A 72089-nucleotide genomic window follows, 5' to 3' on the forward strand; every position below is an offset into this window, starting at 1 on the left:
GATCATGACGTCCTTAGTTGGGCCACAATATGAGTGGCAAGGTTCGTAATTATCACCAATTTTCAGAATCATTATGAAAAAAAATTATATTATTCTTACACACTTTTTATAGTTTATCATTTATTTGTTTTATTTCTCTTTATCCTATTATTTATTTTTATCTTTCTCTTATCTCTTTATACTTCCATCATTCTCTTATTTGTTAAAAAAATTAACAAGTTTTATTTTATACATATAGTGTCATTAAATCTGAATAAAATTAATAAAAATAAATTATGAAAATAAAGTATAATTTATTGTTAAAAGGCTATAAATTAAATTATACTAGTAATACATTAAAGAAACAAGACATTATAATTGAAAATTAAAATACAAAATAAATTATTTAAATAAAGAATTATCATTTTTATTGATGCAATTTATAAAATATATAAAATATAAATTTAATTTAGAATTAATAAATATTATAATGATATTAAAAATCCATTTTTTAAAATATTATGTGTATAATTAAATATAAAGTATTAAAATTTAAAACTAAGTTAAAATAAATTTAAATAGTACTGTTTAAAGACAATAATTTAATCAAAAACACAATCATACACTTTTCTTTTAGAAAAAAATTAAATTATAATATTTAAGAAAAACCACATTATTTAATAAAATATATTTTCTAAAAATACTTTTATTCAATAAAATCTATAATATAGGTACATAGTATGAAAATACTAGTATATAGGGATGAGAATTGTGAAAATAAAACACAATTGCTATCAGTTGCCTGCTTCGAAGCAGACATGGAAAAGGATGGGTACTAACGGTGACTGACTTCTCGTCACGATTCCGTTAACTTTCCGTTCCGTTACGCCAACCTCACACTTCTCAATGCGCCGTACCAATCCAACATGTTATTATTACTCCACTACCGTTACACGCGCCATCCGTTTTACCCAAGCAAAGTGAAAAATAATGGTTTACTATTTCTAATTCTTACTATTATTATTATTATTATTATTATAAAATAGAAATAGGAAAAACCAAATAAAATATATTTAAAATAATTATTTATTTTAAAAAAATAATTTAATAATTATTTAATATATCACATATTTAAAATGTTTTATATCTATGTAGATTACAATAATATATATTTTATTTTTAATTTTGTAAAATACATTAATTTAATTTTGTGTTACAAATAAAATTATACTTACTATATTATAAAAATAAAATATGTGAGGAAATGATTTGATGAAAATAATTGTAAACATATGATCCACTAAAAAAAATAATTGTAAACATATGTATTTATATGCATTAAATTTGACTACTTTTAAATGTTAGAACTTATATAACGTTAGAAATCATGATATACTTTTCAACTTCAAAATAAAAAATTCATACTTTTTTATTTGTAAAAAGTAAAAGATATATATTTTAAAGCCTATTTTATTTATTTTTTCTTTCCAGCGAATCAAGCACCCTTACATATTCATTCATTATGAACACCGGATTAAATGTTAGGAGTATTATCAATTAATTTGTTCCATTGATTTTGAAGGCAAAGAATAATTCAATCAATTTTTAAATTAATCAATAATGCATAAACGTAATTTAAATTTTGTAACTTTTATAAGACATTTTTAAATTTTATTGAAAACATGACTTGACCTCATAATTATCACAATTAAAATTATTTTTTTCTCTTATATTCTATATTCTTCCATGAAGTTTAGATGTCAATTAGTGTGTATTTATTCATTCTTTATCATTTTAATTTTGTATAGATAACAAATGAAAGATGACTCGACTAAGAAATTTCAAAAACATATGCATCAAACAATTGCAATAGATATACTACATGCAAAAATGGAGTTAAATAAAAAAAATTATGCCACTATTTCAAAGGTACAAAACATTAACCATTCACTTTTCATAGCTTTCCTTTTGCTTCATTTTGCTTATCAACTATTGAGTATTAGTGTTTATATGACAATCTCTTCATGGTATTCTTGAGTATATATATAAACGCAAACAATTAAATGTTAAGATAAAATAATTAATTTAAAAATAATAGTAAAATGATTTTGTCCCTTACTTCGTTAGGATCATGTGAGTGAGAAATCATATGTGTGAAATTTACTTACATCATTATTATAATTATATGCTATAAAATTAGATTCATATTCTTAAAAAATAAAAGTTAATTATTTTATATTTTTTCTTATTTAACTATTAATAAGTATGAAATATCTAGTTTTTAAGGAAATATTTGATAAATTACATTAGTAAACTATAATATTTAATATATTGTATTTTATAATGATAAACTCATCAAAAATTGATAATAAATATGTTTAATTTATAATTTAATCAAACTGAAATTGTAATCCTTATTGATAAATAATTTTTTTTCGGTCCATTTGTTTGTATCATAATTAAAATTATTATTCTCTCTTATATATTCTATATTCTTCCATGAAGTTTATAGGTCAATTAACATGTGTATTTCTTCATTCTTTATTCTTTTAATTTTGTATAAATAAGAAATAAAGGATGATCAAAATAAGAAATTTCATAAACATATGCATCAAACAATTGCAATAGATATCCAACATGCAAAAATGGAGTCAAATGAAATTTTTTCATGTCATTGCTTCAAAGGTACAAATCATTAACCATTCACTTTGCATAGCTTCTTCATTTTACTTCATTTTGCTAATAAATTATTGAGTATTAGTATTTATATAACAACCTCTTCATAGTATTCTTGAGTATATTATATCTATATATAAACATAGACAATTAGATGTCAAGATAAAATAATTAATTTTAAAATAGTAATAAAATGATTTCCCCTGACTTCATTATGATTATGTGAGTGAAAAATTATATAATTTTAAAATTTACTCACATTATTATTATGATTTTTCATAACCATTATTTAATTATGTGTTAAAACTAGACTTATATCTTAAAAAAAAATTAGAGTTAGTTAATTATTTTATATTTTCTCTTTTTTTCTTATTTAAATATTAATAAATATGAAATATACAGTTTATAAGAAAATATTTGATAAATTACTTTAATGAATTATAATATTTGGTGTAGAAGCATATATGAAATGAAGTTTTAATGATGCCAAAAATGAGTGCGATTCAAGTAAAAAATCCAGAAATTCAAGAAGAACGACGTACTTAGTTCCTAGGAAAGAATTCCTTAATTGATGCTGCACAGATTTGGCTGGATATTTTACAAAAGATTTTTTTTGAGATTTCAAAAATATGATATTTTCTCTCTGGTAATCGATTACCAGTGACCAAAATGATTTCTGAAACAGTTTTACAAATTTCGAATTTGATTTTAAAAGACTATAATCGATTACACACAATATGCAATCGATTACCAGAAGTTAAAACTGTTTGTAACAGCTTTTAGAAATTTAAATTTAACTTTTAAAAGTCTGTAATCGATTACAACATTTGTGTAATCGATTACCAGACATAAAAATAAAAATTCAAATTTCAAGTCTGAAGAGTCACAACTCTTCAGAACTATTTGTGTAATTGATTACCACATTTATGTAATCGATTACCATTAAGGAATCTTCAAAAATAACTCCCAAGAGTCACAAATGTTCAAAAAAAAATTGAATGATCATCAAAGGCCTATAAATAGGTGACTTGGGATATGAAATTCCTTAGAATTTTTCTGAACAACATTGTCTTATCCTCTCAAAACCAAATTGTCTTATAACTTTCAAAATATTCCTTGGCCAAAATACTTGCAAATTCAATAAGAATAAGGAATCTTGAGCGATCTTCCATTGTAATATTCTTCTCTTAAAGAGAGAATTCTTCTTCTTCTTATTCAAAGAGATCTGTTTAAGAGACCGAGGGTCTCTTAAGTTGTAAGGATATCTGAACAGAAGAGAAGGGTGTTCCTGTGTGGTTCAGAGTTTGTAAAATTTTTTTTACAAGATAATAGAAATCTCAAGTGGGTTGCTTGAGGACTGGATATAGACAAATGACATGGCCGAACGAGTATAAAATCTGAGTTTGCATTCTCTCTTCCCTTAAACTTCTTTTATTTATTGTTATTTATCTTTTGCTTTAAAGAAGTTTATTTTTGAATTGTCTTTTGAGTAATTTATATTAAGGGTGCATTGTTAATTAAAAAAGAGAGTTAAATTTTAATTGAGAATAATTTTTTATCTTAATTCAACCCCCTACTTAAGATAACTGAGGCCACTTGTCCAACATTTGATATATTCTATTTCATAATGATAACCTCATGAAAAAATTGATAATCAATGTGCTTAATTTATCATTTAATCAAGCTGAAATTGTAATCCTTATTGATAAGTACTTTAAAAACACATCTCATGTTAATTTAAATAAATTTTTTTTGTATAACTAGGAAGTGTAATCCCTCTCCCACCGGGTTGGTTCATTTTTTAGGTAAAGTGGTACCTTCACTCGTGACTTCATACCCAGGCTCGAGGATCAAACCTCATACCTTGGTTTGGACTCAAGTGTCAAACCACTTGTACCAACAAATTTTTGGTTTAATTCAAATGATTTTGATGTTAAGGAGCAACAATATGCTAAATTAAGATTCTACTTTAAGAAATCAAAACTTATTCCGAAGTTATCTTAATATTATTTTATAGGGTGTATTAGATTATGATTTTAAAAGAATTTATATATATGTGTGTGTGTGTAAAAAAAAGTCTTGAGGTATTCAATCAAAAAATTTAAATAACATAAATAAGTCTCATGATATTTAATTAGGATTATCAGGATTTTTTTAAGGAGTATAACGAAATCCAATTATATTCAATTAAGATTTTTTACAACTTAAAAAAAGTCTTATCATATTAAAAAATATAAAGATTTCAATAAATTCATTTTTAGTATGGATTTTGATGGATTTTATGTGATTTTTCAATAGAAAATATACATCAAGCAATCCCACAAAAAATCTCGAGACTTTTATGGATTCTTTTTCTTTTTCTTTCATTACTTATAATTTCTTCTCTCTTTCTTGAATACAATATAGACATTCATATAAAACACTTCATAACCTTTAATATCTTGATAAATTACACAACCGCATGTTGATTTATCCCTTTCATGTACAATGCTTTTCTTTTCTCTTGCTTATCTATAATAACTTTTCATTATTAAAATACAAATGCAATCATTTGCTATGTATTATGGACACATAGATATTCTGTCCCATGGGAACTTTATATTTTTGTATTTGGGGTTGTTTATGTCATTCCTTGTGGTATATTGAACATTTCATTATTAATACAAATGTAATCATTTGTTGTGAAAAAAACTTGCAGTATGAAAAACTTAATTTACTATCTTTAATTGTCAAACGAATAAGGTTTATGATGTTCAAAAGTTGAATCGAATAGGAATGGTCACGTGACTCACTTATTTATCTTTCATGGAAAAATTAAGGTTATTGAAGATCCATTGATTTTTTATTAGTGAAGAAGAATTTTCATATTATTAATTATTATTTATAGACTCTTATAATTTTGAATTTTTTCTAAAAATTTGTGGAATCCTTTAACATCTTGTAAGTCCATAAAGTCCTTCCAAATTTTATGAATTTGTGTTTTATAAATCCATTAAAATCTAAAGTACAAAATCAAAATCATAAAAGTCTTTTAAAAAAACAGTAAAAATCGTTACATTCTCACAAAGTCATTCTATAATTTATGGATTTTTTATGCTATAAAAGTATTTTAAAATTCTCATCCAATACACTCCCTTAGTTTTTTTTTGGTTAATTATCCCTATTGCTTTTTCATATAAGACTTATTTTATTTTGCTATTGACTTCTATTTGGTAAAAATCACACATTTCTTTTTGCTTACTTGTTTGGTGTAGAGAGATTAAAAGTTTTATTTGATTAATATTCTCTTTTTAAGAATCAATTAACATGTGTAATCTTTTCTATTATTTGTCTTTTTATTTGCTATGTGCTTCTTTTTTTCTTACTTAAGATTTTTCCCCTCTTTCATTTTGTTATTGCAGTTTGAGAGAATGAGAATGACACATGATATCTTATTTAATTAGCTTGCATAATGTCATTTTTATACATATAAGAATTAAAAATTCATCTTCCAATGATTGAATTTGGCGAAACTTGTGAAGTAAGAATTAAGAACCAAATATTACATAACAACGAATCTCAAATATATAAAAGTACAAATATATAACCTTAAAAATAAACAATAATGAAATTAAAAACAAAGAATAAGTTGTAATAGTAATAGAAAAAACTGTTATCTCTCTAAAAAAAGTTAAAACTAATATCACATAATTGAAACTAATCCCTTCAAAATGATTAAAATATCAATTTAAAATATTTTTTTTTTAAATTTTTACAATTAAATTATTTAAAAATTATTAATTATAAAAATTCAAATTTAAGTACATATAAACATAGTATTCACAATAACAAAAATGAATACTCAAATTTAAATAATTATTAATTTATGCATTTAGTATTTTTTTTTAATTTATACATTTCATATAATTATTATGTCATTATTACTTGAAGAAATAATAATCAAAATAAATTTAAATAGACTTAATATTTTTAAAATAATATCTTAATTAAAATATAATTAATTATCTTACTTAATTTTAATGTAATTATATTTAATATCCTATTAAATATTTTAAAATTAATTTTATTAATGTGCATATTTTTAATATATATATATATATATATATATATATTACTAGTACTACATGAGTTGATTTGGTGAGTGGTGAGTAGAAATTTGATTATTCTTCTAGAGATACTAATCTCAATGCTTCAACAATTATTTATATAGATTATGCTTAGGATATTGGTTAAAAAACTAAAAAGATAAATATTTTTATTGGAATATACAAACTGATATTTTTCATAATTTTTTTTATGCTCATATGTTTTATACAATAAATATTTTCTTCTTTTAGTTCTTTAACAATACCCCACGAGCACATTGATTAGCAATATCCATTTATATATTGAATATTGTACTAATAGTCCTTAATGATAACAATAACTATTTATTTTTAAGTAGGATAGAGGTTGAAAGAGAGAGCTCCGCTAGGATTTCTATTACAGAGGCTGATGACCCCCTTACTCGATCCACGAGGAAGGTGAAATAGAAATCGGATGATGGAGAACACCATGCAGGAAGCAAGATAGATGCAGAAAATGATAAAGGAAAGGGAATTGGTCATGCCGACGTGTCTTACCGGGCTAGGCTACTTGATAGTGCAGTGCCATTTTTGCTTTTGATGGTAGATGTTATGGCAGCCCGAACAAGGAAGTTTTGCTTACTCCTATCTCTCAAGTAGACGCGGGAAGATTTAAAGAGATTCCAATTACGGATGATGAGTTTAGTGAGTGGTGCAAACCGTGGAGGGGATCACTTATGGTGACGGTGCTGGGAAGGAAGGTGGGATTGAGACAACTGGAGACTAAATTGAAAAGAGATTGGGAGAAGAAGGGATCTATTAAGATTATAGATGTCCCTCGAGATTACTACCAGGTATTATTTACGTCGGAGGAAGGTTATAATAATGCATTTTTGAATGGGCCTTGGATAATTTTTGATCATTACATATTGGTGCAACGATAGAGACCCTTCTTCCTTGCTAACACCACAATAGGACGAAGATTGGCGATGTGGATTTGTGTACCTGGACTTCCAATCGAATTGACAATGATCAATTCCTTTGGAGGCTAGGATCCATCCTTGGGGAGATGTTAAAGATTGATATAGTTACGACAATTTAATCTAGAGGGAAATTTGCACGCATCTGCATGGAGTTGGATTTGGATATGCCTTTGCAGCCGAAAATCATTGCTAGGGGCTACCTATTAAATCTATAATATGAAGGGCTATATGAAATATGCTTCAGTTGTGGCAAATATTGTCACAAGGACAAAGCGTGTGTGAAGCAGGCTTCCAATGAGGTGATAAGGTGGGTCTTGGAGGACGGTGGTAAAAAGGAGGAGGTAGTGGCGGATGAGAGGCAGCTGGTGCTGGAGCTGAATGCTAGTGCAATTAAGGATCATAATGATAATAACGAAAATAAAGGAACAAATGAGGATGTTATGGACACAATAAATGGCAATGATTCTAGCATTTATGGTCCATGGCTATTGGTGAAAAAACCCGTTAGAAGGTATAAGGGGAAAGGAGGAACAAATGCTTCTATGCATTTAAGAGAGGAGAAGATGGCAACATTAATGTTTTCAATAATGTAGCGTCAGGGCCAACAACTACTAAGGCCCATAAGGAGATGGTAAGAAAATGCATATTTAGAAAAATGAGAGGTGCGTCTAACAGGGGTAAGTCAGGGGGTGTATCCAGTAATGAGGGTGGTGCTAGAAAGCAGAGAACCATGTGAAACAACAATAGAAAAATAGGGGTTACAAACAAAGGACCAACCCAATCGAAGGCACTCCTAGTGTTTGTGCAGAAGAATGGGGGGTTTTGAAACAAGGGACTCATGGAGACAGGGAAGTAATAGTACATGTTATGTCAAAATCGATATTGATGGATGAGGAGAAAGAAAAACGTGATAAAGAAGACTTGGAACTCGTTAGAAGCCTTCAAAGGATGAGTTCAGTTTTCGTTTTCAATGGGTAGTCGTTGGTGGTGAAATCGAAGGTATTTTTACTGGAAGAGGAAACACTGAAGTTTATCAAGCTGATCCAAGAAGCTTCCCAACCTAAGGAATCCAAGGTTGCTACTCCAAACCCAAGCGTTATGAAAGGGAACAAGGCTAGTTCTGATATGGAGTCTGAGAACGATATGGGCACTCCATCAAGCATGCAAGCAGATGTTGTGACATGTACCCTCTATCCAAGGTTCACATTCACGTTAATCGCCAAATTAAAATCTTATCAAATAAGGGTATGAAAATATCTTTTGCCCAAAACAAGGCAATCTAATTTTTACCAAAGGAAACAAGTTAAGCAACAAAATAACATAAAGTAACATGTTTAGAACATTATGCAAATACTATAGAAACCTATGCCCCAATGTCACATCCTATCAGAGCATTATGTTCCAATGTCTTATAGCATGAGATTCTCCATAGTCATCCACCTAACCATTTGCTCCTACGAACACAAAGTTCGAGATCATCACAAGATCTAAACACAAACAATACTACACAGGGAGTTAGTTATCACATTCTTAACTAATAGAGAGAGATGAGACAACATAGATATACATATTATATAAATAAAGCACAATTTACTTAAACACAACTCACGTCATTCCAACACTTATCGTGTAATATCACATCTCAACACTACACATCTCACACATTTTTACATCATTCACGTACTCAAGGATCAAAACACAATATCATTCAACCAATCAATATCGATCAATACACAAGTGTTATGCAACAAATATACTAAGACTCAATCCTATATGCAATGTGGTACCATGTTAGTGAAAAACCTCGTCGGGCGCCTAGGAGTGCATGACAAGACAGACTACACGTTGGTAAGTCAAGTCACTTTCACTAGGTAAAATCATAGGGAGACCAATCAGGGTCACACTATTTTGCGAGAATGCTCAAACCATGTGGGATCAACACATGCTTAAAGGAACACTCAAACCGGGTGTATTTTGTTAGACAAGTGGCCTTAGAAATTTTAAGAAGGGGGGGTTGAATTAAGATTTCGTTGACTATTCCTAATTGAAAATTTCCCTTTCTTAGATATTCCCTAGATTCAATTATTTCTTTAATTGTAAGTTACTTGAATAACAAATAAGGAGAAATAAACTTAAAGAAATATAAACACAACAGAAAGTAAAAGAGATTAAGGGAAGAGAGAATGCAAAACCGGATTTATACTGGTTTGGCCATAACCCGTGCCTACGTCCAGTCCCCAAGCAACCCGCTTGAAATTTCCACTATCCTTGTAAAATCCTTTACAAGCAATGAACCACAAAGGACTTCCCTCCTTTGTGTTCAGTGATTACAACCAAGAAGTTATTCCCACTTCTTGCAATGAACCCCAAGGAACGTTGGTCCCTTGTGTCTAGTGATAACAACCAAGAAGTTATACCCACTTCTTGCAATGAACCCAAAAGACATTGGTCTTTTGTGTCCAGTGATCAACCAAGAAGCAAATCCTCCTTCTTGCAATGAACCCAAGGAACGTTGGTCCCTTGTGTTCAGTGTTTGTAACCAAGAAGACCTTCTCTTGAAAAATAGTCACCAAGAGTAGGTTTCTTGAAAAGCTTTTTTTAAGAATGGAGGAGAGGAAGAAAATAGAATAGCACAAGTTTTTTCCCAATGAACTTTTCTTGACAAAGCAAGTGTTAAACAAAATTTTTTAGAAAGATGTTCAGAATCATCCCTCTGAAATTCGTGCCATGCTCACATATTTATAGCAATTTGATGGCTCTTAAAGAAACCATGTTAAAAATTGTGACGTTTGGCAATTTCTTCAAAACCAGTCACTTTAAAAAAGTTGTGACTCTTGGCAATTTTTTCAAAACCAGTCACTTTAAAAGTTGTAACTCTTGGCAATTTTTCAAAACCAGTCACTGGTAATCGATTACACAGTTTATTTTATCAAAGGTTGTGACTCTTCGTGTTGAAGTTTGAAATCCAACGTTCAGAACCATTGGTAATCGATTACAAATATTGTGTAATCGATTACACTATTTTGAAAATATTTTGTCACAAGTTGTGACCCTTGAGATTTGAAATTCAACATTCAAAAACATTGGTAATCGATTACATGCCCATGGTAATCGATTATTACTTTGTAAAACAGTTATAAAACTGTTTTGGGCTTCTGGTAATCGATTACTGCCTTATGGTAATCGAATACCAGAGAGTAAAAACTCTGGTAAAAGATTTTTCTTTGAAAAATTCTTTTGGACAAATTGTGCTATTCAATCTTTTCTTTGAAACATTCTTGAGGTTCTTGCATATCTTGAGTCTTCTCTTGAATCTTCACTTGAATCTTCTTGATTTCTTTAATCTTGTTTGAATGTATCTTCTTAAAAATCTTTGGTATCATCAAAATAATCTTGGAAGCTTTGCTTCTACATATTTACCCCCAAGGCCTAGACTTCAAAGAGTTTGTCAGGGCCTCTCCTTCCAGATTCAGGTCCAACCCATAAAACATTTTAGCATGCAGACTCTATCTACGAATTGTACAAAACACACGACTCTTCAACTGTTCTCAAAATAATTTTATCTCGTCGCGCCTCAAAGTAATTAAACTCGTCGAGTTCTCATAGTGGTTCCCATCACAATACTCGTCACGCATTAACTAGTCGCCCTTAAAGGGTATTGTAGTCATGTGATTGTATGGTTCATAGCTCATAACTCAATGCGCATAACATCTTAATACACAGGTATATTAGAATCCAATACATACTCAATTTATCACATACACTCAATCTCAATCACAATGGTATAATCCCAAAGCAACATGTTATCACACCTCATGAATCATATAAACATCACACAATATTAATATATACATGACACAAACATAGACTTTACCAATGAACTATGTAATACACACAATTAGTCAATTGTTTTCAAAATCATTTTAACTCATCATGCCTCTAAGTGATTCAATTCGTTGGGATCCCATAGTGGATTCCATCACAATGCTCATCGCGCAAAAACTCATCATCCTTAAAGGGTCTTACAATTGTGCGATTGCATAGTTCATAGCTCACAAATTCAATGCATCAAATATATCAATTTTATCAACTAATTCACATCAGGGCATCAATTAGTCCGTCAAACAAAATAATATCATAATTATAATCATAAAGGAAGAATTATAATTCAACAAACATCTGAAAATAAACCCCAATTTAATTTTCTAAGGATCTCTACACATGTTTATTCTAACCCCAATTGTGATAAACTCATCTCTTACCTCTAAGTGGGCTCACATGTGTAGTCTGGTAGGGATAGCAGTATCTCTAGCTGTTTCTTAAGATTTCTCAAGTTTTTTCTCTGGTTGTTCTGTTAGGGTTTCCAAATGTTAGAAAGAAGAAGGGATTGGAACCCCCATTTCATTATCTCTGTGCGAGGGACATTTCTCTCACGAAAGACATTATATAAAAAATCCCAACGGTGTAAAAATGTGAAAATGAGTTTTGAACCTGGTGTTCAAATTTCACGATGATCCAATGGTTAACGAGTTTGGAATAATAATTTTACTAGGACATGTTTAAGTGTATGCGGGAAAAGAGAGGGTTTTGGGAGATGAGGAAGGGAAAACGAATTTGAGAAGAAGAGAGAGTGTAGAGATATCATAAATGTAAAAGCTGACCTAATATGTCTCTATTTATAACTAGGGTACTCTCAGCCTATTATTTACTCTATTTTTCTTTATTTTATTAAAATGAACTCTATTTTATTCTTTATCAAATGAATAAATAAAACATCATTTTTATTTTCTAAGAACATATATTTATTTTATTTACCTTAAAACCATTATTTTAATTGATAAAACTATTTCTTCTTATTTATTTAATTTCAAAAACCTCATTATTTCCTAAAACTCCATTTATTTTTAAATAAAATCCTTTTTAATTTATTTTAAAAAAATGGGGTGTTACAAATGCTGCATGTATGCATGGTTAGTCACTGACCCCTATCTCATAATCTGTCCCTATGATTGTGCTTGCATGGAATTGCTGCGGAATGGGAGCATGTGGCTTTGGGAATTTGATTAAGGATATTTGTAAGGAATATGAGACTTCCATACTGTTTCTGTTTGAAACTCATGCAAGCAAAGAAGAAGGGGTGGAGAGGATTTTACCTAAGCTTGGTTTCGATAGTAGCTTCATTCAGCCTGCTCACGGGCACTTAGGTGGTATTTGGTGCTTGTGGAATGATGACTATTGGAAGGTTCATGTTTGCATAATGACCATCAATATGTGCATATGGAGGTGGGTTGGAAGAGGCAAGCGGTGTGGTGTGTAATTGCAGTTTATGGCAGCCTAAGACTACAAGAGCATAAAGCTTTGTAGGAAGCCATGGGGCGTATTGCTAATTCTAATTCTGGTCCATGGGCTGTGGTGGGAGACTTCAATTCCATTCTTCTTCCCAGGATCGATGTGGAGGATCAGTAAACCCTTCGAGGAAAAATGCTATTGACTTCCAACGAAAGATGGAGGATTGTGACCTTATTGATGCAGGCTTTCAGGGCCTTGTAATAGAGGTTCGCTTATGGAACGATTGGACTGCATTTTAATTAATCTGGATTGGTGCATCAGATTTAAGAATGCTCTTGTATTACATCTTCCATTTTTCAAGTCTAATCATAGAGCTGTGCTAATCAAATTCATTGAATTGACAGGTACGAATAAAAATAGGAGACTGTTCAGATTTATAGTCGTTTGGTTGACACATGCTCAATTTGATCCTTTTATTAAGGAATTTTGGTGCAAGGAGTTGAATTGGGATGATAGATTACGCGATTTTAGGGTGGAATTGAGGAGATGGAATAAAGAGGTCTTTGGAAATATCTTTGCTTGGAAGTGTAAGCTTATTCGATAACTTGATTTCATCACAAAATAGGGGAGGTTTGGAATGGATCATGCTTTGGAAGAAAGACAGAGGGTGATCTGGAACGAGTATTAGGAAGTATTAAGACAAGGGGAACTTCTTTGGTTTCAACGGTCTCGAGCAAAATGGTTGTAGTTTAGAGATTGTAATACCCAGTACTTACATGGAATGACAACAATCAGGAGAAGGAAAAACACTTACGAAAGCACTTCAGGATCAAAATCGTGTTTGGGTTGGGGATCAAGAAACTCTAGAAAGGTTAGTGATTGAGTATTATGCTTTGCTTTGTACTGATGATACCCCTGATTCACAGTTTTGCATCAGCGGAGTTGGTGAACCCGTGTTAATGTAGTTTTATTCCTAATATAAATAGCAATGATAACATCATCATTGTGCAAGAAGTAATGCACTCTATGAAGAAGAAAAAAAGGGCAAAAGGGGGTGGATGGCAATCAAGGTGGATTTGGAGAAGGCTTATGATAGGCTTAAATGGGAATTTGTTACTGATACTCTTCACGATATTGGCTTTCCAGAAGAATTTATCAATTTAGTTCATTGGTGTATTTCTTCTCCCTCCTTATAGGTTCTTTGGAATGGAGAGGCCTTGAGCAAATTCCTTCCTTCTAGAGGCATTCGCCAGGGAGACCCCATCTTACCTTATTTGTTTGTGTTATGCATTAAGAGACTTTTTCAATTGATTAATCATGTTGTGGAGCTTGGCCATTGGATCCCAATCCAATTCTCTAGATTTGGTCCAAAGTTGTCTCATTTGGCTTTTGCGGACGACCTATTATTGTTTGCAAAAGCTACTATGGATCAAGCAGAGACTCTAAAAAAGGTCATGAATGTGTTCTGTCTAAGTTCTGGCCAGGAGGTGAGCGAAGAAAAAACTGTAGTTTATTTTTCTACAAATGTGTTGTGGCAACAAAGAGATCAAATTGTAAGTGCGCTTGATTATCAAAGAATGACAAACCTTGGGAAGTACTTAGGAGTGCCTCTCCATCATGATAAAGGGACAAAGCAAAGCTATCAATGCCTTATGGATAAAATGAATCAATGGCTCAACAATTGGAAGGTCTCAAGACTATCATTGGCAGGCAGGGTTACCTTACCAAAGGGTGTGGTCCAAGCCTTTCCTACCTATGTCATGCAAACAAACCTGCTACCAATTTCGGTTTGTAATGAGATAGATAAAAAATGTTGGAGTTTTGTTTGGGGAGACATGACTTCTACTAAAAAGGTTCGTTGGTTGAATTGGAATGCTTGTTGCATGCCAAAGAGGAGTGATAGTTTTGGATTGAGGAAGGAAACTTCTATGAATCAAGCAATGTTGTCCAAGGTAGGATGGAATTTATGTAATCATCCTAATGATCTCTGGATGAAAGTAGTACGAGTGAAATACAAATATGGGATTGATGTTATTCCTAATATCTCGTCTACTAGGCAGGGAACAAATCTGTGGAGAGGAATTGTGAAGACTTGGAGCATGATGTCTTCTAATATGATATGGCATGTTGGGAGTAAAAGAAGAATTTTTTTTTTGGGAAGATGCTTGGGTTCCAGGACAAGGGTTATTGAACCAGTACAGAGGTGGGACAAATAGGGAAGATCAAAACATTCCTGTTTGTTTTTTCATGAATTCGAAAGGTGATTGGGATTTAGAGAAATTATCTTGGTTGTTATCGACTCCAGTAGTTAACTTGATTAAATGGATCAAGCCTCCTTGTAGCTTAATACAAATGATTTTGTTCAATGGAATGGTGATACCAGTGATATTTACTCAACGAAGGAGGCATATGATGTTATTGTTGGTCATGATGGCATCCCTAATAATAGAGTTTTTCAATTGATTTGGAAATGGAATGGGCTCAAAAGAATCAGATATCAGTTGTGGAAAATTGCAAGCGATATTCTACCTACAAATGCCTTGAGGAGGTATCGACATATGACTCAATTGGATAGATGTTTGTTGTGTGGAAGGGATAATGAAACCTTAATTCATGTACTTAGAGACTGCAAATGGGCGAAATGTATCTGGAAGTCTTTTAAGATGAACGGGCAACCAATATTTTGTGAGACTAAACTGGTTAAGTCTAAACCTGCAGTACGCTAAATTGGTGGAAGGAATGGTTTGGAGTAGTGTTTTTGGTGTTGTACTTGACCACCTTTGGTGGAGGAGAAATGAATACACTTTCCAACAAAAATGGATAACAAATGCTAGCCTCATTGTTAATATTAAGGCACTTGTCCATAATTTTTATAATAGCAAAATAGTACAACTTAGTTTAAAAATGGATGGGGTCTCTGATATGTACTGTGCTAGTACAAACAAGAGGCATGGGAGTGTTACTCTTAACTGTGATGGGGCTATGTCTAGTGAAGCTATGGTGGCTTCTTGTGGTGTGTTTTGAGATCTCTAGGAGATTGGATTTCTGTAGTGTGCTTGAAGCTAAGCTTTGGGGTATTATGTATGACCTCCAAATGGCAGCTGAGGCTAAAATGGAACATTTGCATGTTGCTATTGATAGTCTCCGTGCCATGATGCTTATTTATGATTGTATGCAATTTGAGGGTCACAACATCGCTTCTTTGTTGGAAAGTGAAGCGAAGTTTCAGAAGCTGCACCTTTGGCCATATTGGGAGAAATGATAATTGTTTAATCACTCCCTTCTTTTGCTAATGCTGTGACAGAGGAAGTGTTCATGAGTGATTCTATGTTGATTTCTTCTATGTAGTCCATTTCTTGGGTTAGGGGCTTATGCCCAACCCATTTAGTAAAAAAATAAAAATAAAAAATATAAGCAACAAAAGTTTTTTACTTTTAGATCTTAAATATAAATAAATTTAATTATTTATATTTTTTAATGAGACTCTCTCTAAAATATCCTTCATTTAATAAGGTCAAATATTTTTTATATTTGATATCAAGTTCCAATGAGAATGATTTACCAGAAATGTTTATTTTTTAATTAAAATGACATAATTTAATAAAATAACTAATTTTCTTAATAAATATCAAATATATCTTCTTTATGCTTATAATTCGAATTGAAAGAAGTATATGATATGCTTAGTTTTTTAGTCCTACATGTTATGGGTTCATTGAATATGTAACACTAGTTAAAAAAAATATATGTAACACTCTTTACTAAAAAATAAATAAAAATGTAACACCTTTAAAGTATGTAATTAAGATATCTCAAAACTAACAAGTTATCATTCATTTAAATTTATATCTATAATTTGATGTTTTTTATTTAATAAATAAACATTTGATACATGATTGTGTTAAATTTTATAAAACATGATAAAAAAATAATTTTTTCAATAACTTTAACATTTATTATCTAACAATGGATCATACCTGAATACAAAAAATAACGGGTCATACATATTAAAATAGGGAGCGTTCTAATTATTTCGTAAATCTCAATTAATTTTTGCAAATAAAACAAATTATATACAAAAAATGTTTAAAAAATAATTCATTAGCATTCTCTTTGATCGAATTAAGCCTAATTAGGCATTTTTTTTCCTAAGAAAACCGGCCGCTACTTAATTTTTTTAAAAGCACTTTCAACAAATTAGAAAAAAAAGAATTATTTGTTAAACACACATGGAATATTTTTCTCAGTCATGAATTAAAAAACTTATTTTCTATGGCTTAGAATTTGGTTGACAACAAAATTGTTTACTTTATGATAAAAAAAATAAGAGTTTTAAATTAGTTTCATAGCTATGTTATTAAGTTAGTTTTAAATTAAGAAAATATACTTCAGTTAGTTAAATATATGTAATTGGATGGGTTGGCACAATTGTTAGTCATCAGGTGTACATGTGTTGTGGGGATGATTTGATTATTTAAGTGTCACAATATTGTGAATGAGATTAGTCTTTGTTCTAATGGACATGATATACTCTAGACATGACAAAGAAAGTTAAGAGTATGTTTGTTTCATGGATTAAAAGTTGATTCTCCAAAACATTACATGAAAATATTACATATACCCATGTTTATTACAAGCTTTAAAAAATTATTTTCGGATATTATCTATTCCTAACAATGTTGTAACTTCCATTTTTATCACATTTTTCTACACTTTTATTCTCCTGAGGGATGAGAAAATGATATTCTCTTGAGAATAATAAAATTATTTCCTAAAATATCAATAATTTTTTATTTAAATTATTTTAAAATTTAAAAAATATTCAAATGAATATTAAAATATAGAATATACCTAAGAATAATAATCCTATTCACAATATTTCTGATAATATGATTCATGAGAATATAACATGATACCTTAAATTACTTTACTTTATAATAATATTAAATTTTATACCTTAGAATTTGGCTGACCACAAAGTTGTTTACTTTATGATAAAAATAAGAGTTTTAGATTAGTTTCATAGCTCATTTAAACTTTAAAGTATGTTATTAAATTAGTTTTAAACTAGCATAATATAGTGCAGCTAGTTAATTAATATGTAATTGGATGGGTTGACATATTAGTTAGACACCATGCATTCATGTATTGTGAGAATGATTTATTTAGTGAGAATTTTGAGTTTGATTTTCATCAAGTGCAGAAATTCTTTAGGCTAACAATAAAGATAATATTATTTGTAAGATTAATCTCTAGTCTAAATGTAACCAAACACATATTTAAATATATCTAAGAATAATAATCCTATTCACAATATGTCTAACAATATAACATTGAGACAAATGCTACCAGAACCATATAGGTGACTTATTATAAATTTTTGGTACTAAGAATAAAAAATATTTAAAAATCTTCTTACGATCAAATCCATATCCATAATAATAGAAGTAGAAAGAAAAAAAGAGGGGGGGGGGGGGGGGGGGGGGATTGTTAACCCAATTCTAACCATAATACTGTAGATTTTAGAGATTTTTACTACATATATGGTAACTGTAATTGGTAACACAATGGCACAATTACGTCTACATCAGCAGCAATTGTTTATATTTATAGTAATATAAATAAATTAAATTAAAAACCTTAATTCGGAACAGGGCACACACAGGTGCCACACAACACTAAACGAATGCCACAGCCTTATTATAAAACGGACAAACACAACACATACACCTCTAACGGAGGAGAGTTGTTATGCAGTTATGTGGTACTAGCATTCCAAGAAGGAACGCCGTTTGCTTACCTTACACAAAAGAGAGAGAAAGAGGTGTGTCTGTAACGGTAGCAGCAGCAGGTAGCATAGGATTAGCAGACACGATTCCAAAAGCTGCTTCCTCTCATAAATTCTCTGTCAACGCATAATCATTCCATTTAGTTATCATCTGTGACACCATCACACTGCGATCATCATCCTCATTCCTACTTTGCACACCCTTATGACAATGATGATGTCATGGACTTAGATTCATTGGTCACAGTCACAGACTCTGAAGAAGAAAAACAACAGCTTTGAATTGATTACAATACAACCTTAAACGATGTCGTTGAACCGTGGTGGAGGAGGAGAAGAAGATGAACTCTATGAGCAACTATGGAAAGCGTGTGCAGGACCCCATGTGGAAGTTCCTCGTACTGGCCAAAGGGTCTTCTATTTCCCTCAGGGGCACATGGAACAAGTTAGTTTTTATCGATACTTAAGGAAAATTCTTTGTTCTTTTTAATCTGGGGTCGTAGGTTGTCTCAGAATATTGTTGGTGGTGTTGGATGCTTGTTTTGGTTAAGTTGGATTCTTTTTTTTTTTTTTCCTAATTTTGTTTAACTGCTTTTATTGCTTTATATGTTTTTTTTTCCGGCTGTAGTTAGAAGTATCAACAAATCAGGAACTAAACCAAAGGATTCCACTCTTCAAGCTTCCCTCCAAGATCCTTTGTCGTGTCGTCAACGTCCATTTACTGGTAATTTTCTGATTTTCTCTGCGATCCTAATTTCTTTTCGTTTTTCTTCCACCTTATTTTTTGAGGGAAAAAAATGAATAAATCTTGTTTGGTTGTTGAAAAATTGGAAAGATATTCTTCTTGATTTTGGAGTTACCAACTTACCATGTAAAAATTTGGTCATATGTTGTTAATTAATTAACTTCTGGTAGTGTTCTCCCTCCTTTTCTCCTTCCCTTAAAATTTTCTTATTTTGATTTCATAAATAAACAATAAAAATCTTGTTTGGTTTCTGAAAAAATGGTTAAATGATTATATTCATCTTGGTTTTGTAGTTACCAACTTACCATGTAAAAATTTGGTCATATGTTGTTAATTAATTAACTTCTGGTAGTGTTCTCCCTCCTTTTCTCCTTCCCTTAAAATTTTCTTATTTTGATTTCATAAATAAACAATAAAAATCTTGTTTGCTTTCTGAAAAAATGGTTAAATGATTATCTGGCCTCCTGAGTTGGGATTTGGCTCCTAATCTTAGTCATTGATGAGAAATCAGCTGTTAATATTCCAATATATCAATGATTTGTTACACATGTGCACCTAACATGGACTCTTGATTTTCTCAACTGATATTAGTTACATAACCCTCTAAACTGAATAGTTCACTTTAGCGAAGCAGGATCCTAATGTACAGTATGGTGTTGAGTTATTTTATATTAACAATAATATATTGTTGGAGTTTTGCAAAGAAGGTTGGGTGGAAAACTAAAAGTTACCTTGAATTTGGATATGCTTAGGCTGAACAAGAAACAGATGAGGTTTATGCACAGATTACTCTAGTGCCGGAATCTAATGTAAGGATGTAGCTGCCCCTTATGATTCTCAAAGTTATTTCACGGTCAACCTTAGATTAGATTGTTTTCTCCCATTGTTTAGATTTCTAATGGAACAAATGTCTTAGCAAGCTGAGCCTATGAGCCCTGATCCGTGCCCTGCTGAACTTCCAAGTCCAAGAGTTCACTCCTTCTGCAAGGTCTTAACTGCCTCTGATACAAGCACCCATGGTGGCTTCTCTGTCCTCAGGAAGCATGCCACTGAATGCCTTCCAGCTTTGGTAATACTACTATCTCTTTGGTTTAACTTTTTTATTGATTTTATTTTGGTTCCAACACCAAATCTAGGTTGCTTTGTGATGTTACTAAAAACTCTTTTATTTTTCGTCTCAGGACATGTCTAAATCAACCCCAACTCAGGAATTGGTTGCCAAGGATCTTCAGGGCTATGAATGGCGCTTTAAGCATATATTTAGAGGTAAAGGATGTGAGGAATTATATTTTGGGTCCTTCTGGTTTGTGGTTACTACTTACTAGTGGGCTAGTGGCCTAATGTTTTTGCCTTCAATCTATTTTCCTTTCTATCCAGGTCAGCCACGTAGACACTTGCTCACAACTGGATGGAGTAATTTTGTGACTTCCAAGAGATTAGTTGCTGGAGACACCTTTGTGTTTCTGAGGCATGTAAATTTGATTTGATTTTTTTCACTTTTGTTGGTTTCCTTCACATGGTTCAGCAGATATCTTCTACTATAAAATCCAAGGTTTTTTAAAAACTATCCACGACAGGAATTAAAGCTATAATCATCAATGTTTTTGGGGTGTTTGTGACTGCAATTGTACCCACATCAACCACATTTTTTTCTGTAACTTTCCGCAATATTAATGATCGCAATAAAGCTGCATTAGTGACTACAATTTAAAGCCTTGATAAAATCATGGAAGAATTTTTTATCTATTTGACTGTGCAAGCCTTATTCAAATAAGATTTTGTGTGTAGAGGGAACAATGGAGAATTGCGGGTTGGAGTGAGGCGCATTGCTCCTGTGCAGAGCAGCATGCCATCATCTGTGATTTCTAGTCAGAGCATGCACCTAGGAGTTCTTGCAACTGCATCTCATGCTGTAGCAACTCAGACTCTTTTTGTTGTATATTATAAGCCAAGGTAGAACTTCTAATTGTTGCAAAAATAACTAGGAAATAGAACCTCTGATGATACTATTAGAGTAATCCATATGATTGTTGACATGGAGATTTGTTTTTCTTAGGGCAAGCCAGTTCATTGTTAGTGTGAACAAGTATTTGGAGGCTATCAACCAAAAATGTAATGTTGGTATGAGATTCAAGACAAGGTTTGAAGGGGATGAATCCCCTGAAAATTACAAAAGGTACCAAAATTTACTGCTATAGTTTGTCTTTGTGAGTGACATTTTCATTAGATATTCTAAAACACGGTTTATTAGATTTTCGGGCACAATAGTTGGAGTAGAGGATATTTCCCCTCACTGGGTAAATTCAAATTGGCGATCTCTTAAGGTATTGTCATCTTTGACTATGAAATTGTCCTCTTATTTTTTGTTGTTGTGTGGTATTCATCTATTCTTGTCATCTACTTCCAGGTTCAATGGGATGAACCTGCATCTTTTCCAAGACCTGATAGAGTTTTACCATGGGAGATAGAACCCATTCTGGCTTCTGTTCCTACTACATCATCTCAAACTGCTGCTATAAAGAATAAAAGGCCACGGCAAGCAAGTGAACTTGCAGATCTTGGTGAGGAATTACCTCTTTTAATCCTTTCCAATTCTAAGTAAAACATCAATTTTGTCATTGAAATTGATATCAGTATCACCAATCAATTTGGTTCTTCATTATGAAAAAACAAATTTAATTCCTAACTTTGGTAATGGGTCAATTTAGTTTCTATGATTAACATTATCAATCAATTTGGTCCCTAACAAAGAGAATTTAGTCCTTGACTATAGCTAAAGTCAGGAACTAAATTTTCCTTTTCATAATATCAAGGACTAAACTGACTAGTGATGCCAATTCACAGAATAAATTGTTGTTTTAAATAATATCAAGGACCAAAGTTCCAAGTGGTGCTAACTTCAGGGTCCAAATTGATGTTTAACTCTCCAATTCTTGTATCGATCAATCTTTCTTGACACTTGCATTTCATTTTCAAAGGAGACACACCATTAGCTTTCCCTACTTTCTGGGATGCTGGACTGACACAGTCTGATATGGCAAAACTTAGTGTCATGGCCGAAATCAAAAGGAGTGACAGTAGTTCCCATATGTGGCATCATAACAGTAAAAGCAGCAACAATGGTATATCAATGAATCAGACAGAAGCAAGTTGGCTATCTTCTCCTTCTCAATTATATCATGACACAACCGATGATAGCAAGAGCATCTCAGCTTGGCCTATTTCAAAACCTCACTCAGAGAGATTGAACAATGATCATTTCCTTGACCAGGTTGACAAGGAGATCAACAAAGTAGAGGCTGCTACAAGTTATAGATTGTTTGGGATTGACCTTATTGATCATGCAAGGAACAACTCTCTTTCTGCAGAGAATGCATCTGGAATCACCTCTGAGTGCAAAATTGATGTAAACCATGTGTCCGATATCTCAAAGGCTTCTAAAGAATGGAACCAAGAACAGCTACAACTATCTCCAAAAGAGACTCAAAGCAAACAAGTTTGTAGCAGAAGTTGCACTAAGGTGCTTGACATGTCACATGTGTTGCTTATTTAGATAATAAAGTTAGTTTTATAGTCTTGTATGAAAAATTACTGAAGTAAGCCTTTTGTTTCAAAACATGTCAAAAAGGTTCAAATGCAGGGGGTTGCAGTGGGTCGTGCCGTGGATTTGACCACATTGGATGGATATGATCAACTTGTAGATGAATTGGAGAAGATGTTTGACATAAAGGGACAACTTCAACTTAGGAATAAGTGGGAAATTGTCTTCACTGATGATGAAGGGGATATGATGCTTGTTGGTGATGATCCATGGCTGTGAGTATCTCTTTATACACAGTAATGTATAGTGCTGTTAAGAAAACGAGTAGTGCAGAAAGTGGAATGAAATAAGAAAATTATATTATATATAAAAATTGCAGGTGTAGAAGTTATTAAGAATCATGGACTTATACTCTTCAAGCTTTAGAACTTAATCGGAACATAAATACAAACTTGTTAGTAAAATGGAAGAAGAATATAAGAGAGAAGTTTTAGAGATTTTGTTGGTTTATTTGGCACGAATGTTACTATTAAGAAAGAATATGAGAGAAAAAAGGAAAGCACGAAAGAGATTGAAAAAAAGAATCAGAGATATGGGTGAAGCTTAATGGGAATAGTGAAGAGGGAAAGTGTAATATGATTAGGTAACAACATTTTTAATATTTTTGTTGATCACTGGATATGTTTTATTTGTTTGATTGTAATGCATGCTAAAGTTAAATTACAATAAGTCTGGTAATTTTGGGATGAAAAAATGGAGAATGCCTACTTTTCTTTGTTAATAGAATAGATAATATTGTAAACTAACCATCATTAAACTTCCTTGTTTATATGAACCAATTATTAACAACTTCTTTCTCACTATTAATATAAATACCATATATATTGATTGGTATTATTATGTTCTTTCAGTGAATTCTGTAAAATGGTGAGAAGAATCTTCATTTATTCAAGCCAGGATGTGCACAAATTGAGCTCAGGGAGCAAACTACCTATCTCTTCTATGGAAGAGATTGTAACAAGTTTAGACACAACCGAGACCTGAAACTTTTACATTCTTGTCCTTTCTACTTTGTTAGTTTTCTTCTTCTTCTTCTTCTTCTTTTTTTTTTGCTGTTTCTTTTATTTTTCTTATCTAAGGTAAGGATGTTAGTTTATTTTTGGCTAGGCAAGTTTCATGTTAGATGTGAAACACTGGCTAATTGTAGCTCAATTTAGAGACTCTAGACACTAATTGGGTTTCAAAGACCAAATTGAATATTTTAATAAAAAGTAAATTACACATGTCTCTCTTGAGGTTTAAGAAAATTATGTCTTTCCTCCTTTGTAAAACTTAGACATGTCTCTCCCGAGGTTTAGGAAAATTATACACGTCTTCCTTCTGTTTTTAAAATCTACACAAATCCTCTAAATGTCGTCTAAACATTTAACCGTAACAAGTCATGTGTGTTGACAATTTTGATTAAAAAAGATTAAAATATATTTTTTGTCCTCATAAATATGGAAATGTTTGAAATATATCACTGCAAAAAATTTAATCTAGTTTTCGTACTCAAAATTTAAATCTATTACTTTTTGGCTTGAAGCTAGATTCACGTATATCCGAACCTACGCATATGTTGTTGTAGAAAGTGTCAGAAAAGTTGAAAAACCTAACATTTTCTACAAAAGTATACACCTAGGTTTGGATGTATCCAAATCTAACTTCGGGCATGTAATCGATGTAGAAAAGTTAAAAACCTAACACTTTATACAACAACTTGCAAGTTGGTTCAAATGTACCCAACCTAACTCCGGGCCAAAAAGTAACATTTAAATTTTGCAGGGACGAAAAATAGACAACTTTTTGTAGTTACGGATTCAAAACATTTTCATATTTATGAAGATGAAAACTTATTTTAACATTTTTTAAAACAAAATTGTCAATGTACATTAATTGCTATTGTCAAATGCTTAGACAACATTTAAAAAATCTGTATAGGTTTGAAAAACAGAAGGGAGACATGTAATTTGCTTAAACCTCAAGAGAGACGTGTAAATTTTTCAAAAGGATGAGAGATATATGTAATTTCCTTAAATTTGAGGGGAGACATTTGTAATTTACTCTTTAATAAATTAGTTTTGAGAGGTAAAATTTGGGCTTAGCATAACATTCATTTAATGTATTTGTATTTGAAAGCAAAGTGTGCCTTAGTGACTATTGTCTCAATTCATTTGAATTTGTTGTCAATCTTATTTTCGATAGATGTAGTTGACAATTAAATCCAATTTTTCCCATAGTTTTTGTATCTATAATAATGCGAAAAAAACCTAACTCCAAAAAGTTGTTTAAGAATAATAGTCTTTGAGTTTCTTGATACGTGCTTAAGTTTATTTTTAATTATGTGTAGTGGTTCTAAGATTCTGTGTGAGACTTGTCATTTGGTACAGTAAAGCTATACAAGAGTTTTATTTTAAGCTGCAAGTGGTGTGCTTGAGGGAACTTGAAAGTCATCTGAAAATTGATAGCTTAGTATTCCTTGATTCTTGGTATTTGGAGGAGAAATAATTGTGTATGGTCCAAGATTAGCAAATTCCGATAATTGTTTTTTAAAAGGCAAACAAATTTGTTTCAAAGTAAAAAAAAAATAAAAATCATTGCTCTAAGCATTAGTGTAGAGAATTGAATGGAATGACATCTTTTTCTATTGCTGCGTAACAGTATTTATACACAAGGGTTATCAGTATATTTGAACTGATAACAACCTATAACAACCAGATAAACTAGATAAGATAAATTACAACTTATCAACAAACATTTGAATAAGCTGATAATTTAGCAACATATTTGAATAAACTGATAGCAAAATCAAGCTGGCACAACTGATAACAATCCTTGATACTAGGAGATAAGATGAGGTTCAGCTGGCTGGTATAACAATAAGGTATGCCCTAAACCAAGTGTCCACCAAATTACTAAAGATACTTTGAAATCCAAAGAAAACACACTCTGTTCACTTATAATGGCATAGTTTGATATTTTTCCACCCAAACAATGCGACATATTGATCAATGTCTCCACTCTCCAGGAACTAATTGCCACTCCGACACCTAACCTCCAAATCAGACTTAACATGATTTTACCCTTGTGTCAACCTTTGGGTTTGATGGAAATAGTATTTAACTACTCTTAATAGATTAATATCTTTTATCAAGTAATTATTATTTTTCTAAAGTATTATTATTAATAAGTAAAATTAATTTTGAAAGCCTAAAGCAAGAGCTTTATTGACCTTATCCTTAGGCCGGCCTTGCATTTCAACATTAAAGTTCAGTACATGATTGCATCACGTATATCCAGCGATTTGGCCATCCAACTCCCATTCCCTACCTATTTATTAGCTCTTTTTATGTAAATTGAAGAATTCACTTACATGTCGAGTTGAGATTAGTTATAATCATAAAAATGTGATAATCTTAGATCATATAATAATTTTTGGTTGAAAAGGCTTGGATAGAACTGGCAGCATTGCAACTCAACCGATGTGAGTGTCAAGATGATTCTGCGATGAATGATCAAGTTTGTTTGGATTTGATTCATAAAGGGAAGTACCGTGCTACTCAGGAAAAAAAAAAAAACTGAGATGGGGATTGCAAGCTTTGTGGAAATAATAACTGCAGAGATTACGTTACAGAGGTTGGTTCACAATGAAATCTTACTTGCAGTTGGGCTTGGATTAAGTAGAGAGTAGAGATTCTACTCTAGATGAATATGACATTTATTATACAAAATATGACAAATACAATATGGCATTTATTATTATACACGGATCAAAATATGACAGCATGAGGGAGTACTTTCAAACTTTCTTTTCTTTTCTCATTTCTCTTACTGGGCCTTTGCTTTTCTTAATCATCTTGATTCCTTAGATCAGACTCCTTTAACTTTGCCTCATTTAGGTGTGTTTTTCCCTCCAACTTCCTTTTCAGAGATTGTCTCAAATAATCTCCATACCTTACTTTCTGAAACAACTTGGGGTTATGAGAATCTATCATATGATCAAGTGGCTCAACTTCCACGTCATGCTGTGGGCACAAAAATAATCCATAAGAAATCCTTTCCTTGTTCTTATTTGTCATTGCTCTGTGTTCTACACTCTTGTATTTGCCATTACTCCATATCTGCCATGATTGCAAATGAAATAAACTTTAAGTGTGAATAGTTAAATAACTTTATCTTTTGGTACTACTTTTTAATTTTAATGTCTTTTTTTATTTCTATTGTTCTCTTCGTGTTTACTAAAACGATAGGATTAAATATGGTTTCAGTCTCAAAGATATTTGATTTTATGAAAATGTATCATATATGATCCCAATTTGCCTAAATAGCAAAGTAAAAGGAGACAACTATCATACATGTTTCCATATATGAATGACCAAAAGAAAACAGAACAAAATTTTATAGGACTGAAAACATACATCACCCTGTTTGCAAAAATTAAAAAATATATTTAACCTAAAGGATGACTCAAGTACCTCAGTTACATCTCCAACATTGACAACTAGAGCATCTGGTATTGGGTTCACTGGCACCCATCCTCCTTGGTGTCGAATTTCTAAGCCAGTTACATCATCGTCTTGCATAAGCAAGGTGATGCTGCTTGTGTCAGAATGTGGACTCAAACCCTGCACTTGTTCAGGTGTGCTTCAAGGAGGATAATAGTTCAGTCGTAAAACTTGATACGATTCTTTATGTAGTCCAAAAAGAACATGCTTCCGCATTCCCATAATCACTGACATTGAACTAAGCAGTTCCTCCCCAACTCGTCTAACTTCACTTGCATAAGCCTCTATTATCTCCCTGCATTAGTAGATGTATTTCATCATTTGATCAAAAGTTGTGTAAATGTTGAACATGTTTGGATAAGCTTATTCAGAATCATTTCTAGGAGGAAAAAAAAATGAAATGAACTTTTCCATAAGTTCAAATTAGTTTATCCATAAGTGAAAAATGATCTTTTAAAGAAGCTATAAAAGAAAACTTCTACAAATAATCTTATGCATAAGTTAATTTTAGTGTATGGAGAAACTCATTTCATTTTTCTTCTTATTTTCTTATTCTAAAGGTGTTTTTGGAGAAGTTTATCCAAATAGACCCATATTTATCACTTGTGAGGAGTACCTACATGAATCCCTCTGGAGTTTTAGGCCAAAATTGAAGCTTTCTGTACTGGGTGGGGTATGTGATTAATATTAGTGAATCTGACCAGTCAAGTGTCTGCTCTCCAGAAACTACACAACCCTTCCCATAACCATGTGTCTCACTTGAAACCATTGCATACTTGTTCTTCTCTTCTATTGGAAGATTGAAAAACTCAGATGCTGCATCCTTCATTTTCTGCATAAGCTCTGTTTGAACACCATGATTTACTATCTACAAGCAAATGTTAATTGCAATTTCAAGCAATATTAATATTTGATGAAAACCAAGCAAATATCTCGTTTTTGCATGGATATATGTCAATGCCATGGACTAATTACGTAGCCCCAAAGCTCAAGTTTTTTTGTAAAGATACATGAAAAAGTTTTATATTATATTTCTAGCATTACCTGAAAGAAACCCCACTCCTTGCATGCTACGTCAAATTTTAACAACTCCTCCTTGTTTCCATTTGAGAGCAATGCTAAATCAATGACAGGGATCTCAGATGAAAGGTGAGGCATATAATTGGCTTTCTCCAATTCTTCTTGACTCGTCACATATCCTATAGGCACATGCAAAGGATCATTCCTTACCATTTCTTGAACATTTTCTAATGGTATAGATGGAGCTAAAGTGGGTGCTTCCTCCATTTCAGTCACTAAATCTTCATCCACATTGAGACTCATCTGCTTAGACTCTTAGCTTTGAGAGTTAGTTTTGTTTCTAATGGATATTTACATTTTTATAATTAAGCAAAAGCCTCTACAGTGTTTACATTCGTTATTGGAGAATTAGGTAAGCTGGAAAGGCTCTACAGTTTTTACATTCATTATTGGAGAATCAGGTAAGCTGGAAAGCCTCTACAGTGTTTACATTCATTATTGGAGCATTAGGTAAGCTGGGCCCCAGAAAGAAAGGAAAATCTTCCATTTGATTCCAGCACGTTTTAGCCATGAGTTACTCATTGTATCTATCATTCACAAATAGAAAAAAAAAAAAAAGAGAAAACCTTATTTTATTATTACTCTTTTTATCTTTCTTCTTTTAGGTCCACTTAAAATGGGTTGAATGTTTAGATTTTTTCTTTATTTTTACTTATCATATCTATTAGTCATGGATTATTACTTATTGCACTTATCATTGAAAAATAAGAAATAAGAAAAAAAAAACTTACCACATCTATTACTCATTTTATCTTACTCTCTTCTTTTCAGTCCATCGAAAATGAGTTGAAAGTTTAGAGAGAGATATGTCTCTCACACCGTGAGACAGTGAAATTGAGGTTCGAATTCATTCTCTTTTTTCTCTAACGCTTGGAAATCCTAGTAAAACAACAAGAGAAAATGTTTGAGGAATTTTAGAAAAAATGCTACAGATGTTTCTATTGTTGTCGGACTATACACGTAAGCATGCTTAGAGGTAAGAGATGAATTTATTACAATTGAGATTAAAATGAATATGTGTAAGGATCTTTAGAGGATCAAATGGAGATTTATTTTGGAATGTTTACTGTATTGTAATTATGCCTTTATGATTATAATCACGAGATTGCTATGTTTGATAGACCAATTGATGCCCTGATGAGAATTGATTGATAAAATTGAGTGCTCTTGATGTTTTCGTGTCTTTTAACCTATGATTTTGATATGATTATGTGAAATTGTTTGAGGGTTTTACTCCCCATGTTGTGAGAAGTATTTTTGTATAATTCGTTTGTATTTTGGATAATGTTTACTAGATTAGCGTGAGAATTAGATTGTTGGAAATGTTCTTTGTCATGTTTTGGTCTCATAAGTTTATTATGTATTGATGATTATAATACATATATATGTATATAAATTGTTAAAATAAATAAGGAATTAATAGTTCAAATGATAAAATTAAATTGAAAGAAATCAATATAATAAGATTCAACGATAAACACCTTCAATGAATTTTTAGTTTAATTATTTATTAACTCTTTTCAATTGAATATAATATAGTTCGGTTTAATATATACATGTTTTGTGCCATGTAAATATTAATAATGTCTGATATTTATATGATTCATGAGGTGTGATAACATGTTGCGTTGGGATTAAACCATTTAAATGAAATTGAGTGTATGATAAATTGATATGTGTTGAATTGTAAGATATATTTATATTGAGATTTTGTACGTATTGAGTTGTGAGCTATGATACGTGTAACGACCCGCCTCGTCGCTACGATATCACCACTCTAATAACTCAAGCAATTAAATTCTTTTTCTTTCTTTTTTGAAAACGCCATTATTTTGCTTATGAAAATCATGATAAATTTGAATTTCACAAATATGTGTGTGTGTGTGTGTGTGTATATATATATATATATATATGTCCCCAAATAGGCACCGATGTTTAACCGAATACATGAATATTAATATAATAGTTCAGTACACATCATACCCATAATGAAGATTAAGTCAGTTCGAACATATAATTAAATCTGTGAATTACATCCTTAATCCAACAAAAGAAACCATGAACCACTATGGAGGAGTTGATTAATAAAACACAACTCTCTCCTTAAAATAATCCTAACGTCATCACGTCACCTTGGTGGCTCCTCAACAGAATCTCATCCCTGCACCCTACTGCTATCATACTGCTCCCACGAACAAGGTTCGCGATCATCACAGATATTAACCACACGATACAAAATTGCAAGGATAAATTCATTATAAAAAGAACCAATGTTAAATCCAAATAATCACAATTAGCAAGAAAACGTAAGCAAACATCATGAGCTTACACAACATCCATTATCCAACACTCACATCCAACAATTGTTCATTGTCCACATTCAACAATTATTCATCATCCATATTCAACAATTACTCATCATCCATATTCAACAATTACTCATCATCTATCCATGGATCCAATCAAGACTGCACAGAATAATGCATGCATCTAACTCAACTCTCAGATGCAATGTGGTACGTACCAACAACAAATCCTAGGAAATAGCCTAAGCGTGTCCACACGACACTCTCACTTAGGAAACCATGCAGAGTTCGTCGAGACTACCCGGTTGTGCACGTAACTGCCCCCCATAGGTGATCAGCCTGGGGCCAAAAGGAGTTCCCTATCAAGTGACAAGCCCCCTCAGTACAAAGTACACTCTGCCACAATTATTCTATTTCCTGTGTCGTATGAGCTATGAACATGGCCAAAAGCAAGTGCCAAAGACCATGGACCAATTAAAGTGCCTAAGCATCACCTCAGAAATACTTAGATTCTTTAACCACACTTGTCACCCACGTCTGGGCCATCCGACAAGGTCAGTGCACTCCACCCCCCATGAACATACACTACATATGACATATGAACGTGGCCCAAAGCAAGTGCCAAAAACCCTGGAAGGTCAGTGCACTTCTCCCCCACAAAGATACACAACATCCAACGTATGAACGTAGCCCAAAACAAGTGCCAAAGACCCTAGAAGGTCAGTGCACTTCACCCCTCACGAACATACACAACATCCAACGCATGAACGTGGCCCAAAGCAAGTGTCAAAGACCCTAGAAGGTCAGTGCACTTCGCCCCCCACAAACATACACAACATCCAACGTATGAACGTGGCCCAAAGCAAGTGCCAAAGCATTTCCAACATCAATCAACATTCCATTTTCACATCATTCTTAACATAGACATCATCTCGTCTCAATGACGTTATCAACAACAACAACAACCTCATTTCATATTCACATAATCATCAACAATACCATCAATTCATGTTGACATGGTCTTTATTAACAACGTCATCTCAAATCAATATCAACATCATCACATATCAATTAAAGTTACCAATAGCAACATCAACAATGAGTCGCATTCCGCATGTAAATATATTTTCCATGCCTGAGGTTCACACTCCCCAAGTCTTCAAACAACACAAGTTTAATAAACAATAATGTTATTCATCAACAATGGATATATCGCACCCCATTCGTTAAAAACATAGTTTTTCTTGAAAGAAAATCAGCATGCAACAGGGACAGACAGATATTCTCATAGCTAGGTTCCCTGACCCTAACTGTGGTGTCAAAATGGTAAATTTTATAATAACTCCCCTCACCTACCGTGAGCTCTCCGTCAGTTCCTCTTTGCGTCACTTAGAGGTCTCTCTCCCATTCGCGCTTGTCGGTCCAACGCAAGTCTCTATATGCCAAAACGAAGGAATTTTAGCATAGGTTTCAAAAACAAGGTCAAAGGCAACATTTGGGATCAAATACCACAGTCAAAACATAAAGGGCTGAGGGGTGGTTCGGATTCTACAAATGGAAACATCATTTTGAAATTTCGATCACGCCAATGTGACCGGGGTTCAGTGAATGCCGCAAAAACAACCTCAAGGTTTTAAAAAGATAACTTTTACAATGTCTTATTCTCTAGGGTTTTTCAAAGGAAGTGTAAAAACACTCCTTTACAGTACCCAACATATAAGAGACACTAAGAGGAACTCAAACTAGTTAGGAGAAGACTTATAAGTCAAGGTTACCTCAGAGAAACTTTGAAATGGAGGATTAAGGGATTTTCTCCATCGAATTTTCAAGGAGGACTCTGAGGATTCTGCTCCGATTAAAGTGTTCCTCTTGGTGTGGGGGTCCAACGGCAAGCAACGACGGCCATTGGTGGTCTTGGGTGGTGGAAAATTAGGTCTAGAGTTTGGGAGAAGTTTTTGGGAGAAGAGGAGAGTGAAAGTCGTGTTTTTCACGCTAAGGACGTATTTATAACCTGCAACTTTCGCTTAGCGGACTTGTCTCGCTAAGTCGAAGTCCACTTCTTGCGCTTAGCGCAAGGATTTAGGCTTAGCGCAACCCCTTCTGCACTAGGGCTCGCTTAGCGCACCCTCTGGGGTCTCAACGCATTTCCTCTCGGTTGGAATTAGGCTTAGCGCAACTTTGGGTTGCTCAGCGCAATTCCCCTCGGTTGGAATTGCGCTTAGCGTGCATTTTTCACTTAGCAGGAGACTAAAAGTTATTATTTTCAAGATCCCAACAGTCAGGCTGTTGAAACATATCTTATGGATATCCAGACAAAATTTGAAGACGATCCAACGGTTAACGAATCCCGTATTGTGATTTCATTGAACTAAGTTTTGATAAAATCTAAAATCTCATACTTTCAACTTAGCTCAACAAAACTCCACATAATTCAACATCCATATTAAGAAATTCACACATGACTAGTTCAAGGCATACTTCAACTCATTCAAGTCTATCATATAGTCAAACAACACAATAAATACAATTAAACATCAATTTATAACTTATAATATCTCAAGGTGTTATAATACGTACAATCACACAACTGTAAGACCCTTTAAGGGTTAGGAGTTAATGCGCGACGAGTACTGTGATGAGATCCACTGTGAGAACCCGATGAGTTGAATCACTTTGAGGCACGATGAATTAAAATGATTTTGAAAACAATTGAGTAGTTGTGTGTATTGCATAGTTCAAACTTCAGTGACACATATATGATTTTAAATGTATGTTTTAATGAGATGACTAGTCATATGAACATAACATATTAGTATTATTACTATGTGATATCAATATAATGCATGATGCATGATAACATGATGTCTTGGGATTATGAAAGTGTGATGAACTGTGTGTTGAGTATGTGTTAAATTATGAAATCACACGTGTATTGAGATGCTGTGTGCATTGAGTTGTGAGCTATCAACCATACAATCACATGACTATAAGACCCTTTACCAGTGTGTGGTCTGTCTTGTCATGTACTCCTAGCCGTCCGATGAGGTTTTTCACTGACATGGTACCACATTGCATATAGGATTGAGTCTTAGTGTATCTGTTGCATAACGCCTATGTAATGATCATTGAGACTTGTTATGTGATGCTGTCTAAGGAATTGTGTAAATGTGAGATGTGATATTGTATTTGAGATGTGTTGTCTTGAAAATGTGATTAATCTTGAAGGCGTGGAATGTGATTTGTGATTAAATTCTAGGACAAGTGATGTTACGTGTTGAGTGTTAAAATTATGCGAATTGTGCCAAAGTTGAGCCTTGTTATACTTATATTGTTGTTATAATTATATTTTTGTTATATTTATATCACACTTGCATGCTTCCGTTTATCTCTATTTGTTGAGGAATGTGATCACTTACTTCTTGTGTGTTGTTTGTGTTTGAATCCTCTGATGATCTCGAACCTTGTGTTCGTGGGAGCAAATGACTAGGTGGATTGTTTTAAAGAATCTCATGCTGGAGGATATCAGGACACAATACTCTTCTAGGATGTGACATTGGAGCATGAATTTTTGTTTTAATTGCATGATGTTTTGAATATATTATTTTACTTTATTTTATTCTGTTGCTTAACTTGAGTTCTTTTATAAACTTGAACGATTTTGTTTTGAGTTGAAAATTTTTCTGAGAAGTTTTATTTGATAACATTGAAGCGAATGTGGACCTTTTATCCACGTGGATTTAATTATGATTTTATTGAATAAAATTGATTTAATTAGATTCCACATTTTATATGTTTTTTTTCATTTATTTGCATGTTAGGGTAGGATGTCACACTATTCATTAATGGGGATTAGTTTATTGCCAACATGTTTTTGGTGGAGACTAGTTTATTGCCAACTTGTCTTTGTTGGAGATTATTTTATTGTAACTTTTCTTTGATAATTGAGTTTGGTTTCTAAAGGATATTAAATTTTATAAGCACAATCTTTTTATTGATTGGTGGAGAGTAGGTAAGCTGGACTTCATACAAAATCACGGCAAAGAGAGAAAGCAGAAAAAATATTTGATTCCAATTTCCAAGTCATGGGTTACTTATATTCGTATGTTCACTGACTCTTCTATCCCATTTTTTCCTATTTCTTTACCAATTTCCAAGTCATGGGTTATCACATCTATCACTCTCTTTATCAGTTATCATATGAATATGTGAATGTCATAAACCATACAATAAGTTCTCATGTTTTAAGAGGCTCGGTGGATCTGGAAGCTTGAAAACTCAATTGATGTGCGTGTCAAGATAATTCTGCAATCAATGATTAAGTTAGCTTGGATTTGATTCATAAAGGAATGCACCATGCTTCTCAGAAAAAACCAGAGAAGAGGATTGGAAGCTTTGTAGAATTAATAGCTGCTGAGATTACCGAAGTTGACTCAGAATGAAATTTAAATTTCAGTAACAAGGACTTGTATTCCTCTATTATCTCGCTGCATTAGTAGATGAATTTCATCAACTCATCGAAATCCGTGTACATAATTTTCAATTGTCAAGAGTACCTTCTTGAATCCCTCTGGAATTTTAGGCCAAAATTGAAGCTTCCTGTACCGAGTGGAGTAAATGTGCAGCATCAGCACATCTGACCTGTCAAGTGTCTGCTCCTCGGAAACTAGATAACCCTTCCCATATCCTTGTATTTCATTTGAGGTCATTGCATTCTTGTTCTTCTCTTCTATTGGAAGATTGTAAAACTCAGATGATGCATCCTTCATTTTCAGCAGTTCTTTTTGCACGCAATGATTTAGTATCTGCAGAAGTAATCGAAATCTTGCAGCTTTTGATGAAAATCAAGCAAAGATCTAACTTTTGCAAAGATGTCAATGTCATGAACTAATTACCCTAAAAGCTTAAGTTGTTTAAGCAAAGATATACTAAAAGTTTTACATTATTTTGCTAACATTTCTTTGGGCTTGAAGCATGGAGACAACTAGGCTCGAACACACCCCCTTCACAGATACTTGTTAGAACAGGCCATATGATACCATGCTAGATTTTACCTTAACCAATTAGTATTAAGCGAGGGTGCCAGATATGTATTTAAGCAGCATTGCAGAAATTGTCTAATTGAGGCTATCTGGAACTTTCCAATGCCAACATTTTAAATTAATTAATCTAAAAGCTTAAGCTGTTTAGATGACAATACATGAGTGATTTTGGTTATATATGGTATCTCTAACAATCAAATATTTCGGTTATATGGGACAGCACTAGAGTATTTTAGTTGAGGTGGCCGAATAATTTTCTTAATGGCTTCGATATTTCGTATCGGTGGAGTGTCCAAGAATATCAGTATCAAATATTTATGGAATACAAATAGTGAAGTAAATTGAAGTATCGGTGCTTCATAGAATAAAATACTATTAAAACAGTTTCTTATTTCCTTCTTTTGTTATTCTAAAACTTTTATGTTATATAACTATTATTTTATAAATTCAGAACTTTCATAATCATTCAATAAGTAGGGTGACATATAAGGCAAATTTATATGTAGTTTTGGTTTTACAAAAACTAAATCAAACTTAATTCTGTTGATGAAGAATTAATTACCTGAAAGAAACCCCAGTCCTTGCATGCTATGTCCAATTTCAACAACTCCTTCGTGTTCCTATTTGAGAGCAGTGATAAATCAATGACAGGGATCTCAGATGAAAGGTGAGGCATATAGTTGGCTTTCTGCAATTCTTCTTGACTAGTCGCATATCTTTTAGGAACCTGCAAAGGATTATTCCTTACCACTACTTCTTGAACATTTCTAATGGTATAGATGGAGAAAAAGTGGGTGCTTCTTCCACTTCAGTCACAATCTTCATCTACATTGAGACTCATCTTTGTTCTGCTTAGACTGTTAACTCTGAGAGTTAATTTCGTTTCTAATGGATATTTACCTTTATAAGCAAAGCCATTCAATAGTGGGAGTTAGCTTATAATGAACGCGTCTTTGGTGGATATTAGTTTATTGTTAATTCGTCTTTGGTGGAGATTAGTTAATTGTCTACCTGTTTTTTATAGTTGAGCTTTTGTTTCTAATGGATATTTACTTTTATAAGAAAAGCCTTTTTATTCATTGGTAGAGATTAGGTAAGCTGTTATACGTACAAACTAAGAGCAATGAGAGAAAGGAAAATCATCCCTTTGATTCCCTTTTGTTTTAGTCGTGGATTATTTTAGTAGTATGTTGAGTCGTGGATTATTACATTTATCACTCTCTTTATCTTTTCTTTTTTCTCTTTGGCTAAATTAGAATTTTGGTCTCTTATCTACATTTAGATTTCAGTTTGGTGCCTTAATTTTAAAATGTTTCACTTTGGTTTGGTTGAGAGGATGGAAATAAAAAAGAGATATTTGAATTAAAGTAAAGATGTTTGGTCTTTTGTATAAGACCCTCTTGTATTAATTATTTTTAGACTAAAATATTGTTGTTAGTAATTTAATCTAAGGCTGCATTTTCTGTGTTCAAGGGAACTCGAAAAGTCATCTGAAAAATGGTAGCCTCGTACTTTTTGTTATTGGGTGTTTGGAAGATAAATTATAGTATGGTCCGGGATCATACAAAAGTTTCTTATGTTTGGAGAGGCTGGAACTGGCAGCATTAAAACTCAATTGATTTGAGTGTCAAGATAAGTCTGCAACCAATGATTAAATTGGTTTGGATTTTATTCATAAAGGAAGTACCATGCTTCTCAGGAAAACCTGAGATGAGGATTGCAAACTTTGTGGAATTAATAACTGAAGAGATTACAGAGAAGTTGGATCAGAATGAAATCTAAATTTCAGTGACTAGGACTTGCATTAAGTAGAGTGGACACTCTAATCTAGTTCACGTAGATGATAGTAGTATTCATTATTATACCAACACAATTGACATTTGATAAATCAGCATGAGGGAGTACTTCTAAACTTTCTTTTCTTTTCTCAATTTCTCCTAATTGGGCCTTTTTCTTTTCTTATTCATCTTTATTCCTCATATCAGATTCAGAATCCTCTGTCATTGCCACATCTATGTGTGCTTTTCCCTCCATTTTTCTCTTCATAGATTGTCTCAAATAATCTCCATACCTGACTTTCTGGTACAACTTGGGGTTATGAGAATCTATCATATAATCCAGGGGCTCAACTTCCACATCATCCTGTGGGCACAAAAATAATGCATAAGAAATCCTTCTCTTGTTCTTATTTGTCACTGCTCTGTGTTCTACACTCTTGTATTTGCCATTGCTCCAGATCTGTCATGAACTCATGATTGAAAAAGGAAGAAACATTAAAGTGTGGATAATTAAATGAATTAATCTTTTGTTACTACTTTCTAACTTTTAAGTCTTCTCTATAATATGTTTTAAGTCTGTCCAAATAGAAGTCTTTAAAAATTGTCTTCTTTTGGTTTCTTACTTAGAAAATGTATCATATGAGACTTTATTTCCATAAAGAGAAATGCTAAGGATACTCTTTTCAACACTCGCTCTATGATCAACAAATTTGGTGAGTCTCACTTATCATTAATGATTATATCTTTTAATTTAAATGAGATCCACCAATATTGGCGATTGCCAACAAATTCAGTCAATCACAAAGAGTGTTACAGAAAGTGTAGGTAACATTCCTCTTTCCACAAATGAGACACTAAAAAATGACTATTTTATGAAAAAGAGAATTAGACCTAGGCACATTTCCATAAATGAAAGATCATAGGAAACAATTTTCTTTAGAAACTAAAAACGAACATTGCCCTACCTATTTATTGGAAGGTAGGAACTAAATACATATTCGACCCAATGAGATAATTCAAGTACCTCAATCACATCTCCAACATTGACAACAAGAGCATCTGATATTGGGGTCACTGGCACCCATCCTCCTTGGTGTCGAATTTCTAAGCCAGTTATATCATCATCTTGCATAAGCAAGGTGATGGTGTTGGCATCAGAGTGTGGACTCAAACCCAGTACTTGCTCAGGTGTGCTACAAGGAGGGTAGTAGTTCACACGTAAAGCTTGAAGTGATTCTTGATGTAGTTCAAGAAGAACATGTTTCTGCATCCCCATAATGACTGACAATAAACTAAGCAGTTCCTGACTAACTCGTCTAACTTCACTTGCATATGCCTCTATTATTTCCCTGCATTAGTAGGATCAATTTCATCAACTGATCAAAAGTTGTGTATACAATTTTCAATTTTGAGGTGTACCTACTTGAATCCCTCTGGAGTTTTAGGCCAAAATTGAAGCTTCCTATACCGGGTGGGGTAAGTGACTAACATCAGTGCATCTGACCAGTCTAGTGTCTGCTCCTCAGAAACTACATAAGCCTGTCCATAACCTTGTATGTCGCTTGAGTCCATTGCATATTTTTTCTTCTCTTCTGCTGGAAGTTCAAAAAACTCAGATGCAGCATCCTTCATTTTCTGCAGAAGCTCTTTTTGAACACCATGATTTACTATCTGCAAGTAAAAGTTACTGCAATATCAAGCAATTTGATGCAAATTGGACTTGGATTGCGTGTAGTCAGGCTTCACACATTCAAGAATGCAGGAAAGATCTAGTTGCTAATTTTTTTTTCTTCTTATTAGTTTTATAGAAGTTGAGAAAAAAATTGAGGGTCAAGATTTTAGTTTCTTTCTCTCTTGACCATAGAGAATCCCCATCTGTAAGGATAGATCCGGAGTTCCTAGAGTCAGTTGAGGAATTCACGCATTCAGTCAATTAGAATTGTTGGATGAAGATCGAATGGTTCATATTTCATCTTGGCAAATCCAATTTTAAATGTGTTTGCCTAGATAAAAAAGAAACCATAGGTCATTATGACAGTGTTTTACTGTAAGTTGTGTGTTAAAGTAGACCACATATCTCATTTAATATGAAAAAGGAAATTAGTATTGATAACAATATCAATCAATTAGTGGTTAATAAGAAATAGAATATTCTTATACTAAATACAATATCAAGAAGATGTAGTCTCGTGTAATCTCACACTTCCCCTCAAGTCCCTCAAGTTAGAACATATGTGTGATATGAATTAAACTTGTTACAAATGTGGTAAACCCGATAGAATCTAAAGATGGGTCAAGTTCTATGGGTGTGATGGCGAACAAAAGTGGTGACGTGGTCCAAACAACAGGGGCACAACCTGGGTACTGTTCACCTAAGAAAAGAACTATACTAGAAAGGATAAAAATTGCCAGAAAGAGAGATAATTAGCCATACTGTCCTTGGTGGAGAATGACTTTTGTTATTTCTCTGTCAAGAATAACGTAAGCTCTAGATACAATATGAAATAAGAGAAACAAAGGAAAGTTGAGTGAAAATCATTTGTCAGAGTACATGATGAGATGCTCGTTTATATGGACGAATAGTAATAATTACACATAATTTGAGGAGATTAAGTTTGTCCTAAATCAGATCCTATCAAATCAATTTATAATAAATGACATATTTTTCTTGATTTTCAACACTTCCCCTCAAGCTAAAGCTTACTAAGGTGAGAGTTTGTTACAAATAAGGTAACCCCAAGAGAAACGAAAGGCGATTCTAGCTGTGTGGTTGTGCTAGATAAATGGTGGCTTGGCTGCAGCCAACAAAGGCTTGCACTAGTGTGACGCTCGTTGGAGATGTGTCATGAGTTGTCTGCATGAACTTCACGCATCGGTAAAGGACCTTGCGTGGGATCACGTGCACTAGTGTGCTACACACGTGGACGACGTGGAAGTCTTCACGATGGGCGACAATGGTTGAATGTGAACTTTGACAAAAAAACATTGAGAAGTCTGTCACTGATAACTGCTAATTATGAATATATTTTGGGGTTAAATAATATAGGAATTTGTAATTTTTCTCTCATAATTTTTTCTTTTTGAGCAAATAATTGTTAACATCATTTAAGTTTTTGTGTAGAGAATATTAAAAGTGATGAATTTATGATGCTTAGTGAGTAAAATAAAGTTAATTAAGTAAAGCAAGTCAATTAAGGAAAGCAAAACTAATTAAGGAAAGCAAGCTAACGGAGGAAAGCAGAGCTAATTAAGGAAAGCAAGCTAATTGAGGAAAGCATGGCTAATTAAGGAAAGAAGACTAATTGAGAAAAGAAAAACTAATTAAGGAAATCATGACTAATTAAGGAGAGTAAAGGTGGACTTAGTACAAGAAGCCCGCTAACATGCACCTATAAAAGAAGAAGAGAGAAGAAGGAAAAGACACACAAAAATTCTAAGAGAATACAATTCCTTAGAGAAGGCAAAGGCTAAAAGAAGGAGAAGTAAGCATTGAGAGTCATTCCTTCCCTTCATTCCCTTTCTTATCTTTTTCCCCTTTACTAAATATTTCCCTCTTGCAATTGTAAAGTCTCCATGAGAATGAGAGGCTAAACCCCCTTTGTTGGGAACTTGACAGCCAACTACTCTTGATGTAATTTTTCTTCATATCTATTTATGAATATTACATTTGCATTATCTTTTCCTGTGTTTAATATTATTGCTTGTGGCTTGATCACCCATTTGCATGGTAAGTTTTAGGGGTAACATTGAGAAACATTATTTTCTAATAGAATTGGGGAAGAGTATTTAAATAAAGTCATCACTAGGGATATGTTGATATTTGTTTAGTCTGTTATACATCTCTATTCTTAATGCAATTTACTATTTTAGCTCTGCAAAGGAATTTGGGAGATAAAATAAATAAATTAGGCTCTTTCATGCGGGAGATCAAAGTTAGAGTATATTAGTAAATGCAGGTATAAATTGGAAAAATTATAAATACAGAAAAGTCATTAACATTACATCAAGGAGTAGCTCTGGTAGGCTAAGTTTTCAACATTCTCATCTTCTGAATTTCCTTCCATAATAATATTGGACTTTTTCATCTTTTCTATCCTTAATTAATTCATGTTTAATTATTTTTCTTGTTTGATTTAATTTTCACTAATTCAATTTACTATTTTCTATTACTTTCCCAAATCTTTTTTCTTAATTAAATATTCATCTACCTAAGTACAAACAAAGTTCATGTGGATACGATACTCGAACTTCCTTTTTAACTTTACTATTTGGGACAAATTGATGTACTTGCCAATCCATCAAAAGTCACACAAGGGCAAAGTAGTTGCATTGTACTGTTCACGACGAAAAAGGCTTGTGCAAAAAAGGAAATAAACAGGGAACCACCAAACAAACACGGAATGACCCCAAACTTTATGGGTAGCATCAGAATGGAGGGGCGACAACTGTAACACCCCATTTTTCGTAAAATAAATTAAAAAGGATATTAGTTAAAAATAAATATGGTTTTAGGAAAATAATGAGATTTTTGTAATTAAATAAATAAGAAGAAATAGTTTTATTAATTAAAGTAATGGTTTTAAGGTAAATAAAATAAATATATGTTCTTAGAAAATAAAAAAGATGTTTTATTTATTCATTTGATAGGGAGTAAAATGAAGTTCTTTTTTATAAAATAAAGAAAAATAGAGTAAATAATATGCTGAGAGTACCCTAGATATAAATATAGACATATTAGGTTAGTTTTGACATTTACAATTTCTCTTTCTCTCAAATTCATTTTTCCTTCTTACTCTCCCAAAATCTTTTTTTTTTCTCGCATACACCCAAACCTATCCGAGTAAAACTATGATCTTGGACTTGTTAACTGTTGGATCGTCATAAAAATTGAACACCAAATTCAAAACTCATTTTCTCACATTCCTACCACTATAATTTGCAAAATAATGTCTGTGGAGGATGAAAATGTCCATTGCACACAGATAGTGAAATTGAGGCTTCAATCCCTTCTCTTTCTCTCTAATGCTTGGAAACCCTAGCATAACAACCAGAGAAAAGGTTTGAGGAATTTTAGGGAACCACTAGAGACGCCGCTATCATTACTGGACTACACACGTGAGCTCGCTTAGAGGTAATGGATGAATTTATCACAATTAGGGTTAGAGTGAACATGTGTAGGGGATCCTTAGAGGATCAAATTGAGGTTTATTTTGAGATGTTTATTGTATTGTAACTCTTCTTTTAGGATTTTAATTATAAGATTGTTGTGTTTGACAGACCAATTGATGCCCTGATGCAAATTGGTTGATAAAATTGAGTACCTTGGTGTTTTCATGTTTTTTATCTATGATTTTGATTCCATTGATTTTGATATGATTATGTGAAATTGTTTGAGGTATTTTAATCCCCATGTTTTGAGAAGCATTTTTGTATATTTTTTGTGTGTTTTGGACTAGATTTACTATATTAGAGTGATAAATTGTTATATTGGGATCATGAAATTGTGTGTAAGTGATAAATTGAGCATGTATTAATTTGTGGGATACATGTGAACATGTGATGATGGATTGTGACATTGTGAGATTTTAAATTGTAGACATGGGATATGATTGTGAATAAGTGTGTGGTTAATACTTAATGTGACAATACTTGTGTTGTGAGTTGTGAATTATCTAATAGCCGAATTGGTGTTTACATTGAGAAAAGTGTTTAGGCGTGAGATGTTAAAAGGAAAGTGTAAGGTTCCAAGTTAGAAACCCGAAGTGTTAAATTGTAGCGCAATGTGTTAAACATGTTTGAAAATAAGTGTGAGGTTGTGGGGATTGTATAATTCATGAGCAGTGTTTGCGTGTAAATTAAAAGTTGTTTTAGGGGTTGGACCTGAATTAGGAAGCTGAGGCCCTAATAGATTCTTCGGAGTCTAGGCCTTGGGGTAAATACACTCAATTTGAGTGTTCCTTTAAGCATATGTTGATCCCTTATGGTTGGAGCATTCTCGCAAGACAGAGTGACTCTGATTGGTCACCTTATGATTTTATTTAGTGAGAGTGACCTGACATACCCATTGTGTGGCGTGTTTTATTATGTACACCTAAGTGTCCCAATGTTATTTTTCACTGACATTGTACCACATTGCATATAGGCTTGAGTCTTAGTATAATTGTTGCATAATGCCTGTGAATTGTTTATTATGAAATTGATGAGTGTTGTTACGTCTTGAGTCGAGTGTGTGATTCATGTGAAATGTGATTGGTGATTGAAAAATGAATTTTAAATGATAAAGTGGTGAAGTGACGTTGATTGTATTAAGTTTAGCTATGTTATAAATATTTCTATAATGTATTTTGCGTATGTCTTTGTTTATCTGTATTTTATTTAGAAATGTGATAACTCACTCCCTATGTGATGTTTGTGTTTGGATCCTGTGATGATCTCGAACCTTGTGTTTGTGGGAGTAGATGACTAGGTGGATGACTTTAAAGAATCTCATGCTAGAGGACGCTGAAACACAATGCTCTGATAAGATGTAACATTGGGGCATGAGTTTCTATTTTAACTGCATGATGTTCCACACATGTTATTTTACCTTATTTTATTACGTTGCTTAACTTGAGTTCTTTTGTAAATTTGGACGGTCTTGCTTTGAGCCGAAGATGTTTTCAATAAGTTTTATTTGGTAATAGTGAAATGAATGTGACCCTTTTACCCACGTGAATTTGTTTAAGTGATTTGAATAAAATTGATTTAATTAAATTCTGAATTTTTATATGTTTTTCTTAATTATATGTATGTCAGGATAGAGGGTGTTACAACAACACTGGTGGAAGCACGATCCAAACGAACCAGAACAGTGGAGTGAGAAAATGGTGTTTTTTTGCGCGCAATAGATACGCACGTGAAAGAGCACTCGAGCTCTGATGAGGTCACATGACCACCATTGTGTAGATTGGTGGACAACGATGTTGGTGGTTGTGTCACCAGCCAAAAAGGAGATGGAGCTACGGTGGCAAATGGCGGCTACCAAAAAATGATTCACAAAAGGGGAAAGGGTTGTTGGAAAGTTAAAGCAGGTTACCGAAATAAGTACAATGATTGTAAAGGCCCACTCGGTGGGAACAATTTTCGTTATTCCCTCAACCTAGCTCTAGATACCATATGATAATGTTTTATTGTAAGTTGTGTGTTAAAGTATACCACATCTCATGCTATTTATAATATGAAAAAGGAAATCAATATTGATTATAATTTCAATCAATTACTAATTAATAAGAAATAGGATAATCTAATATTAAATACAATATTAGAAATAATAGAAGTAATCTCATGTAATCTAACAGTCATAAAAGACTCAGGTATCACTTGATCATAAAAGAGTCAAGTATCATCTCATGAATTAGTTATACTAAAAGCCTAAAATGAATGCTTTTATGTTGCTGGAGAATGTTATGAACCTCAGTGAAAGCAAGTAGTAAACTCATCCTTGAAAGAGTCACTCCTAAACTAACACACGTTTTAGTGAGAGTGACGTGTGAGTGAGAAGCAGACTCGTCATTGATGGAGCCCTTCATAAACTAACACAGGTTTTCTGAATATTTCTTCTTGTTTAATTTGCATAATTAAGGCTGCCCTTTAAATAGGCTACATAGATATCGTAATAGTTATCCTAATTGATAAAATAAAAATAAAGAGAATCCTAAATGATAGGATCATAACTAACAATTATCCAATCGATCTAAAATTGATAAAATAAAAATAAGATATCCTACTAATTAATAAGATCTCATCTTAAAATAACCCTAATTAATAAAATAAGAATCAGAGATATGAGAAGATAAAGAAATAAGATAAACTAAATAATTCATTTAGATATGATAATCCTATTTTGTGGCCATATCAGAACAATAGATAAAATTTCAAATAATTATTTACATAATCTCTTTTTTGTCCGAAGAAATTATTCATCGAAATAATAAGTTACTATTAATATGACACATCTGAGGAACTAGACGATCCTATTTAGTCAAATAACTAGTGACAAACTCCTATATTCCTTTCATTACAGTATTTGTGAACAAGTGCTCTTTTGTACAGGTTTCCGTTTGTCTATGTTTGTATGTATTTGGAAATTCTATATATTGGCCAAGAATTACCTGAAAGAAACCCCACTCTTTGCAAGCTAAGTCCAATTTCAACAACTCCTCCTTGTTGCCACGTGAGAGCAGTGCTAAATCAATGAAAGGAACCTTAGATGAAAGGTGAGGCATATGGCTGACTTTATCCAGTTCTTCTCGACTCCTCACATATCTTTGAGGAACCTGCAAAGGGTTATTCCTTACCATTTCTTGAACATTGGGGACTGGTATAGATGAAGCAAAAGAGGGTGCTTCCTCCATTTCACTCACTAACTCATCATACTCTACATTGTGACTCATCTTTGTTCTGCTTAGATTGTTGCCGTTGAGAGTTGAGTTTTGTTTTTAATGGATATACAACTACTTATAAGCAAAGCCTTCTTTTATTCGTTGGAGATTAGTTTATGGTCAATTTGCATTTGTCCTTCTTTTATTCGTTGGAGATTAGTTTATTGTCAATTTGCATTTGTTTTGGATCTATTCCAGCTATGCTTCGGGGGTTCCAGAGAAAATAAATTTGCTTAGGTAAGCTCTATCCTTTGTACGAAGTCAGATCATAGAAAGAAAGGAAAATTATTCTTTTGATTTCAACGTGTTTTAGTCTCTTTTTTTTTTTTTTTTTTTTTTGTGAATACGTGTTTTACTTTATGCAAGGGAACTATCTTATTATAAATGTAAGTGCCACAGTAACAGTACTAAAATAAAAATCTTAAACTTGTTGCTGTTGTATTTATGTTTATTTGTACTAACTAGTACCATGCCAGCAAATCAAACAGGCTGCAAGTTTATTTTGAATTATATAATATGTAGAGGACACGGCTATGATATACTTTCTAGAGGAACGACAACCTGGTGGTTCTAAACTCCCGTGAGACTTAGGCTATGTTTCCGTTAAAGTTTGGAAAGTACTTTCATGAGTTTCAATGCACAACAATAGCAAATTCCAATCCACAAAATATAGAAGGAAAAATTGTTGCTTTGGGAAGAGTAGAAGTACTTTTGAACTCTCTTAACTTCAATCCAAACATACTCTTATCTTGGGCACCTCCTATTCCTTGATTATTGAGTGTTAGGAGGAGAAATTATTGTATGATATGAGATTCCTAAGTGCTGATAGTCTCGATCAATCTACAGGGACACAATCAAATTTTATTAATTCCTTCTTGTAAAAATGAAAAATTCGATTACATGTAACATTGAGATTGACTAGGACCATGGACACGTAGCAGTCTCAAACCATACAATAATTTGTCATTGGAGAGGATGGAATGGAACTAGAAGCAGTAAAACTCAATTGATGCAAAATGTCAACATATATCTACACTCAATGATTAAGCATGTGTTTGCGTACGAGTTGCACTCAATGCAACTGGCGTTAAAAAAAAAAAAAGCTTCCCTTACGTTACTTTTGGTTTTTGTCTTGGAAAGTCAAATTTATCTGTTAAACGTGATTTGGATGTGTTTTCAAGCACACTCTAAGTTGGTTTGGGTTTGATTCATAAAGGAAAGTTCATACTTCTCAAAAAACCTGAGATGAGGAGTACAGAGATTACAGAAGTTGGTTTAGATTTTAGAAAGAAATCTAAATTTCAGTGACAAGGATATGTAGTAAGCAGAGTGTAAAGACTCGACTTAGTTTATGCATATTATACAAACACAATTGACACTTGGTAAATCAGCACGAGGGAGTACTTTTACACTTTATGTTCTTCTCATATTCTTTTACTGGGCCATTTCTTTTCTTAATCATCTTTTTTCGTGAGATGAGAATCCTCTATCCTTGCCACATCCATGTGTGTTTTTCCCTCCATTTTCCTCTTCATAGATTGTCTCAGATAATCTCCATACCTGACTTTCTGATACAACTTGGGTTTTTGAGCATCTATCATATGATCAAGGGGCTCAATTTCCACATCATCTCGTGGGCACAAAAATAATGCATAAGAAATCCTTCTCTTGTTCTTACTTGTCACTGCTCTGTGTTCTACACTCTTGTATTTGCCATTACTCCAGATCTGCCATGATTACAAAAGGAAGAAACATTAAAGTGTGCTTAATTAATTGACTTTATCTTTCGGTAACAAAGTTTAAAGCTTTCTATATTTCTGCTGTTCTTTTGTGTAGACTAACAGGTAGAATTAAATATATTATTAATCTCTTTTATATATATATATATGTCAAGTTCGTTTTTAGTCTTTAACAAAATCGTTTTGTGTTAGTCTTTTATTTATAGGAATGTGATGTGTCATGTGTGATTCCTATTTCCACAAATAAGGAACTGATAATTATTTAACACATTTTCATCAATGAATGACTAGAAAAACATGTTTTTTCATAGGGACTAAAAACAAACATCACCCTATTTGCCATAACTAATAACAAATTTATCCCCCACACATAACTCAAGTACCTCAATCACATCTCCAACATTGACAACTAGAGCATCTGGTATTGGGGTCACCGGCACCCATCCTCCTTGGTGTTGAATTTCTAAGCCAGTTACATCATCATCTTGCATAAGCAAGGTGATGGTGCTCGTGTCAGAGTGTGGACTCAAACCCAGCACTTGCTCAGGTGTGCTGCAAGGAGGGTAATAGTTCACACGTAAAGCTTGAAGCGATTCTTTATGTAGTCCAAGAAGAACATGCTTCTGCATCCCCATAATCACTGACAATGAACTAATCAGTTCCTCACCAACTCGTCTAACTTCACTTGCATATGCATCTATTATATCCCTACATTAGTAGATGAATTTCATTAACTAATCAAAAGTTGTGTTATGTATATAATTTTTAATTGTGAGGAGTACTTACATGAATCCCTCTGGAGTTTTAGGCCAAAATTGAAGCTTCCTGTACCGGGTGGGGTACGTGATTAACATCAATGCATCTGACCAGTCTAGTGTCTGCTCCTCAGAAACTACATAAGCCTGCCCATAGCCATGTGTGTCATTTGAGGCCGATGCATACTTGTTCTTCTCTTCTATTGGAAGTTTGAAAAACTCAGATGATGCATCCTTCATTTTCTGCAGGTGTTCTTGAACACCATGATTTACTATCTGCAACCAAAAGTAATTGCAACCACAAACAGCATTTGATGAAAACCAAGCAAACACCTCACTTTTGCAAGGATATCAATGTCATGAGCTAACTATCACAAAGGTTTAAGCTATTTGGTTAAAGACAGATCCGGATTCCTTAGCAAGTTCACGCATTCACACAGTCAATCAATTAGAACTGTTTCATATTTTATCTCCATACATCTGACTTAAAACACAAATTTGAAATGCATACTGTCATATCTTTATCCAGTGGTCTAGATTCATAAATCATATAACTGCGTTTCAATGCAGACAATTCATTTCAAGGTAAAGATACATGATGATTTTATATTTTATTATTGGCTCTTCTAGAGTGAGATGTACTTTAGAGAATACAGTACACTCGCAATGGTTGACTAGGAAATCAACGAAAGAGAATTATGATAAAATCAACTAACAAAATTTAAAGTTAATTATAATCCCAAAAGTTGATTTTTCTAATTAATGATTTTCACTATAATTTATCTTCTAAAGTACACTGCTTTCATTTTAGAGGAGTGAAATCCTTTTATATTATTTTCCTATCATGCCCCCCCCCCCCCCCCCCCCTCACACAAGATTTCTTTGGGCTTGAAGGATCATACATAGACCCACTAGTTTGTGCTAAAATTCTACTTTGTATTAAAAGAATGAGGGGAACGAGGATCTAATTCTAGATCAGTTGATTATAAACCACCCTAGTACAGTAATACTATCTCATGAATTAATTATACTAAAAGCTTGAGTTGTTTAAATGAAGATGCATGAATGGTTTTATATATGGTATCTCTAACAGTCAATGTATTACTGAGAACTAGTTGCACCTATAATATAGTACTTTTCTTTCTATATAGTAGAAGTGCTCTTCTTTGTGCAGGTTTCTGTTTGCCTACTTTTGTATGTAAATGTAATTTGACAATTCTGTTGGTAAAGAATTACCTGAAAGAAGCCCCACTCTTTGCATGCTACGTCCAATTTCAACAACTCCTCTTTGTTTCCATTTGAAAGCAGTGCTAAATCAATGACAGGGACCTCAGATGAAAGGTGAGGCATATGGTTGACTTTCTCCAACTCTTCTTGACTCCTCGCATATCTTTCAGGAACCTGCAAAGGGTTATTCCTTACCATTTCTTGAACATTGGGGACTGGTAGAGATGAAGCAAAACTGGGTGCTTCATCCATTTCACTCACTAACTCATCATCATCTACATTGAGACTCATCTTTGTTCTGCTAAGATTGCTAGCTTTGAGAGTTGAGTTTTGTTTTTAATGGATATTTACTTTATAAGCAAAGTCCTTTTAATTCTTTGGTGGAGATTAGTTTATTGTCAACTTGTCTTTGCTTTGGATCTATTGTGCCTTTGCGTGCGGAGAATCCAAAGAAAAGAAATTTGTATAGGCTTGGCAGGGGCGGACGCACGTTGATAAATAAAAGATATTTATCAAATTAAAGATATTTAATTTTTTTAAGTTAGTTTATTAAATCAAAGATATTTAGTAAAATTAACTATTATGCTAATTGATAAATAAAAAAAACCTAAAGAACATGTAATTATAACAAAAATCATTAGTTTTAATTTTTAAGATAATTTTTTATATTTATTATTTTTGTTTAAATATTAAATATTTACTAATGTTAAATAATATAATGTTAAAAATAACATTTTTTTTATAATTACACGTTCTTAGTTTGTTTTTTTTTTACTAAGGCTACATGTTCATAGTTATAAATCAGCACTAAGTTATGATATTAAAATAATAAACATATAGTATTAAAATAAAATTTTAATGAAATAAATATATAACCCAGAGATAGCTAATGTAATAGGTTGTGCTTCGGGCAATAACTTTATGACTGCTCCTACGATTCAAAAGGATAGAGACAAGAATTGCTTCGGAACAAACAAGTATCTCAATTTGCTAGATTGATTGAAGAGGGTCAGATAGAGACTGGTAGTGGATTAAATCAAGAATCATCTATTACTAAAGCGGGTGACACTCGTTGGGGTTCTCACTTTAGGACTTTCACTAGTTTGATGACTATATATGGTGCCATTATTAAGGTACTTGAAGAAGTCAGGAAAGATACGTCATTTGAAAAATATGGTGAAACTATGGTTTTGCTAGATGTGCTTCAGTCCTTTGATTTTATTTTCATGTTATACCTGATGGTTGAGATTTTAGGATTTACAAATGATTTAAGTGTAGTGCTACAAAAGCGTGATCAAGATCAAGATCTTTTGAATGCTTTATCACTTGTCAAAGCCACCAAAGAAGAATTACAAGAAATGAGGAATGATGGATGGGAAGAACTTATATCTAAGGTTATGGAAATTTGAAATAAGCATGATATTGATGTGCCTGATTTGGATGCACTGTATGTACAAGGGAAGAAACCTAGACGACATGCTACCACTTCTAGTGTTTCTGATTTGCATCATTATAAGCATGATTATTTATTTAGTATTTTAGATTTGCAGTTGCATGAGATCAATGATAGGTTTGATGAAGATAATACTGAACTTTTATAATGTGTTTCATGTTTGAGTCCCTCATCATCATTTGAAGCTTTTGATGTGAAAAAATTATTGAGGATGGTTGAACTTTATCCAAATGATTTTGTAGATGTGCCGAAAGTGGTGGTGCGACATCAGCTTCAGAATTATGTTAGAAATGTTCGATGTGATCCAAAATTTGCAAAGTTAAAAGGACTTTCAGACCTTTGTGCAAAGCTTGTGAAAACAAAAAAGTGCAACACATTTGATATAGTTTATAGGCTTTAGAAGTTGGCTTTAGTCTTGCCAGTAGCAACTGCAAGTGTGAAACGTGTTTTTTCAGCTATGAAGTTTGTGAAGAGTCAACTATGTAACAAAATGGATGATCAATGGTTAAATAATCGTCTTGTAACTTTTATAGAAAGAGATGTTCTTGGAACAATCAACAATGATGTTATTTTAGCTCATTTTCAAAAAATGGATAGTAGACGATTTTTATTGTAAATACATTTCCTTAAACAACATTATTTCTTATTTTCAATATATTTTAGTCTATAATTTCTTTTATATTTTAGCCACACTGATATTTATTGTCTGGATCCGTCCCTGAGGCTTGGTAAGCTGGAAAATAATTCGTTTGATTCCAACATGTTTTAGTTTATACTAGGGAGTAGGGAACAAACTCATTGTTTCTATAAGTGTTATGGTAATGGTACTAAAATAAAAATCTTACAGTTGGTGCTGCTGTATTTGCGTTTTTCTTGGAAGAAAATTGGTCATTCATGAGATGTATCTTAAAGAAAAAATCGTGAAGAATAATTTTCGCACTCATATCGAAAAGATATAGTATTTTTTGGTGCATATTATTACTTGACCCAGCATAGTGGGATTCTTTTTTTTATTTTTTAAGTGCATCAAACCTGCTACGATTCTGATGAGCAAAGGCTTCTATATATGGATTGAATTATCAACTTTCTTTATGACACTTTCATGGAAACAAATGTTGCAGTTCATTTTTTTGTGATTTGGAAGTACGATAAAAGATAGAAAGAATTTAATCTTAGATTCTTTATTCTTTTCCATTTTTGGTATATTGTCCATAGTTTTGGATTGATGTATCTGGCAAATGATGCTGCACAATTTTCCCTTCCTCTTTTTTTGGGTGCAAGTAACTGGTCACATGATTCCAATATTTGCTTTCTGCTTTAATGTAAGTAAAATGTCTAGTTTACTACTAAATATTCCTAAGGTAACTTGATTAATTAAACTTAAAAGCATCATCAACAACAGTAAGAGCCAAAATGTGAAATGATGTTTATTATATCAATCTACCCTTCTTTTCAACTACCTTGATGACATAGAACAATGACTATCCAAGAAGAAAAAGAAAATACTAAAAAAACACATAACTGTGCCAATTAAAGATCCAGAAAAAACTAAATATCCAGAAAACAGTTCTTCACTGATGACTCATAATCTTTGCAACTCCGCAACAGCTTCAACTTCATTTTTTCATCTGGTTTCCATTACACTGGGGGAGGGCAGAAAGTGATAACATACCTAGGAGCCCTTCATCTGTTAAGGCTGCTAGAGTCATCATAAGCATAACTGTAAGCCTTAGGACATATAGCCTTAAATAGATGATTAAAAAGGGTAGGCTTGCAAGTTTTGGGGTCAGAATAACTCCTTGTGCAGCAATACTTTGCTGATTGCATAGCCAAGCAAGCACTCTTGCACCCCACAACCTTGCCATTTATCTTCACCTCAAGTGCTGATGGACAACAAACATTCAAGTCCACCTCACAGGAAGCCACTCCACACCCAACTCCACCCCCGACTGGCTTCATCGAATCGAGCAAGTTGAAGCCATCCACCAGGCTCAGATCATAGAAGTGCAACGGGGAGGAGGAGGATCCAAGTGTCATTTCAACCACTGTTGCTGGTGGCACCCCTCCTTGCCCTCTACAATGTAGCATCTCATTGCAATCACCAGTGAGACAGTTGCCATGTCCATCATTGTCAAAGCTACAACCCTGCCTGCCCCAGATTCTTCCTGACCACTTCTCTGGCACGGACTACTTCTTTCCACTTCCAAGATGCATCCCACCATCTTTTGGTGTTTGCTGCCCCGCACCGCCAAGTATCCCTGGCCATACACTTTCCCCACAGTTGTTCACTAGAATGAGTTGAGCCCCATCTGCAACAAATAACAAGAGATGAATAATACTAAGGAAGATAACATTTGATCATTGACAAGAGATTCTCAGATACACCTAGTAAGAGCATTTTCTTACACATCTTTTTTGAACTTAACATGTATCATACTTGTTGTTATGTAAGCTATGATCATCATAGAGTAAGTAAACCATTAATTTCTTCTTTTAAGGTATTACACTTTCTCCTAAGTGGTCCATAAAGTAAAATAAAAACACTTAAATAGTCTTATAAGTATTAGTAAAAATCATACTAAGTAGCCCTCCAAATATTTAAAAAAAAATCCTCAAATTGTTCTATGAACTTTACTAATATTCAATACTTTCAAAAATTACTTAAATGGTCTTATTTTTTTATGAAATATTTGGGAGAGGGTAATATTTGGGGATAAAGTTGGTGGTTTTTCAATCATTATATTATCAAATGAATCCAAGAGGTTTGGTGAAACCCCAAAAATGAAAAACCAATGATAAGAATAATTTACCAAAACCAGTTTTGGAACTTCCCCTAGTCTAAAAATTTGAACTTATTGATTTTTGTTGATTACTTTGAATTCTACTTTTGGGTTTTTTTTCATAGGATTGTGTCATGGAAAACCCATTAAAACCTTACAAAGTGATGGCAGGCACCATGTTTTCTGTTTTACAGTCAGAAAAAGGGGTTAATGAGTTTGAAATCTGCCACAAAAAGTTCAAAGTTTATGTTTTACAAACCAAGCCCATTGTCGAGACTATTCAAGAACTCATCGACGAACTCGAGTGTGAGTTCAACCCTTCTGTGACTCTTCAAGTGACCTCTTCTGCCTTTATTGTCGGTGAAGCACATTTAGACCCTACTGGCTCGACACCATGGCTCCGTGAAGCCAAATAAGGCCTCTATCCTTAAAGGGAGTGAGTGTGAGATTGGGCTTGATAAGAGCTTCGGCTTCTCCAACCACTTCCATGCTCACTTTGAGCTTAGGCCCAAGGTTGGGGTGACACCGAAGGTGAGTGTGCGAAAAATTGAATTCATGGTGGTTAGGGTCGTGTGAATGGGTGATGCTAGAGGGGTCTCATGAACAAAATCAAAGACGAGGTAGGAAGGGGTCTCATGGTCAGGGTAGAAGGATGGGGAAGGGCTTTTTTCTAGAAAAACTAGTGTTTTGCCCGTGCAGATGCACGGGCTCATACTCCTATTTGAATATTACCAACACACGAGCAAAGGTCAATAACGATTTTCATTTGTATGATCATAATGTTGAGCTATGTTTAGAAAAAGTAACATAAAGTAAGAATACAAACAAACATAATGCTATTGTATATTGTTGGATGGTGTTGTTGTAGTAATGAAAGAGAGGCTGCACAATAAAGAGAGATAAATGAGTTGATTAGATTTGTGGATACAGTTAGTGATCATTTAATAACCATAAGTATGACAATGGTATTATATACACCAATATTCACCTAAAAAGTAGACATTTAAAATCAATATACTTTAGTGGAGGTGATATAATAACAAACATCCAATTGTTGCCTTGGTTATGTGATGTTGCAACATAAAGAACTAAATGTATTATATGTGGAAATTTTGTAAATTAAATAATGACATGTTGAAAATGATGTCAAAGGAAAATGTAGTAGGTTGAGAATGTAGGACTTATAAGTATAACAATTTGGTAAGCATACCTATTTATAAGTTTGCATATACTTCTTTGTATATTACATTAATGGTAGTATTTTTTGCAATGCCTTATTTATCATGAATAAGAATATGCAGTCATTTTTTACTTTGCACTCGTGAAAGTGCAACATATAGTTGACTATGAAAAAAAACTGGATATGACAAATACATTAATGATCATTTTTTCCATATATCCACGAACAAACAACTATAAAAAAAAATGTATGAGAGGTCCCATGACATCAACATGAAAAGTAATATGTCTGTCTCGTGGGTCATCCATATTTATTGTTGATCATATAATGATAATTTTTTTCACTTCTCATGATAATCTTTTGCACCTCAGCAAACATTTAGTCTATTAATCCATATATATACTCTAATAATCTACTTAGTATGTTAAGCGCTAACCTTTTAAGGTTTCCGTGCGTCATCCATATTTATTGTTGATCATATAATGATAATCTTTTTCACTTCCCATGATAATCTTTTGCACCTCAGCAAATATTTAGTCTATTAATCTATATATATACTTTAATAATCTACTTAGTATATTAAGCGCTAACCTTTGACGCTTACTGTGCTTCATTCATATTTATTGTTGATCAGTATAATGATAATCTTTTCCATATATTCACGAACAAACAATTATAAAAAAAACGTATGAGAGGTCTCATGACATCAACATGGAAAATAATATGTTTGTCCCGTGGGTCATCCATATATATTGCTGATCATATAATGATAATCTTTTTCACTTCCCATGATAATCTTTTGCACCTCAGTATACTCTAATAATCTACTTAGTATATTAAGTGCTAACCTTTTACCGTTATCGTGCGTCATCCATATTTATTGCTGATCAGTATAATGATAATCTTTTCCATAAATTCACGAACAAACAATTATAAAAAAACGTATGAGAGGTCCCATGACGTCAACATGAAAAATAATATGTTTGTCCCATGGGTCATCCATATTTATTATTGATAATATAATGATAATCTTTTTAATTTCCCATGATAATCTTTTGCACCTCAGCGAATATTTAGTCTATTAATTCATATATATACTCTAGTAATTTACTTAGTATATTAAGCGCTAACCTTTTACGATTTTCGTGCGTTATCCATATTTATTGTTAATCAGTATAATGAATGGAGAGGAATAAAAATGGAAAATGGAGAGGATTCAAATGTGAGCATATCACGAAAACCCTTCGAGTTCACTTAGTTCAGAAACAAATTTAAAATATAAAAGTGTTTGGAAAATGCAAACGTTGGGGAAATGGTGTCACAATTAATGCGTGAAATGGGTCACGTCATTGATATCGTAGTTGGTGCATCGATAATGGTGTTACAATTAATACACATGCATTGATAATGGTGCCACAATTAATGCGTGAAATGGGTCACGTCATTGGTACCATATTTGGTGTATCAATAATTGTGCTACAATTAATGCATGTGCATTGATAATGGTGTCATAATTAATGCGTGAAATGAGTCACGTCAGTGTGAAATGGAGAAGCGTGAAATGTATCATTATTGGTACTCTGCATTAATTACAAAGGTACCAAATTAATTTCATTTTTTAATTTAAAAAAAAATATAAAAAAGCGTATAAACATAAAAAAATTGCCACGTAAGCCGGTCTTGATGTTGACATTTTTGGGTGGAAAGATAGGTTAGCCATATACCTGAAGCATGTTTGGTACCATTTCAAAATATATAAATTATTTTACGGTATTAGTGTGTGAGTTATTTTTTTTTCATATTATAACTTACTTTATCATGTCTATTGTCTTTACTATTTTTTTTAAAATCTCTATACTCATGCATTTGAAAATTATTATTATTTTCATATCATAACAGAATATTTAAAATTGATTGTTAAATACTTATTAATTTGAAATGAAAATTAACAAAAATACGAATAAAAAATATGCTTATTAATTAAACATTAATAAATTGACAATGATTATGACAAAAACAAATACATAATTGAAGTTGGTTTTAATAGTATGTTAAAATTGATATTGTAATACTTAAGATTGATTGTTAAGTACCTACTAATTAGGAATAAGTCAATGTCTAAATCATGATTATTATTTCCATATTGTAATCGAATATGCTTGTTAATTTGAAAATTATGATTATTTTCATATCCTAACATAATATTTAAAATTGATTGTTAAGTACTTAATAATTTAAAATGAAAACTAACAAAAATACGAATACGAATAAAGTATGCTTATTAATTAAACATTAATAAATTGACAATGATTATGGCAAAAACAAATACAAAATTGAAGTTGGTTGGTTTTAATAATAGGTTAAAATTGATATTATAATTTTTAAAATTGATTGTTAAATACCTACTAGTTAGGAATAAGTCAATGTCTAAATTATGATTATTTTCATATCTTAATTGAATATGCTTTTAAATAGTTTGAACTAAAGCGTGCTCATTACTTTAGTAAAGTCTTTTCAATGATTAAGTACCTACAATTTTGATGATGATTAATATTAAATTATATTTATTAATTATTTATTTATTTTTCGTTTGAAACATTAATCTTATTTTTTTAACTAACATAATTAAAATATCTAACTCTTCAATAAAAATTTGAAATATCTCTCTTTGATTCAAGTATGAAACTTATTTTTGATAAAAAAAATTAACTACAGTTAAAGATTTTTTTATTTTTTCAAAATGTATAAATTATTTTACGCTATTAGTGTGAGTTATTTTCTTTTTTTAATACTATAACTTACTTTATCATACCCATTGTCTTACTATCTTTATTTTGAAATCTTTATACTAAAGAATAGTGCATGTCACGATTTTCCTAATATTGACATTAAATTAATCTATGCACATTATGGTTTTTATTATGATATACTAATTTAATTTGAAATGAAAATTAACAAAAATAAGAAAAATATATGTTTATTAATTAAACATTAATAAATTGACAATGATTACGGTAAAAACAAATTTAAAATTGAAGCTGGTTTTAATAATATGTTAAAGTTGATAGTATAATATTTAAAATTGATTGTTAAGTACTTACTAAGTAGGAATAAGTAAACGTCTAAATTATGATTATTTCTATATCATACAAAATACTAAAAAAATTGAAGTGAAACCTCAACAAAATCCAAACAGCCCAAGAAACATTCATTCAAGGAAAACTGAAACAAATTAAATGCAAAAGATAAAAAAATAATAAATGTTGATTGACATTGACGAATTTGATTTATGTTGATGATGAATAAAGGAGAAAGAGAAAAGAAAAATAGGTTTGATGAAGGCTTATGATTAAAATGATAAGAGCCAGTGACACATAATAATATAATATATTTATTAATTATTTATTTATTATTCATTTGAAACATTAATCTTATATTAACATTTAAATTTTAAAATAATTAATGTCGTTTAATAAAACACTATAACACAAATTGACATTTTTATACGGGAATTGCAGTGAACCACGACTTCATACATAGGCTAGGCTATCCCGGACCTTGTTTATATAAAGATAGACGTTACAAATAAAGAAAGAGATGACAGTCTGATTAAAGGGTAGTTTGGGGATAAAAAATAAGAAGGGGAAGCGCCTTAGTATAAAAGGAGAGCAGAAACAACTATTCTTACAAATAAAACTGAGTCACGATTTAGATGCCGCTTGTTTATCAACAAATAAACTTAGTCGCAAACCAATAACAAAATAAAACAACAAACTCAACTATCTTCGAATCCCATCTACACCTAGGTTAAGAAGAAAGATCTCAAACCTCTGAAAACCCTGAACCCTCTCTTTCTCTTCACATCATTCTAAACCCATTCTGAAACCCCTCACATTATTTCCTCCAACCATGCTTCGCATAGCATCAAAGCTATCATCTAGGTTTTCTTCCTCTTCTACTGCCCTCACTGCAAACCCACTATTACCCACAAGACTCTCTCCAATTCCCTCTTCATCGTTCCGACCATTCACCAATGGCTTGGAATTGGAGGCCAACATGGTCGTCCCCGACGCCATCAAGATGATCAACTACGCCTTGAGGCACTGGAGGACCGATAGGTCACGTGAGTCTCACGTGTAGCATCCCTTTTCGCTATTTTTTCAGGAACCTTGTTTTTAGGTGACCCATTTGTGTTTTTCAGTCAAAGTTAATGTCCTTTTGGTTTTTTGTCTGTTTCTCTAGTTGGGGCGTACAGGATGGGCTTGTCTGTGTTGAAGATTTGCATTACCAATGAGTTGACTGAGGGCAAGGAGCCAAAGCGCGAGAATTCGAAGGGAATGGCCATGCTTGCTATGTCCACTTTGTTGTTTGAAAGGTATATTCTCTTTGATTGTTTGCTTACCTTCGTCGGTGTGTGTCTTTGTTCTCATGTTGGAGCTCATATTTTTTTTGGATGATTGTTTGAACCGTTGGAGATATATATTTTGTGTTAACTTTTCTCAGAGGAGAGTACGCAGAAGCGATTGAGAAGCTAGAGGGTGTTCAAGAGTTAACAAATTCTTACTTGGGTGTTAGAGGTAAGTTTTTTTTTTTCAATAAAATGTCGGTATTATACTCTTTTTAACACACTTTTTACTATCAACTAAAAGTTCTTGAAAATCATAAAATTGTGTAGGTCTCTCTTTTTATTTAATAAACCTTACTTGTGATTTTGTAGTTTTTAACAAATTTTAACCAATAATAAAGAGTGTGTCCGAGAATGTGTTGCTAGCACTTCTATTATTATTATTATTATTATTATGCCAACGATTTTGAGTTCTATGTTGGATTTTTGTTGTAGTTGCTGCTCTTGAAACTCAGGCTGGGCTTCATCTATTGATGAGGCAGGTTGGTATTTGCAAAACGATGGTAAAATGCTTGGTTTGACTGCTTTTTGCAGCACTGTTCATGTTTTTCAGTGTTATTTTTTTCATGTAGGATGATTTGGCAGCAGTGGTTGCTGATAAGTGCATGAAGATGGTGGAGAATCAAGAGAAACCACTAGAATATGAGGAACGATTTGTAGATTATGAGGCACAATTTGTTCGTGCTAAAGCACTAAAAGGGCTGATTGAACTTGTCAATGGCAATGCTGACTCAGGTTGTGCTTAAGGTCTATCTGTTTGTTGCTGTTACCCTTGATGAGTGCTAATTATGTGCTTGGTGCAGCTGAAGATTTCTTCGACAAGTCTCTCCGCGAGAAGTATTGTGATGGTATGTATGTTCCTGTTCATGAGGGACTGGAGCTGGCATTCTTTGACACCAGAATTGATGTTTGGTTTTGTAGGTACTGCTGGTCTATCATATGCGGAATTCCTACATAAGATAGGGAACTATCCAATGGCAAAGGAGGTTTACCGAAATGTCGTACAAGGGGCTATTGAAGTAAAAAATGCTGGCAGACCATACTTAGGAGCTGGTAACATGAGCGTGGACGAATTAATTGTAGGGTCCATGTTTGCTTTAGGACAGCTGGAATTACTTATGGGGTAGGTTTAATAATCATTTTTGTTTGGTTTTCCTTAGCCGTACCACAACCTTCCTTTTATATGTTGACCTAGGTGATATACATCACTAATATAACTGTTGTTTCAGTAACTACTCTAATGCAGAGTGCCATTTGACACAGGCATTAAGTAGGGCAGAGGAAGCCTATGGAGGTGACTTGTCTATTCTTTTTGTCTTATTCCTAAACTCAATTTACAATATTTATCACTGAGCTCGGTGATGGTATATTGACTAATGTATTGTGTGGCTCTGTCTATTTGTTGAAGACTCTAAACATCCTACGGTGGGGGTTGCCTTAACAAGCATTGCTCTTTTGTATCGGCGTAAAGCAATCCAGGAACATTCAAGTTCGCTGTTAGTTCAAGAGGTTGAAACTCTCCAATCGCTGGTTTCTTAACTATGGAATTTGATCAACTTTAACTTTAGTTCTCATTCTGAAGCATAGGTGCTATGAACTGATATATTTTTGCTGCTATATGCAAACAATTCAAACTATTTTTATTGTAATTCAAACAATTCTTATAATATAAGAATGATTGACAGGGTCTCTACCGAAAAGTGATAGATATTTTGAAGGTTCCAACAATGGAAACTGAGTCTGAAGGTAGTATTTGATTCCATAGTCCATGTTGTGTCTATAAAATATCTACCTGGTTATAATGAATGCATATTGAAACCAAACTTTCTTTTTGTAGATGCTGCACCATTGGTAGATAGAAGTGATATAGCAGCTCTTGCAACAGGTGTGACAAATTCTTTAATCCACTATACTACCGTAATCTATGATGTGACAACCTGATCAATGAGTTTTGGGAGTATTTCAGAAGATTGATATTTTAAAAAGAACACGTCTCACATTGCCTAGGAGAAGAGTCTTTGAAGAGTATATAAGTTAACATTTGCATTGAGCTTGCAAGATAGTTGGGCTCCATCCTATCTTGACTGAATATTTCTCCATAACTCACTTAACATGTCTTCACACTGTTCATTAGTCTCCCTGTACCCCGTCTCCATTGCCTCAACCCTATCTTGACTGAATATTTCTCAATCACTCAATTAACATGTCTTCAATCCTTTGAAACTGTTCATATATCGTTAATCCTTTGAAACTGTTCATTAGTCTCCTTATACCCGTCTCCATTGCCTCAACCCATCCTTCTATTCTATAAAACATCAACAAGAAACAAAAAACAGAAAACTAAAATGATAGATTTCCCAAGAAGAATGTCAGCATCAGACTGACTAGTCCCACTGAAAAATATTATGTTGTAATATTCAATTTTAAGGCTCATTATCTGCATGCTTATCAATGTTGCTTAATGTCATAGGTGCATATGCAGAAGTACTTAGTGTCCAAGAAAAGAGACAGGCAGAAGGGGAGAAGATGAAGAACTTGGCCGAGTCTCTATGGAAACACCGTTGGCTATCTCTAGCTAATGCTATTGATTCAGACAAGAATATCATTGATTCTAGAATTTGCAGGATCCTGTAAATTGGTCTATTTTCTGGGTACCCTTTTGCTACTATAGGTTCTAGTTGGACCGTGATACATGACTAAGACCATGGATTAATAGTGCAGAGTTACTTTCTACAGTATTGCTTGGAATAGAAATGTCGTGCCGACATATACTATGATATCCACGGTCGGCCGATGTATATTTAGACCGAATTTTAATGAGGTCTTTTTAATATTCACTTAAATTATTTGTAGTTGATGTTTTAAATGTTTTGATTGGGAAGTTATTTATTAAACTATTGAAATCCATTTTGTTTATTTTTAATCAATGATAAAGTTAGTACTGGTTGAGGTGATCTTTAGGTAAGATTTTGATTTGGGTTGTGAAAATCTTTGTGCTTTTATTTATTTATTGTCGATCAAACGATCTCTATTTGGTCTTTTATTTTATTTTTTTAGTTTATTTTGATCTTTTATCTTTTAAAAAATTCATTTTAATTTTTATCTTTTGAAAAATTCATTTTAATGAAGAAGAATTATCACAATTCAAGAGACAATCATCAGTCTCTTAATTACAATTGAGTTAGAAAGATTCTTCCCTCTTATAAATTGAAGATCTTAGATGAATTTTTAATAGATTTATAAGTGTTTGGCGTCAATAGTGAGAGCATTTGACAATTAAGTTTTTTTTTTTTTTAAATCTTTCTTTTTTAAGTCAGACACATATAAGTCCATCATTTCTTTTCAAAAAGGTTTAAAGAGATGTGTTTTTTCAAGTTTTTCTGAAATTTTTAAATTTCAAATTTGAAATTTTGAATTTTGAATTTTAATTTTCAATTTTCAATTTTCAAATTTCAAATTTTTTGAAAAAGTTTTTTAAAATGATTTTACATCTGGTAATCAATTACAATGTCTGGTAACCAATTACCTATGAAAAAATGTTTTTTTTTTCATAAAATGTTAAAAATATTCTAAAACTTTTTATAATTAATTTAAAAACTGTTGTGAGGTCAAATCTTTGCAATCACTAAAAGACTTTCAAGATAGACTAAGATTTAGCTTTCTTCTTGATTTTTGTTTTCTTGGTCTTGGAAGGGATCTCTGTTTACTTAACCTTGAATATGCTTCTTGAAGTAATCTTGTTTGATTATACTTTGACATCATAAAAAATAAACTTGAACTTGTATTCATACATTCATTCTCCCATTTTTTTTTTATAATGACAATTATTATTAAGTAAATTCTTTTTGACATCATCAAAGCATGATTCACATTGTCCTCCTTTTTTATGATGATAAACATTATCAAATAAATTCTTTTTGGCATCATCGAAACCGGCATGATTCACATTCTTTCTCTTTTTGATGATGACAACCATCTATAGGTTAGGAGTAAGAAGAATATCTATTTGTGTAGTTCACTCCCCCTTGATTTTGCAATCATTGCTTACATGAAATAGTTGAAGATTTCATAGATTTCATATAAAAAACTGTCTCATAATAATCCCCTTATAATGAGCAGAGAGAAGAAAAATATTCAACAATTTATAATGAATTAATAGAGCAAAGCATGTCATACCGTTCAAAGTACCATTTCTTGGCTTAAAAAGAGTTAGTCTCATCAAAAGCAATTATGAGAATCAAATGATACCAAAAAGCCTTTATCACATAATTGATGAATACTTAGTAAACTATGCTTAAGACCATCAACAAGTAAAACATTTTCTACAGAGGTAAAACGATTTGTACCTACTTTTCCAACTCCAAGAATTTTACCTTTGTTGCTGTCTCTATAGGTCACATGTTCATTATTTTTGGGAGAAATATGAATAAACTTTGATGCATCTCCCGCCATGTGTTTGGAGCAACCACTATCAATGTATCAACTTTGTTCTTCTCCGCTTTCATAGTCTTTGGCCATGAGACCCAGATTTATGATTTCATTTTCTGAATCACTTGACGAATCCATGTCATTATCGTTTCAAGTGATGTATGCTTTCTTTTCTTTCTTACCTTTGAATTTTTCTTGTTGGATTTTTCATTCTTCTTTTAAAGACAGGACAATCAAATCTCAAGTACCCAGGTTGATCGCATTCATAGCATTTTGGAACTAAGGAGGAATCTTCTCCTTTCTTCTTTGGATTGAAGTTTGATCTCCTTTGATTTCCTTTGTTTCTAAGAAATTTATTGAATCTCTTCACAAAGAGACTGAAATCATCATCTTCTTCTAAGTTCTTTTCATTTGAATCTTCTTTGTCATTTTCCTCATGAATAGAAGAAGATGAGGCTTTAAGTGCAATTCCTTTCTTTTTCTTGTCATTTTCTTCATGTTGATTTAGTCTCATAAGTTCTATTTGTGGTCTTGAAGCTTTCCAAAAAGAGTTGCAAGAGACATGTTAGTGAGATCTCTTGATTCTACAATTACAGTTACCTTTGGTTGTCATTCCCTGCTTAAACATCTTAGAACTTTATTAATGAGATCCTCATTAGGAAATATCTTTCCTAATGATGCAAGATGATTTACTATATGTGTGAATCTCTTTTGCATATCATGTATGGTCTCATTTTGATTCATTCTAAAAAGTTCATATTCATGAGTTAGGGTGTTTATTCTAGATCTCTTTAAATCAGTTGTTCCTTCATGGGTTACTTGTAATGTATCCCACATCTCTTTTGCATTCTTACAATTTGATACTTTAAAGTATTCATCCATGCCTAATGCAGAGGTAATTATGTTTTTGGCCTTTAAGTTATATTGTACCTTTCTTTTTTTTTCTTCATCCAATTGTTCCCTGGGTTTTTCTATAGTTTCATTGCCTACTACCATTGTAGGGATGTAGGGACCAATTTCAATGGCTTTACAGATGTTTAAATCTATAGCCTCTGTGAAGATTTGCATACGGGTTTTCCAGTAATGATAACCCACATCATTAAATATAGGAGGCCTATTAATGGAGTTTCCTTCAGGAAATAGAAAGTTTGATGAGACCATAATTATTCTTGAAGTTTCTAAACTTTATACAAGAATCAAGCTCTGATACCACTTGTTGGACAAGTGGCCTCAATAACTTAAGAGGGGGTGAATTAAGTTTTAAAATTTTCCCACTAACAAACTTTAACCCCCTTTTAAATGATAGACTCAGAATGTAGAATAAGAAGCAATAATCAATTTAATCGATGTTCTTTAAACGTGCAAGACAAAATTGATTGCAATAAAATAAATGAGATAAGGGAAGAGAGAAATGCAAACTCAATTTATATTGGTTCGACCACTTCCCATGCCTACGTCTAGTCCTCAAGCATTCCACTTGAGATTTTCCACTATCTCTGTAAATCCTTTACAGACTTTGAACACACCTTGGGATCCCCCACCCTTGTGTTCAAGATTCTCACAATCCAAGAGACAACCAATCTCTTGATTACAACTGAGTTTAAGAGATGAATAGAAAGATTCTTCTCCTTTAGAGTAGATGATACAAATTGAAGATCCTAGAAGAATTCTCAATAGATTTACAAGTGTTTGTCCAATAGTTGTTGAGAGAGCATTTGGTAATTAAGTTCTTTTATTAAAATCTCTTGTTTTTTTTTTAAGTCAGACACATATATATAGACCTATCGTGCCTTTTCAAAATGGTTTGAAGAGATGTGTCTTTTCAAAAAGATTTTTTGAAATTTTCAAATTTCAAATTTCAAATTTTAAATTTTCAAATTTCGAATTTCAAATTTCAAATTTCAAATTTCAATTTCAATTTTCAACTTTCAAATTTCAAATTTCAAATTTTAAAATTTCTGAAAAAGATTTTTAAAATAATTTTACTTTTGGTAATCAATTACAATGTCTGATAATCGATTACTAGTGAAAAAATGTCTTTTTCAAAAAATGTTAAAAATATTCTAAAACCTTTTTATAATCAATTTAAAAACTATGTTGTGAGGCCAAACCTTTGCAATCACTAAGTGACTCTTTTAACAAATATAGAGTATGACTTAGCTTTCTTCTTGATTTTTGTTTTCTTGGTCTTGATTTAGTCTTAAAGCAATCTCTGTTTGCTTAACCTTGAATGTTTCTTGAAGCAATCTTGTTTGATTATACTTTGGCATCATCAAAAACCTGTTTTCATACATTCACATTTACAAATTTCAAATTGAAAATTGTAAATTGAAATTTGAAATTTGAAATTTGAAATTTCTGAAAAAGCTTTTTAAAATAATTTTACTTCTGGTAATTAATTACAATGTCTGGTAATTGATTACCAGTGAAAAAATGTATTTTTCAGAAAATGTTAAAAATATTCTAAAACCTTTTTATAATCAATTTAAAAACTATGTTGTGAGGCCAAACCTTTACAATCACTAAGAGACTCTTTTAACAAAGATATACTAAGACTTAGCTTTCTTCTTGATCTTTGTTTTCTTCTTCTTGATTTAATCTTGAAGCAATCTCTGTTTGCTTAACCTTGAATGTTTCTTGAAACAATCTTGTTTAATTATACTTTGGCATCATCAAAAAATTGTATTTATACATTCACACTTTCGTTAAGTTAAAGATTAATGTTGTTAATGTTTTTTTCTCTCCACTCATTGTTCTCGCTCGCACTTCTCCCATTTTTGCTCTAAAAACACCAAAGGCTCTCTCCCCCCCCCCCCCCCCCCCCATTTTTTTGGATGGTGACTGTGTGGTGGCAAATGAGGGAAGTTGCCGCCTCCAACGTGGTGATGCTGTGCTGTTTCAATATTTCTTCTATTGTTTTTCTACACTTGTTCTGATAGTCTTGTGTTCTTGATTTTTGTTTTGGTTTATTTGGGATTCGGGACTAGAGTGAAAATTTATGTGAAATTTGATAGATTATTGTTGCAATGTGTGCTTGGTATTTAGTGTAACGCCTCATTTTTTATAAAATAAATTAATTTTGTTTTTTTCTTTAAAAATAAATAGTTTTAGAAAAATGATGAGGATTTTATAATTAAATCAATAAGGAGAAATAATTTTATTAATTAAAATGATGGTTTGAAAGAAAATAAAAAAGATATTTTATTTATTCATTTGATAGGAAATAAAATAGAGTTCTTGTTTATAAAATAAAAAAAATACAATAAATAATGGACTGTGAATACCCTAGTGATAAATAGAGACGCGTTAGGTCAGTTTTTCCTGGAGTGAATCTCAATTTGGTTTTTTCCTTTTTCCTCTTCCAATACCCTCTCTTTTCCCGCAAACACCTAAACCTGTCTAGTTAAATGACGATCCCAGACTCGTTAACTGTTGGATCGTCATAAAATTTGGACACCGCAATGTTTGAGGTAAGAGAAATGTCTTTCGCATCGTAGCTTTCTCTTATCCCGTAGAGACCCAAAAATAGTCTCAGTAAAACTACAATCCTGGACTCTTCAACCGTTGGATCATCATGAAATTTGGATATCACCTTCAGAACTCATTTTTGCATAGTCTCGCTGTTGGGATTTGCGAAAAAAATGTTTTTGCAGAGAGAAATTAGTCTCGCACGTTGACAGTAAAATGTGTTGGATTAAGTGGCCTCAGAATAATTAAGAAGGGGGGGGGTTGAATTAATTATTAATGTGTCGTGACTAATTAAATATTTATCCTTCTTAATGTTACTAGATTCAACTAGGCTTTTACTACCAAGTTAAGAAAGTAAAGAACAGAAACATAAACTTATCCAAAAGTAAAAGCGGCAATTAAAAGTATACAATAGAAATTAAAGAGTGTAGGGAAGAAGAAGACAAACACAATATTTATACTGGTTCGGCAACAACCCGTGCCTACATCCAGTCCCCAAGCAACCAACGGTTCTTGAGATTTCTTTCAACCTTGAAAAATCCTTTACAAGCCAAAGATCCACAAGGGATGTACCCTCCCTTGTTCTCTTTGAACAACCAAGTGGATGTACCCTCCACTTGAACTGATCCACAAGAGATGTACCCTCTCTTGTTCTCAGTATAACAACCCAAGTATATGTACCATCTACTTGTACCACAAAGGATGTACCCTCCAATGTGTTAGGACAAAGAATTCTCAGGCGGTTAGTCCTTTGAATCTTTGTAAGGGGAAACAAAAGATATCTTAGGCGGTTAGTCCTTTGAAATCTTTTGTTTAAGGGGAAGGGAAGAATCAAAAGAATTCTTAGGCGGTTAGTCCTTTGAATTCTATTGGAAGAGGGAGAAGGGAGACACAAAAGAACTCAGGCAATTAGTCCTTCGATTCTTTTGGCAAAAGGGAGAAGTGAATGAAGAAGAAGAGTAACACAAGTTTTTGGTCAATGAACTTTTATTGAAAGAGAAAGTATTGAACAAAAACTCTTAGAAAGATGAAGAGAAATGAATCAGAAAGTTCTGTAAAAAAGCGTTATTGAAATTCATGTCATGGTCACATATTTATAATCATTTGATGACTCACGTCAAAGTTTGTGACTCTTGGCAATTTCTTCAAAACTAGTCACTTATGACTTTTGAAAAAATCTTCAGAAACAAGTCACTTTAAGAATTATGACTTTTGGAAATTTATTTTTCAAAATCAGTCACTGGTAATCGATTACCATCAAGGTGTAATCGATTACACATCAACAGATGTGACTCTTCATGTTTAAATTTGAAAATCAAAATGTTTAGAAACTCAGGTAATCGATTACAAGTATTGTGTAATCGATTACACAAGTTTAAAATGATTTGAAAATGTTTTATCACTAGTTGTGACTCTTGAAATTTCAAATCTTAACGTTTTAAAACATTGGTAATCGATTACATGATTATGGTAATCGATTACAACTTTGTAAATCAGTTTGAAAAACAATGTTGGCTACTGGTAATTGATTACTACCTTCTGGTAATCGATTACCAGAGAGTAAAACTTTTTGGTAAAAGATTTTGTGAAAAATTCTTCTGCTACTCAATGTTTTGAAAAACTTTTTTTTAGTACTTATCTTGATTGAGTCTTCTCTTGATTCTTGAATCTTGAGTCTTGAATCTTGATCTTGATTGTTCTTGAGACTTGATTGTTCTTGAATCTTGAATCTTGAAACTTGATTGTTCTTGAATCTTGAAACTTGATTGTTGAAGCTTTTTGACTCCTAATTCTTTGGAACTTGCTTAACTCTTGATTCCTTGGCATCATCAAAATAATCATTGGAAGGCATTGCTTCCACAATCTCTCCCTTTTTGATGATGACAATCCTGAAATCAAGAGAATACATACAAGTTTTGTTCTATCGTTCACTCATCTCTTTCTCCCCCTTTCTTTTTGAATTTATGCTTAATTTTAAAGTTTTGAAAATATAATATCTTGATTTCTAAAATACTCATTTCTCTCCCCTTTTGGCAACATCAAAAAGGCAAAAGTGCATAAAATAAAACATACATGAATAATTCGAAAACATACATACAACACAATACCAAATGTAAGTACATACCACTAGGCATATATATCATCAAAAATATTTAAGTTTAACACACATAACCATAAACAACCAAAAGCAAGTAAATATAATCATCATGTTCAGTCATACTATGCAAATATTAAAAGAAATACTAAGTGTTCAAATGTCATAAAAATATATCCAAATACAAGGCTTCAGAAACAAAATATAATAATCTAAGTCTATGAGGATGGTGGTGGAAGGTCAAAGCACTGACGAACAAAACTAACATCCTCCTCAAGCTTGGTGATACGTGTATCCATCCCTGCAAATCATGCATCCATGGCATCAATACGGCTGTCCAGCGAGTCAAAGCACTCTCCAACAAAGGTGTGGAGTCCATCCAGTCTGTCAAGAATGTTGTGCATAAGAGATGAAGAGTCATCTCTCTGAGAATGTGGTGATGGAGAACGGTCTCCAGCGGCCTGTACTGGAGCATCCTTCTTCACCCAAGAGCCATCCCTCTCTTTGCGGTATCCGAAGGAAGAGACTACATTTGCACCGATAGAGAAGGATCTCTTGACTTTGACAAAGGGCTCAGAGTCAAGAGGGACATTAAAATGTTGTAGAAACAAGGTAATCAGATGGGGATATGGGAGTGGAGCATTTGATCGCGATGCCTTATGCATGCGATATCTCATAAGATGGGCCCAGTCAATTTGACGACCGGTTAAGAAAACCCACATGATTATCAAATCTTCCTCAGAAACCTATGCAAGGTTGGAAGATCTAGGGAGTAGGATGTGCACAATCAAGTAGTGCATGATGCAGCATTCGAATGCCAATGAACTGGCAATAAGCCATCCGGTCATATCCGCTTGGTTGGTGCAAACCATCTGGCGGGCATCAGCCACAGAAAAATCAAACTTCCACTCATCATCAAGTGTACCCTCAAATGGTACACCGTCACTGGATAATTGAGTGAGTTCAAAGAAAAGGGACTGGTCTATGACCATCTTAATCCCATAAACTTTGGAAATCAAGGAATCTTCTTGAATTTCCAAGTTAGAATAGAAGGCTTTAACCAATTCAGGGTAAAAAGGAAGTTTCATGGAGATAAACTGAATTAAACCAGAATTTTGAAATGCTTGAAAGCAATCAAACACTTCATCATCAAAGAAAGCTAAGTCTATGAACTTAGGATCGATAATGGAACGAGAAGAGAAAAGAGAATTGTACCGGATACGTTGTTCTTCCGAGGAAAACAATGTAGGAGATGATATGGAGGGAGGAATTTGAGATGTCTGTGCTTTGGGTGTTCCGTGGTTTCGAGTTCCGGTAACTGCAGATGAAATCGCAACCCCCTTTCGCTTCTTCGATGATTATGCCATTTGGAGGTGTTTTTGGAAGTTTTAATCGGTGGAGATGAAAGAGAATGAGAAATGATGAATTTTGGGCTTTGTGGGACGTGATTTGGTTGAGAATTGAGGGAGAAATCGAGTTATGAAGTTTTAGGGATTTTGGGGTCGAGTTGCTGCAGAAATCGTGTTCTCATGGTTTCTAAAATTTCAAATTTATAGACACAGACGCTCTGTAATCGATTACAGGAATGTTGTAATCGATTACACTTAGCCTAACTGCCTGTAATCGATTACATGAGAAGGTAATCGATTACTAGACACTTCTTCTAAAACAACAAAAAATCAACACTTACCAAGATGAACATAGAAAGTTTTAATATATCAAAAATAATTTTATATAATATAATGGTTTTGGAAAAACATGAGCAATCAATCAAATACTTCTAAACATATCATACAAGTAATCATACAACAATTGAAAGATATAGATCATGGCATCAACAACCATTTAGATTTATTTTAATTATAAGCTTCATATTTTGAGAAAGGAAGATAACTCAACTAAACATATGAGCACAAACTCATTATAGCAATCAAACAAGACAAACAAATAAAATTTTGTTAGTCATCATATAAACAAGTTAAATGAAATAAAAAATTTCAACCAACTTAATTTAAAAGACAATGATTTTTTATGTTACCTTTTTCATGATTCAAGTGCTTAGATCTTTAAAGATGGAAGTCAGACTTTTGTTTTTCTTGCTTAAACTTCTCGAGAGATGTTATCATCACTTTCATAGTCCTTGGATAGAAAGTTGATCTCCTTCTCCGAACCATCGGATGAGTCATTGTCATCCCAAGCAATATACGCCTTCTTGGATCTTCTTTCTTTATAGCTTTTCTTCTCATTCTTCTCGGGCCCTGACGCATTTGAGGGGCAGTTTGCCTTTATGTGACCGGGTTGATTACACTTATAGCATTTAAGTGTTG

The 72089-nt window shown here is 32.7% G+C and overlaps 3 protein-coding genes and 3 pseudogenes across 4 annotated transcripts; 2 read left to right on the plus strand and 4 right to left on the minus strand.

Moving 5' to 3' along the window:
- Window positions 1–18706: 18706 nt before the first annotated feature.
- Window positions 18707–25264, plus strand: LOC114396456 (auxin response factor 9-like). Of its 2 annotated transcripts, XM_028358437.1 has the most exons (13): window positions 18707–19224; window positions 19408–19503; window positions 20277–20333; window positions 20441–20593; window positions 20706–20790; window positions 20902–20992; window positions 21313–21477; window positions 21581–21700; window positions 21776–21848; window positions 21932–22085; window positions 22503–23044; window positions 23153–23340; window positions 23977–25264. In XM_028358437.1, exons 1-13 carry the CDS (start codon window positions 19087–19089, stop codon window positions 24107–24109), a joined length of 1995 nt encoding a protein of 664 aa, XP_028214238.1. In that variant the 5' UTR covers window positions 18707–19086; the 3' UTR covers window positions 24110–25264. The 2 variants fall into 2 exon arrangements, with proteins under 2 accessions (XP_028214238.1, XP_028214239.1); XM_028358438.1 differs by lacking the exon at window positions 18707–19224 and having other exon boundaries at window positions 19429–19503; window positions 20416–20593.
- Window positions 25265–26706: 1442 nt separating this feature from the next.
- On the minus strand, window positions 26707–46298 carry LOC114397285 (annotated as a pseudogene).
- On the minus strand, window positions 35041–36937 carry LOC114395461 (annotated as a pseudogene).
- A 1107-nt stretch (window positions 46299–47405) lies between the features above and the next one.
- LOC114395460 (protein SRG1-like) lies at window positions 47406–50347 on the minus strand. Its single transcript, XM_028357248.1, has 4 exons — window positions 49963–50347; window positions 48758–49002; window positions 48355–48679; window positions 47406–47959 (listed from the first exon to the last, which is right to left on the minus strand). Exons 1-4 carry the CDS (start codon window positions 50242–50244, stop codon window positions 47687–47689), a joined length of 1125 nt encoding a protein of 374 aa, XP_028213049.1. The 5' UTR covers window positions 50245–50347; the 3' UTR covers window positions 47406–47686.
- A 2697-nt stretch (window positions 50348–53044) lies between these two features.
- LOC114397286 lies at window positions 53045–54557 on the minus strand (annotated as a pseudogene).
- A 4483-nt stretch (window positions 54558–59040) lies between these two features.
- LOC114396827 lies at window positions 59041–62698 on the plus strand. Its single transcript, XM_028359009.1, has 12 exons — window positions 59041–59489; window positions 59609–59741; window positions 59870–59943; window positions 60207–60253; window positions 60344–60506; window positions 60575–60619; window positions 60693–60894; window positions 61001–61065; window positions 61180–61280; window positions 61457–61517; window positions 61609–61656; window positions 62242–62698. Exons 1-12 carry the CDS (start codon window positions 59276–59278, stop codon window positions 62403–62405), a joined length of 1317 nt encoding a protein of 438 aa, XP_028214810.1. The 5' UTR covers window positions 59041–59275; the 3' UTR covers window positions 62406–62698.
- The last annotated feature ends 9391 nt before the right edge of the window (window positions 62699–72089 follow it).

Source organism: Glycine soja, chromosome 18 (assembly GCF_004193775.1).
Source record: "Glycine soja cultivar W05 chromosome 18, ASM419377v2, whole genome shotgun sequence".
NCBI lineage: Eukaryota > Viridiplantae > Streptophyta > Magnoliopsida > Fabales > Fabaceae > Glycine > Glycine soja.

What these genes read in the sequence shown, in the direction of transcription:
- LOC114396456 (XM_028358437.1), top strand. Translation starts at nt 19,087, where the DNA reads ATGTCGTTGAACCGTGGTGGAGGAGGAGAAGAAGATGAACTCTATGAG. An exon ending in CTCAGGGGCACATGGAACAA is followed by an intron (nt 19,225 to 19,407) that starts GTTAGTTTTTAT and finishes TTCCGGCTGTAG; the next exon opens with TTAGAAGTATCAACAAATCA. An exon ending in AAGTGAACTTGCAGATCTTG is followed by an intron (nt 22,086 to 22,502) that starts GTGAGGAATTAC and finishes TCATTTTCAAAG; the next exon opens with GAGACACACCATTAGCTTTC.
- LOC114395460 (XM_028357248.1), bottom strand. Translation starts at nt 50,244, where the DNA reads ATGAGTCTCAATGTAGATGATGATGAGTTAGTGAGTGAAATGGATGAA. An exon ending in AAGAGTGGGGCTTCTTTCAG is followed by an intron (nt 49,003 to 49,962) that starts GTAATTCTTTAC and finishes TTTTGGTTGCAG; the next exon opens with ATAGTAAATCATGGTGTTCA. An exon ending in ATGTTGGAGATGTGATTGAG is followed by an intron (nt 47,960 to 48,354) that starts GTACTTGAGTTA and finishes TAATCATGGCAG; the next exon opens with ATCTGGAGTAATGGCAAATA.
- LOC114396827 (XM_028359009.1), top strand. Translation starts at nt 59,276, where the DNA reads ATGCTTCGCATAGCATCAAAGCTATCATCTAGGTTTTCTTCCTCTTCT. An exon ending in TCCACTTTGTTGTTTGAAAG is followed by an intron (nt 59,742 to 59,869) that starts GTATATTCTCTT and finishes AACTTTTCTCAG; the next exon opens with AGGAGAGTACGCAGAAGCGA. An exon ending in TATAGCAGCTCTTGCAACAG is followed by an intron (nt 61,657 to 62,241) that starts GTGTGACAAATT and finishes TTAATGTCATAG; the next exon opens with GTGCATATGCAGAAGTACTT.